We start from the raw sequence: 72089 nt of genomic DNA on the forward strand, positions 1-72089 counted from the left end.
GGGAGTCTTCAGTCAGGCAGGACTGGAATTACCCTATCAATCCTGTCGGCCATCTTATAACAGATTTTTCCCTATCAATATACGTAACTATATAACTATAACTATATATATATAAACATGTATATAAACATATATATGTATAAACATATATATGTATATATATATAGTCCTTGTAACTGGACTAAGAATTAAATTGACATGAGACGGATTAACAGGAGAAAATAAAATTTAGTTTTGTATGGGGGCGCCTGGGTGGCGCAGTCGGTTAAGCGTCCGACTTCAGCCAGGTCACGATCTTGCGGTCCGTGAGTTCGAGCCCCGAGTCAGGATCTGGGCTGATGGCTCAGAGCCTGGAGCCTGTTTCCGATTCTGTGTCTCCCTCTCTCTCTGCCCCTCCCCCGTTCATGCTCTGTCTCTCTCTGTCCCAAAAATAAATAAACGTTGAAAAAAAAATTAAAAAAAAAATTTAGTTTTGTATGTACAAGAAATCCATAGAAACATGAATTGCCAAAGACAAGTCAGGCAACAGGAGATTTCTATGACATCCTGAGCTAAGGTGAGGCTTAGGGTTCTGGGGATAAACAGGGGAAGAAGACAGGAAGAAGGTGAGTGGAGAGGTTTGGAAAACAAAGGGTGTTCTCTTATGCAAATAAGTTTCTTAGGTAAAGAGGAATCTCTTTTAATAGCTCTCTTTCTGGTACAGGCTCTCCTTTTCAATGTAAATTTAGGCAGTTGAGGGGGTGGTAAAGAGCTTTTCCTGAATCTGCTGGGTTTTGATTGCTTCTAACTCAAAATAATCTTCATTTCAAAGTAGCCCTTCCTGGGGCAGCCTGTACTTGGCCCCTATAACATATATATTCATGTATATGTATATGTATATGATATGTATATGTATATGTATATGTATATGTATACACACACATATTTTTTTAACCATGTAACTTTTAACTACGCAAAAGTTTTTACACAGAAAGTATAGCTAGGGGCGCGTGGATGGCTAAGTCAGTTAAACCTCTTGATTTTGGCTCATGGTCCTGAGCCTGCTTGAGATTCTCTCTCTTCCTCTCTCTCTCTGCCCCTTCCCCACTTGCACACGGGCACACACGAGCTCTCCCTCTCTTTCTCAAAATAAATTGATAAGCATTTAAAAAAAGAAAGTATAGCTAGAAAGAAATATACAAAATGTTTAGAGTAATTTTCGAAAATTTGGTTATTCTTCTTCTCTTTTCTTTCCTTTTTCTTTCCTTTTTTTGTGTCTACAAATATGTGAATGAAACTGATAATTTAAGTAAACAATATTTTTAAGATTTCAATTAATCTCTACACCCAACATGGGGCTCGAACTCACAACCTTGATATCAAGAGTCGCATTGCTCTACCAACTGCGCCAGCCAGGTGCCCCAAATGAATTTTTAAACTTTGTCTTTTTAAGAAGAAGAAACTTAAGCTTGCCTTAAATATTGCTGAAACATACTTTTAGTTACTCAAGGATCAACTAATTACCTACCAAACAATAAATTACACTGTGTTCTAAAAGACATAACCTGGTGGTAAAAAAGGAATTGACAGAGGATCACCTCCATTATGTCCTCAAACTTTCTAATTGATTAAGTTCTTCCTTCCAGCTAGTCTCTAACACAGGCGAAAGACCCTGTGGGCATAGCATCACCTGATGGGAACCAAAACTACCCCCTCCAGCTCTGAGGACTGCCCTAAGTCAGCAAGACCCCACTCATGATTGCCCCCAAGACAACGATTGACCTGACCTTTACTGCCCACCTGCCTGTACCCACCAACCTTTGTCCCACATTTTCTTTATATAAATCTAGAGGTATTTTCAGCCCTTGGGAGACAGTTTTGAGAGGTTAGTCCACCGTCTTCCCAGTGTTGGTCTCACTGAAATAAAATCCTTTCTGGTTTCACCACCGCTCGTTTTTCTGCCTTTGGATTTTGTCAGTGTCAGTCTGTGTAGGGTCCCCAAAACTAGGTGCTTTTGCATCCCTATGCCCTGGCTACAAGATAACCAATCCCAAATGGAGTCACTGATGCTAAGCCTCATGTCAGCAAACCAAGACTTACTACCTAATCTAATTGCAGTTTCAGCCTCTCCTGGGAATGTAACCTTTAACCAATCAATCTGGAATTCCCCGGTCAGCACTAGTGAATAAATTTGCCTGATACAAACCTCCCATCCCTCTTTGGAAGGCAACCTTGCCTGAAACAATGCACTCTTTGCTAATAAACTGCCAATTATCCCCCCCCTTTCTGCCTTTAAAAAACCTTTCTTTTTCTACAGTCCTTCAGACCTCCTTTCTATTTGCTAGATGGGATACTGCCTGATTCGTGTATTGTTGAATAAACCAATTTTATCTTTAAATTTACTTAGTTGAGTTTTGTTGTTTAACAGGTTTCGTGGCAGCCAGGGCTGAAGGAGACTTCCAACAACTTCAGAGACAATGAGAGTCAAAGGTATGATACCTGAAAACCCTTTTGAGTTTCCTTTCTTGCTATTTCTGAGGGCCATGGGTAAGTTCTTCTTGGTTCTGAGCTCTGTTCTCTTTGCATGGAGCTCCCGATCTAAGTGACTTTCCACAGTTCCCCCATGTGAATGGAATCCCTCCCTGAACGCTCTCCCTACTCTCCCAAACTTCAGGCTGGGAACTGATTGTGGTTACCAGATTGGGTGTTGAGTTGAGCCAAGCCCAACTTGAAATCTGGATTTGGTCCAGGATCAGACTGGGCCCAACTTACAAACCAGACTGGGTTTGGAACCAGACTTAGCTCAATTTACACTGAACAGGGTACGGTGAGAGGCCTTGTTTTAAGTAACGGCTATTGCTAATGGGAATCTTGGAGGCCAATAAAAGGAGCTACAAAATTAGACAGCATGGGTCAAGCAGTTAGAAGCTGACAGAATGCCTGGCACCTAACTCAAAGACTCCCATGTTAGATAAGTCGGTTACAAAACAGTTAGATGGGCACTAGGTCACCCGCCAACTTTACGAGAATTTCCGGGCAACAAAGTACATTGTAAAATTCCACATAATTCCCAATCCAGGGGCACATCCCTCTTAGGTATTAGGTTGGCTCCAAGAGACCCAAAAACTTAGCCAAAAAAAAAAAAAATGAGATTATTAAAAGCAAAAGAATTAAGGACACCACCTTCCAGCATACCTCCCCAAGACTAGGTATATCTAAGAACTACGGTTCCAGAAGCTATAGATAGCTACGAAGATGGCAAAATCTTGCTAAGTGTTTGTGTCCTGAGAACTGGGCTTGGTAACTGCGAGGCTGACGGTTCCAAAATATGGCTAGACAGAAATGTGAGTTGTACCCTATTTGTGGCTAGATATGACTGGACCAAAATGTGGGCGAAATTCTCCTTGTGGCTGGGTTCCTACCTAACCACTTCCAGCCATTAGGGGGAATTACAGAGACCATTTTGAGGAATGTTCAAATTAGGTACGCCCACTATTTTTTTTTTTTTTTTTTTTTTAGAAAATATTTATTCATTTTTGGGAGAGTACAAGCAGGGGAGGGGCAAAGGCAGGCGGACAGAGGATCTGAAGCGGGCTCTGTGCTGACAGGCTGACAGCAGTAAGCCCGATGTGGGGCTCTAACTGTACCCTCAAAGAAGGGACTTCATATGGGCCCCTTCTAGCGTGGATGAGACTCAGGAATTTTCTGGTAAAATGCGACATTATTCTCTTAAACTACAAACTAAAAATTAATGAGAAACCTTGGTGAATTCTAGTAGATACTGGAGCTACACTCTAAACCCCTCTTGGCCTATAGATGGGATCCTGGGGAAGCTAGTGAAAACTGGCTAAGGGTGAGAATGCTTACCAGACTTGGCTGTCCCAGATCTTTATCAGTAGAACCCAGTAGAGAAAGGAAAACAAAATATCTTTTGCATCCTCTTTCTAAATATCTGAGTCCAAGGGATTGTTAAATACTGCCAGAAATATTTACTGTTCGTCCCAGCTGGAAACTGATGAGATATTGAAAGAGATTTTATTTTATTTTATTTTATTTTATTTTATTTTATTTTATTTTATTTTATTTTATTTTATTTTTAGCAGTTGGCTAAATTGGAAGCTGATATTCAGAACCTGATAGGAATTTTTTTTTATTAGGCCCTCTCCCCTCAACTAAAACAAAACTATGTAACGAGAGGAAAAATAAAGCTTTCTAAAGCCTTTGTGGAAGGATTCCTAGAGCTCTTAAAAATAGGGAAACTGGGGGTGCCTGAGGGGCTCAGTTGGTTAAGCGCCAGCTTCGGCTCAGGTCATGATTTCACAGTTTGTGGGTTTGGGCCCCATGTCGGGCTCTGTGCCGACAGCTCGGAGCCTGGATCCTGCTTCGGATTCTGTGTCTCCCTCTCTCTCTGCCCCTCCCCTGTTCATGCTCTGTCTCTGTCTCTCTCTATCTCTCTGTCTCTCCCTCAAAAATGAGTAAACATTACAAAAAGGTCTTAAAACTAGGAAAACTGAGCCAAAGGTTTTGGGTTTCTTTTCAAGTTCACATGGCCTAAGACAATCTTCAGTGAAGAAAAGCTACTTTAAGTTGGTGTTTTAAACAAAATGGGCTGTCCGTAGAGTTGTCAACATTAAATGAATGCAATACAGACATACAACTTTTATTACACCTGGCTTTCCTAACCTCATAAGTAGATGTTTCCTCTGTTACAAAATTTGTCAGTCAGAAAAACAGCGGGGAATATTGAATGACTTTGTCTAACGTGTAATAACGCTCTCATAAGTAATCTAAACATCATTATCAAGAGCAAATGCTTTAAATGGACATAAATGCATAAGAGTTTCTAGGTGAACTTTCCAGCAAAGAGTTCCCAAAATCTTTTGGATACTCAAAAGTTAAAGTTTGGGCAAGTTAGGTTAAATGATGAGTTAGAACAAATATATTGAATATCTAGGTCATCTCCAAATAAAATAAAATACTGAAACATTACTAAAAATAGATTTATCCACTTTTGGCTTCCTTTACAGAGGAACTAGTGATATTTGGGCGCATTAGTAAACATGTTTTGTGCCATACTGAAAAATGTACTATGAGAAAGCATGTATTTCTACAAATTACAAAAAGTATTTCTATATTTGTCAAGCCACAGAATGCTAGTGTAAGAGATAGTCCAGAATTGTTCACATCTTAATTTTCAGTAGAAAATAAGGCTTTTAAGGATTAAAAATTTTAATATATGTAATTTAAAGTATTTCATTTAATTTCAACGCAGGTAAAATATATTTACATATAAATATATGTAAATTAAAGCTACTAGAAATTATAGGGGAAGCACCTCTGTGTTCAAGGAAAGTAGAATCTGTATTTTCAGTAAGAAAAGGTATGAGATGCATTTTGTTGAAGAAAAAGAAATTTAATTTGTCCTAAAGTGAAGCTGGCTATGTCAGAATGGGAAAAAGTAAAAACAGGACAAAATCTGAATGTAAAAAAGAAATTCATAGAGGGGCATCTGGCTGGTTCAGTGGGTAAAACATCTAACTCTTGATCTCAGGGTCATGAGTTTGATTCCCATGTTGGGTGTAGAGATGACTAAAAATATGTATGTATATATATATATATATATATAAAATAAAAATCTTTGCATAGCAACAGAAACCATTAAAAAAAAAGGCAACATACTGAATGGGAGAAGATATTTGCAAATGATATATTCAATAAACACTTAATATCCAAAATATATAAAGAATTCACACAACTGAACACCAAGAAAACAAATAATCTGTCTAAAAAAAACGTGAATCAAAATCACAATGGGATATCACCTCACACCAGTCAGAATGAGTAAAATCAAAAACACAAGGAACAAGTGTTGACAAAGACGTGGAGAAAAGGGAACACTCATATACTATTGGTAGGAATGCAAATTGGTGCAACCACTGTGGAAAACACCATTTAAAAAATTAAAAACAGCAATTCCACTTCTGGGTATTTACCCAAAGAAAACAAAAAACACACTAATTTGAAAAGACGTATATACCCTTATGTTTCTTGCATCAATATTTATATCGCTAACATACAGAAGCAGCTCAAGTGTTCATTGACAGATGAATGGATAAGGAAGTGGTGTATATACATACATGCCGTGGAATATTACTCAGCCACGAAAAGGAATTCGATCTTGCCATTTGCAACAACATGGGTGGCACTAGAGGGCATCATGTTAAATAAAATAAGTCAGAAACAAAAAGCCAAATACCATATGATTTCACTCATATATGGAATTTAAGAAACAAACAAAAAAAAAAAATCAAAGAATAGAAAAGAGATGAACCAAAAACCAGACTCTTAACTACAGAGAACAACAGATGGTTACCAGAGGGCAGAAGGGTGGGGGGATGGGGGAAATAGGTGATGGGGATTAAGAGCACACTTACCATGATGAGCACTGAGTAATGTACAGAATTGTTGAATCATTATATTGTACACCTGAAACTAACATAACACTGCATGTTAACTATACTGAAATTAAAACAAATGTTTTCTTTATGTTGTATTTGTATAGGTATATAAGTATTCCAGAAATAAAAGTAGACCTTTGTAAACAATGATGACACATGTCCTTTTTCTCTTACATGATTCCTCCAAAATCCAGAGATTCCTGGGTCTTTTTATGGCAAAAATAGTCATTTACATAAGTTCAATAAGAATCTGTTTTCCTTGTAACAAGACACAATTAGAAACATTGCTTATAAGGGGCACCTGGGTGGCGCAGTCGGTTAAGCGTCCGACTTCAGCCAGGTCACGATCTCGCGGTCCGTGAGTTCGAGCCCCGCGTCGGGCTCTGGGCTGGTGGCTCGGAGCCTGGAGCCTGTTTCCGATTCTGTGTCTCCCTCTCTCTCTGCCCCTCCCCCGTTCATGCTCTGTCTCTGTCCCAAAAATAAATAAACGTTGAAAAAAAAAATTTTTTTAAAAAGAAACATTGCTTATATTACCAAGGCGTTGACTGAAATGTCATATTTTTTTGAAATGCCATATTGGACAGAGATGTGTGCAGACTCAAAAATGACCAGAGAGTTTAAAAAAAAACTAAGGTTAACTTTATGAAACCAATATGCCCTTTGGAAAAATCGGCCTGGTACCTTGCCTATGAGGTTTCAGCAAAGCAGTCTTAAAAAGAGCTCACATGGTCGATCACTATTCTTGCCGCACTTGTGTAAATAATCATAGCATATTTAGTGCAAACAAATTATCTTTGGCGAAAAAAAGGGGGGTAATTGTATTAAGAAGAATTATGCTAGCACCTTTTTAATATTAGATTCTAATCCTATTAATTGCCTTAGGGTTTTGTTATAGACCTATAACAGAACTGGGTCCTGAATTCTTCTGGTTTCCTCAAATATCTGGCTACAAATTTTCAGACTAACATTTCCCATTTTCTCCCATCCTGCGAGTTTGGAATCGCTCAGAACAAAGACTGCCCTTTAATCTCCTTGGAAAAGACTAGACCAGGTCTTCCCCACTGACCGGATGGGAGCTGAATTTCAGGGACTTGAACCCTGGATATGTATTTCACAGCTAAAGGAGTCTTCACCTGATAGCTGGTCCTCCACACAGCCCGAGGCTTCGAAATCAAATTGGCTAACAGAAGAAGTAGCTGACCTCAAGGCAGGCTGCTCCCTCCCAAGACCCTAGATCAAGACTGCATACTTTAAGTAAACATGCAACTGTTCTTTTTCTCTCATTCTTTCCTTTAGAGTGTCGTTGGCCTGAAAAGATAATGCCATCATCTGTTGCTCCCAGGCAGTTGCTAAAAAGGGTAATCCAACCTCCGAACAACCTTTGTTGGGCTTGCACGATGCCCCTGCTTCAGTTTCTCTAGAACAAACTCCGCCCTTTCACTCTTGGGTCACACTTTCTAACCTGGGGATCCATTCCCCCATCTCTAGTTAACAACTCCAAATGCAGGGAACCTTGGGTCTGGGCTCTATACAGAGAAAAGAAAACAAGCAAAGGTAATCAGAAGGAAACCAGCTGGAGGTGCCTGGGTGGCTCAGTCCGTTAAGCGGTTAAGTGTCTCTTGACCTCGGCTCAGGTCATGATCTCAGGGTTCATGAGTTTGAAGCCCGAACCAGGCTCTCTGCTGTCAGCACAGAGCTCGTTTTGGATCCTCTGTCCTTGTCTCCCTCTGCCACTCCCCAGCTCATACTCTTTCTCTCTCTCTCTCAAAAATAAACATTAAAAAAAGGAGAGAGAGAATAAAACCACTTGTGTCGTCTATAGACCCTAACATTTTACTTACCCCCACGTCTGTACCAGAGGCAGACTGAAAATTAGCTCCCTTTGGTGGGTCCCAACTTCCCTGTTTAGGAATAAATGTACATAAGGCTGTGATCAGGAACCTCTCCTTAATTCTTGAAAATATTACAGAATCTGTTGCTAACGCAACAGCTGTCTGACAAAAATCCTTAGACCCTCTGGCCAAAATTGTTCTTGTGGGTAGGGATAACCTTTGATTATGTTTTAGCTGCACAAGGAGGTGTTTGTGCTGTGGCCAATGCTACCTCTTGTACCTGGATTAACACTTCTGGGGAAGTTGGAACTCAGTTACATAAGCTCACTGAGCAAGCCACTTGGCTTTAAAAGGTGACTCCTTCAATGTGGTCTTTCTTTGACTTATTTGATTTTAATTGGTTTGGGGCCTGGAGACCATGGCTTGAAGGGAACTCCAGACATCGGTAATTATCTCACTTGTAATAATCATAGTCATCTCCTTGGTGTGCTATACTCTCTCAAACATTTAAATGCATGTTTGCAGCCGCTAACTACCCCCCAAAAATGACGTCCCTAAAACTGGAATGCCAGGAAAAGAATAAAGAAAATCACCCACTAAAAAATTGTGAGCCTGCTGTTGTGACCTGTGAATATCAGAGTCAGCAAAATCGTCATGACCTGTGAGTACCGCGCAAAGAATCAACAAAAACTGGGAGAACTTGAGAGGCGGCTGGAAGTGGCACTAAAACCTTAAAATTTGGTCACATCTCTCAGCTTAGCTAAGAGTTTGATCAAAGGGGCTGAAGATGGTTAAAAAAGAGACAACCTGCCCAAAATGGAGTCACTGATGCTAGGTCCCACATCACCAAACTTGAGACTTAATACCTAATCTAATTGGAGTTTCAGCCTTTTCCAAGAATATAGTCTTTTTAAAAATTTTATTTATTTATTTTGAGAGAGAGCAAGCGAGCAAGGGAGGGACAGAGAAAGAGGGAGAGAGAGAATCCCAAGCAGTCTCTGCTCTGTTAGCACAGAGCCCGGCTCAATCTCATGAGCCATGAGATCGTGACCTGCGCTGAGATCAAGAGTTGGACGCTTAACCACTTAACTGACTGAGCCACTCAGGTGCCCCATGCCAGGAATGTAACTTGTTTAACACAAGTGATAGGAATCATTGCATTCTCAAAATTATCTGTTAAGAACACTATAACAGGGGTGCCTGGCTGACTTAGTTGGAAGAGCATGCAACTCTCGATCTCAGGGTTGTGAGTTCAAGCCTTACATTGGGTGTAGAGATTACTTGATAATAAAGTCTAAAAAAGAAAACATTATAACAGAACTCTTTCCATAAAGCACTTAACTTTTAAATCAAAATAATTTGTGGGGCGCCTGGGTGGCTTAGTCAGTTTAACATCAGAATCTTGATCTCCACTCAGGTCACGATCTCACGACTTGTGAGTTCAACGCCACTTCGGGATTTGCCCTGACATCTTGGAGCCTGCTTGAGATTCTCTGTCTCCCTCTCTCTCTGCCTGCACCACCCCCCCTGCTCAAATAAATAAATACATTTAAAAAATAAATAAATTAATTGTTATGGTACTCTGCCAGAGAAATTTGCCTAAGAAAGAATAGTTAAGTATATGTAAATTAATACCTAATTTTGTTCTAAAGTATAGTGCTTAATCTCCATTCTAGGTACATAAAACCTATGTTGCTCTCACTTCTCTAGGTGGGAATGATTACCTATTTTTTCTTCTAGTATCATCTCTACCTGTTATTATTTTTTTTAACGTTTATTTATTTTTTGAGACAGAGAGAGACAGAGCATGAACGGGGGAGGGTCAGAGAGAGAGAGGGAGACACAGAATCTGAAACAGGCTCCAGGCTCCAGGCTCCGAGCCGTCAGCACAGAGCCCCACGCGGGGCTTGAACCCACGAACCGTGAGATCATGACCTGAGCCGAAGTTGGATGCTTAACCGACTGAGCCACCCAGGCGCCCCTCTACCCATTATTTTAAAAATCTGAGGGACTGATCAATGGTCTCTAAATCATATGACTGCAATAATTGGCCAGAGGTCACCATGTGTTTGTTTTTCCAATAGCCTCAGACTTAGAAGGAACCTCAGAGATCACTGATTGTAACACATTGAACACATTAATTAATGTAACACATTAGCTTCCGCTTCAATGCTTCCAGTGTCAATACCTCAATTCAAGGCGGTTTATCTTACTGTTGTAGTTTTGTCCCACTGTTGTGGTTTACTTATTGGAGTGTCTCTGTATATATAGTACGCGGAAATCAATTTTCCTGTAACTTGGGCTAGTACTGCCCTCTAGTGCTGCACAAAGTGATAACTTTCCTCCCTCTTCCTAGGATTATTTGAAAACAGTTATGGTCCCCTGATATTTCTACAGACGAAACGTGTACAATCTCTTCAATCATGCTTCACAGGACATGATTTAAATCTCCCCGCAAATTTAGTTGAGTTCCTTTGTTTCATTCTAGTTTGTCAGTTAATATATGGTGGCCAATACTAAAGCAAAATTCAATGTATTATTTCTCTTATACTGGATGTTCAACTGACGCCAGCAGGAACAGCGTTCTTAGTCGAATGGGACTGACTCTGGTTGTCTTAAGAATGGAAGGAATTTACTGAAAGTCAGTTGGGTAGCTCAAGAAAGCTAAAGACTCTAGAGAACCAGGTTCAAGAAAAAAAGACAGGAACCAAGAATAGTTAGAAATCCAGAATTGCTGGGGCGCCTGGGTGGCTCAGTCGGTTAAGCGTCCGACTTCGGCTCCAGTCATGATCTCACGGTCTGTGAGTTCGAGACTCATGTCAGGCTCTGTGCTGACAGCTCAGAGCCTGGAGCCTGCTTCGGATTCTGTGTCTCCCTCTCACTCTACCCCTTCCCCTCTGCTGCTCATGTTCTGTCTCTCTGTTGCTCTCAAAAATAAACATTAAAAAGAAATTTAATAAAAAAAGAAATTCAGAGTTGTAACTAAAATCGTACCTCAGAATTAATCTGATGAGTGCCATACACTGCTGCTGGAAACACAGCACTGCCACTGATGCCCCTAGAGATTGACTTATTGTGGCCAGAATGAATGTGACACTGTCCCTGCTTCTGTGTTGTACTAATACCAGCTTCCATGCAGGCCAAGTCTAGGTCATATGTTTCCACTCAGTTTCTCGGAAATTTTCTTGGTTTGTAATTGGAGACAGGCTCTGCCTCCCAATAAGATCCTAATGCTGAACAATCCCTGTCAAAATAACACCGGCATTCTTCACAGAGCTAGAGCAAACAATCCTAGAATTTGTATGAAACCAGAAAAGACCCCAAATAGCCAAAGCAATCCTGAAAAAGAAAAGCTCAAAGCTGGAGGCATCACAATCCCGGACTTCAAGCTGTGTCACAAAGCTGTAATCATCAAGACAGTATGGTACTGGCACAAAAACAGACACTCAGATCAGTGGAACGGAACAGAGAACCCAGAACTGGACCCACAAACGTACGGCCAACTAATCTTTGACAAAGCAGGAAAGAATGTCCAGTGGGAGGAAAAAAACAGTTTCTTCAGCAAATGGTGCTGGGAACACAGGACAGGAACACGCAGAAAAATGAACCTGGACCACTTTCTTACACCGTACACAAAAATAAACTCAAAATGGGTGAAAGACCTAAACGTAAGACAGGAAGCCATCAAAATCCTCGAGGAGAAAGCAGGCAAAAACCTCTTTGACCTCTGTGGGGGATAAGCTTAGGAATCCCCTGGGGCTTACACCAATGGGTTAACAAGGCATAAAGACTTACAAAGTCATAAAATACTCACAACCAAGTTTGGATAAACCAGATTGGCACCCCAAGAATATGGGGGTGGAAAAAGCACCCCAAGAATAGCGAGGTACAAAGGTGCCAGGAATAGGGAGGTGCGACGGCACCCCAAACTAGAGAGGGGGTGCAGAATAGAGAGGAAGAGGCAAAGGCCCAGAAAAGGAACAGGCACAAAGGTGCCCAATACATAGGAATATGAAATAAACAAGATTAGATGTTCAGGGTGGAAGCATCCCCAATTTAGTACTATAGCAGAAAAGCTGCTTGCACAGGAGGATAGGGCCAGGTTAGGTAAACTGGTGAATTGGACTATGGACCACTGAGCTGCAGGCGAAGCAGCCCAAAGAGAAGAGATGGTTAACAAAAGAAAAGGTGCCTTATTAACCCTGAGGTTATTCCCCCTATCTGTCTCATCCCCTAGGCTAGCTAAGATAAACAGAGGTGCTGCCTCATGTCTGCCATTAACAGCTATCTGCCCATTTGCCCGGCTCCAGGATTTTGTTTTATATTGACCCAAACCCCAGACACCGTATATCTTCAAAACCCCCCTTTCCTTCACGTCCACAAGTTAATGTTCACTGTTTCTTTGTCTCTTTGTGCACACCCATCCCATCAAATTTGTAAGCCTTCTGATCTGAATAAATATGGGACAAGGACCCTTATACGGGGCTCTTGTCTTCTCCTGGACATTAGCCATCTCTTGCTTTAATCCTGTGTCCGCTCTTTTGCTGGCCAAAAGAGAACTTTAGACTTAGAGTCTATGACAGACCTCAGCTGCAGCAACTTCTTATTCAAGAGTCAAGGGAAACAAAAGCAAAAATGAATTTTTGGGACCTCATCAAGATAAAAAGCTTCTGCACACCAAAGGAAACAATCAGCAAAGCTAAAAGGTAACCAACGGAATGGGAGAAGATATTTGCAAATGACATATCAGATAAAGGGTTAGTATCCAAAATCTATAAAGAACTTATCAAACTCAACACCCAAAAAACAAATAATCCAGTCAAGGAATGGGCAAAAGACATGAATAGACACTTCTCCAGAGCAGACATCCAGATGGCCAACCAACCCATGAAAAGATGCTCCACATCACTCATCATCAGGGAAATACAAATCAAAATCACAATGAGATACCACCTCACACCTGTCAGAATGGTTAACATTAACAACTCAGGCAACAACAGATGTTGGCGAGGATGCAGAGAAAGAGGCTCTCTTTCTGGAAAACAGTATGGAGGTTCCTCAAAACATTAAAAATAGAACTACCCTATGACCCAGCAATTGCACTATCCAAGGGATACAGGTGTGCTGTTTCTTTAAAAAATTTTTTTTTAATGTTTATTTATTTTTGAGACAGAGAAAGACAGAGCATGAATGGGGGGAGGGTCAGAGAGAGAGGGAGACACAGAATCTGAAACAGGCTCTAGACTCTGAGCCGTCAGCACAGAGCCCGACGTGGGACTCGAACTCACGGACCGCAAGATCATGACCTGAGCCGAAGTTGGACGCTTAACCAACTGAGCCACCCAGGCGCCCCCAGGTGTGCTGTTTCAAAGGGGCACATGCACCCCAATGTTTATTGCAGACCTATCGACAATAGCCAAAGTATTGAAAGAGCCCAAATGTCCATCAGTGGATGAATGGATAAAGAAGATGTGGTATCTATATACAATGGAGTATATTACTCAGCAATCAAAAAGAATGAAATCTTGCCATTTGCAACTATGTGGATGGAACTAGAGGGTATTATGCTAAGTGAAATTAGTCATTCATAGAAAGACGAATATCATATGACTTCACTCATATGAGGAATTTAAGATACAAAACAGATGAACATAAGGGAAGGGAAGCAAAAATAAAATATAGACAGGGAGGGGGACAGAACATAAGAGACTGTTAAATATAGAGAACAAACAGAGGGTTGCTGGAGGGGTTGTGGGAGGGGAGATGGGCTAAAAGGGTAAGGGGCATTAAGGAATCTACTCCTGAAATCATTGTTGCACTATATACTAACGTGGATATAAATTAAAAAATCAATAAATTATTTAAAAAAAGATTCTAATGCTGAGAGTTTCGCAAAAAAATAGGAAGGGACTTCATTTGCTGAGCAGCTGACTAATGTTTTAAAAGACTCATTTTAGCTTCTGTGTGGGGAATGAACATAAGAACCATGACAGAAGTAGGAAGATTAGTTAGGAAGCTATTTCAATAATGGAGGCAAGAAATGATGATGGCTTGAATCAAGATGGTCATGGTCGATGTGGTGAGCGATGATGAGATTCTGGATATATTTTGAAGGTAGAACTCACAGAATTTGCAGATGGATTGGATATAGGGCATGATAGGAGAAAAAAAGTCAAGAATGACTTCAAATCCTTTGTCCCGAGCAAATAGACGAATAGAATTGCCATTCAAACCATGAAACAGACTCTTAACTATAGAGACCAAACAGAGGGTTGCTGGGGGGGGGCGGGGGGGGGGAATGGATGAAATGGGTGATGGGGATTAAGTAGGGCACTTATTGTGATGAGCACCAGGTGTAACACGTAAGTGATGAGTCACTTAATTCTACACCTGAAGCTAATATTACACTGTAGGTTAACTAACTGGAATTTAAATAAAAACTTGGAAAAAAGAAAAAGAATGATGGAGTTGCCATTTACAGAAATGAGACAGAACATAGGAAGAGCAGGTTTTGTGAGGGAAGATTTGATTTTGGTCCTGGGGTGCCTGGCTGGCTCAGTCAGTTCAGCGTCTGAGTCGTGATTTCAACTCAGGTCATGATCTCACTGTTCATGAGATCAAGCCTCACACTGGGTTCTGTAAGCTGACAGCACAGAGCCTGCTTGGGATTCTCTCTCTCCCTCTCTCTCTCTCTGCCCCTCCCCTGCTCTAGTACATGTGCCTGTTCTCTCTCTCTCTCTCAAAATAAATACACTTTTTTTTTTTTAAGCATCTGGTCTTGAAAACTTAAGATCATGATGACCATTGTATATCTGAGTAGATATGTTGAGTAGGTATATCAGTTACACAAACTTTCAATGGAGAGGTCTGAGCTAGAGATTCGAATTTAGGAGTCATCTCTGTACAGCTGCTTTTGAAAGTCGGGAGACTGGATGCGATCATTGAGGCAGTATATACGTAAATACAGAAACTCTCTAAGGACTGGGCTTTGGCTCCTGTGTTTAAAGCATTGCTTCTCAAAGCATGGTCCCTACACCGGCAACATCAGCATCACATGGGAACTTGCTAGAAATACACATTTTTCTTCCCAATTCCTGACCTACTGAAATCAGCATCTCTGGGGGTAGAGCCCAGCAAGCTGTGTTTTAGTAAGGTGATTCAAATGTATGCTAAAGTCTGAGCATCAATGGTTTAGAGGTCAGGATGAGGAGGAGCCAGAAAAGAAAACATAAATGGTGCAGCCGGTAAGGTAAAAGAAACCCAGGAGGGAATGTTATCTTAGGAGTCAAGAGAACAAAGCATTTCAAGGACGAAAAAGTAATCAACTACATCAAATCCTGCTGGTGTATCAAATAAATTAACCAGTTCTGCTCTTTTGGGAGGGTAAACTAAAGTTCACACTGTTGACCTTCCCTGGATTCTTCTAATAAATCTTCCTTTTTGTTCAACCTAGTGGGAGTAGACTTCTGTTGTTTCCCATCAAAAGATCCTTGACTAAAAGATACCCAAATGTTCTACAATTGATTTAAAGAAACATTTTTTATGTTTATTTTTGAGAGAGAGACAGAGAGAGAGAGAGAGAGAGAGAGAGAGAGAACAGAGCGTGAGTGGCTGAGAGGCAGAGAGAGAGGGACACACAGAATCCGAAGCAGGCTCCAGGCTCCTAGCTGTCAGCACAGAGCCCCATGCGGGGCTCCAACTCATGAACCATGAGATCATGACCTGAGCCGAAGTCAGACGCTTAACTGACTGAGCCACTCAGGTGCTTCTCTCTCTCTCTCTCGTTTTTTATTCTAAGTTCATTCATTTATTTTTGAGAGAGAACATGCATGTGTGCACATGCAAGCAGGGGAGGGGCAAAGAGAGCCAGAGAGATAGAATCCCAAGCAGGCTCTGCACTGTCAGCCCAGAGCCCAATGCAGGGCTCACAAACCATGAGTTCCTGACCTGAGCTGATACCAAGAGTTAGACGCTTAACTGACTGAGCCACCCAGGTGCCCAGAGGTTTAAACAAATGAATATTTGTAAAGCTCTTAGAACAGTGCCTGGCAGATAGCAAATGTTATAAGTGTTCATTAAATAAAAAATAATTAATTGATCAGTCTTCAACTTGTGGCCTGTTAAAAGTCTGCTGAAGGTTAGGAAAACAACCAACGAGCTCTTAATTACTCAATTTAATGACTTCTCCGGTTCTTAGCTAACTTGATCATTCAGCAATCCTTGACTTGGTGGACCACTAGGTCCCTCTTAGAATTTTCCCTTTATTTCCTGGATGCTTCTTTGCTAGTTCTTCCCATAGCTCTCTGACACTTTCTACTCAATTTCCTTTGTAATTTCCTTGGGAGCCTGTCTTTGGTCCTCCTCCCTTCTTATTCTATAATGCAATAAATCCGATATTTAAAAATGCTCCAGGGGCACCTGCGTGGCTCAGCTGAGCAACCGACTTCGGCTCAGGTCATGGGCTCACGGTTGGTGGGTTCCAGCCCTGCGTCCGGCCCTGCGCTGACAGCTCAGAGCCTGGAGCCTGCTTTGGATTCTGTGTCTCCCTCTCTCTCTGTTCCTCCCCTGCTCGCAATCTCTCTCTCTCTCTGTCTCTCAAAAATAAATATTTTTCAGAAAAAATTTAAAAAATGCTCCAAACCGTTTGCATACAAATCTCTCCATAATCTATCTTCTGCTGATCTCTTCAGATTCGTCTTTCAGTACCTCACCACATGAAGTGACTTGACCTTTTCAGAGTGTTGGGAGCACAGTGTCCCCTGTCAGGAAATACCCTTTCCACCCTTAGAATTATTCCCTATCTTTTCAAGTCTTAAATGAATTTTTCTGGATACCTTAGGTGATTTTCTTCTGTAGGTCTCACATATATTTTATAGATACCTGTATCCTCAGAGACTAATATAGTAAGGAACCCAGATATTTATATTGTGATTTCTGTGACAGCTTGAGCACGTTTTCAGCTCTCAAAATGTATTAATTTTATTTTTATTTCCTCTGAAGAACCAGTGACACCCCGGATTCTTCCCACACTTAAAAATAGTGTATACCGAGCAGTATTGAGGTGATAAGAAGAATAGTTACATTTTTTTTTCTTAAGACATGTCACGGCCACATCTTTTTTTTTTTTTAATTTTTTTTTCAACGTTTTATTTATTTTTGGGACAGAGAGAGACAGAGCATGAACGGGCAAGGGGCAGAGAGAGAGGGAGACACAGAATTGGAAATAGGCTCCAGGCTCTGAGCCATCAGCCCAGAGCCCGATGCGGGGCTCGAACCCACGGACCGGACCGCGAGATCGTGACCTGACGGAAGTCGGACACTTAACCGACTGCGCCACCCAGGCGCCCCTCACGGCCACATCTTTAGGGAAGTCATGAAAAGGTATGTGGTTGGGGCGCCTGGGTGGCGCAGTCGGTTGAGCGTCCGACTTCCGTCAGGTCACGATCTCGCGGCTCGTGAGTTCGAGCCCCGTGTGGGGTTCTGGGCTGATGGCTCGGAGTCTGGAGCCTGTTTCCGATTCTGTGTCTCCCTCTCTCTCTGCCCCTCCCCCGTTCATGCTCTGTCTCTCTCTGTCGCAAAAATAAATAAAAAACGTTGAAAAAAAAAAAAAAGGTATGTGGTACTGCAAGCCTGTGGATGGATCCTAACTGCTAAATTTGTGGTAGCTCTTCAGATTTGAGGGAAGCGGCGACCCTATCACGTCAAGAACATAACGTTTTCTTCACCAAGAATGCCAACAGCAAAGAGGACAAATGGGTTTTTCTGAGTTCTGAAAAGCGAAGGTCAAGGTGTCACAGAAGAAAAAGAGTTGTTCCTGACAGGACGGTGGACGCACAAGACAAGAGACGGTTCTTAGAAAGATCGGGAAAAAAAAAGCGAGGGTCTTTTTTTGTTGTTGTCGTTATGAGCCAAGATCCCGTCCAGAGATCTGTGGGGGAAGGCGTGGTAATTGCTAAGCTCCACCCCCTGAGCCTTAGCAACAGTGACGGAAAGGACTGTGATTGGGTGACAAGTTTCGCCAGAACCCTACGGAGCAGGGAGGGGGCGCACTCGCTACGTAAGACTAGCTGAGAGCCGTGTGCAGTTACGCTGTGAAGATGGCTTCGATTTTCAACCCAACGCTTTCTGGAATTGTGGTGGAAGAACCTGACAATGGGGGAAAGAGGGCTTTTCTTGCTTTAGGTATGTAGACCCCAGCCCCCAGCCCCAACTAGTCAGGGCTCACTGGTTTCGGACAGAAGACCTCGAGTGGTGGGCGCCATGAGGCACACGCCGCTGGGCGAGACGAGGCTAGTGCTCTGTGGGCCCTTCCGGGCCCCCAAGTGGGTAAAGCCCCATTCCGGGTCCCCAGTTGGGTAAAGCTCCGTTCCAGGCCCCCAAGTAAAGTACGTTGGGTCAAGCCCAGACCTTTCTGCTCCCATTTTATACAGAGCCAATAGGTGGGAAGTTGGCGGAAGCTGACAGAAATTGTGTGTGGCACGATTGCTGCAAAGGTTCAGGCTGAGGGAAATAAAAAAGCCAGCCGTCTCCATATATTTTGTTCTCTTAGGGGTGGATAGCTAGCTACCTGCCCACTTCGTATGTGGGGCCACATGCTCCTGGAAGTCCGAGAGCCTGTCGCAAATCACTGGGTTCTAGGGACTAGTTTTCGAAGAGTGATAATGGGCAGCAAGAAAAGGGGTGGTGTATTCGCTTGCTTGTTTCTTGCTTGTTTTTTGTTTCTTCGCTTGCACCTTTCCTCTCTATTGGCACCCTCGAACCTCCTAACCTCAGAACTCTTCACGCTTTGGAAATGGGGAAGGGGAGGGGGAGACGGGCGGACTTCGTAAATGAAGTTGGGAGAGCTGAGCAGGGACCGCTAAACTTAAAAATGGCGGCAGGTCGGGTGAGGTACGGGGATCGGGGGGCGGGGGGTGGGGATTAGGAGGAGGAAGGGGGGGGGAGGGGAAAGGGTGGGGAGGGGAGAGGTGGGGAAGGGGGAGGGGGGAATGGGTCAGGGGGAGGGGGAGGGGTGGGGGAAGGGGGGAGGTATGGGGGAGTGGTGGGGTGGGGGAAGGGGGAGGGTAGATGCAGCGCAGGGATTGCAGCGCGGGGGGGGGGGGGGGCGGGAGAAGCAGGGGAGGAGAGAGTGCCAAAAAAACGAGGTGGGTAAGGATAGGGAGGGCATGCCTTATTAGTAGAGGGGACAGCCATGCGCGTGGAGAAGAGCAGGAGAGGCGAATGTTAGACGTGGGAGGAGCAGAACACGTCGTGGGGGGGATTTAGAGATGAGTGGGGTAGAGGAGGAGAAAAGAGACCCAGGCTTCCAGAAAAAGAGAGGAAAGCGGAGCAAGGAAAGCGGGGGGACCTTAGTGGGGTGGGAGGAGTAAGAAAAGCCCACGTTAGAAGTGGGGTTGGAGCGAAGCAAAAGACCTTAGAAACGGAAGAAGTAGAGCAGGGATGGAAGATCCTAGAAGTGGGGGGCTGGGGCGCAGTGAGGGTGAAACTTTGAAATGGAAAGGCACAGCGCGGGGGAGAGGTGACCTTATTATAAGTGGGGAGGTAGGGGGGACTTCAGAAATGAGGAAGGAGCAGGGGTTCAGATCTAAAATCTGAGACCGGGAGCAGCTGTGAGGGCAATTGTTAGAAATGCCGAGAACGACAAACGATCAGTCAGGGAGGATCTTGTAAGTGGCAGGGAGCCGGCGGAGTAGACTTCTGAAATGAAAGAGGATTGTTTGCCTTTTTATTGGCGTAATAGTTTGGTTTTTTTTTTTTAACATATTGTGGCCACTAGACCCCTCTCAGGTATACAATTCATAAATATCTTCTCCTGTATTCTGGGTTGGCTTTTTACTTTCTTGATGGTGTCCTTTGAAGCACAAGAATTTTTACTTTGGATGAAGTCCAGTTTGTTTTTTTCTTTTGTGGTTCATGATTTGGTATCATAGATAAGAAATTATGACGATTTACCTCTAGGTTTTCCTCTAAGAGTTTTCCGGGTTGGTCTTTTACATTTACATCTTTGACCCATTTTGAGTTGCTTTTTTTGCAAATGGTTGAGCTAAGATCCAACTTCATTCTTTTGCATGTACAGGTCCTCTAACATCATTTGGTAAAAAAAAAAAGACTATTGTTTCCTCTATTGGATAGTCTTGGTAGAATTGCTTTCTTTTTTTTTTTTTTTAATTTTTTTAAAATGTTTATTTTTGAGACTGAGACAGCATGCGAGCAGGGGAGGGGCAGAGAGAGACACAGAACCTGAAACAGGCTCCAGGCTCTGAGTTGTCCAAACAGAACCCGATGCGGGGCTAGAACCAATGAACCGTAAGATCATGACCTGAGCTGCAGTCAGCTTAACTGACTGAGCCACCCAGGAGCCCCTAGAATTGCTTTCTTGATTTCATATTTGGAAAAAAAAATTCATATTTGAATAGTTCATTGCTGGTGTATAGAAATAGGGTTTACTTTTGTGTATGGATCTTCTGTTCCACACTTTTGCCAAGCTTGTTTATTGCCTCTAATTTGTGTGTGTGTGTGTGTGTGTGTGTGTGTGTGTGTATCTTTAAGATTTTCTTTATGTAAGATAATGACATCTGAGAATATAGATATTTCCACTTCTTTCCTTCAAATCTGGTTGCCTTTGATTTCTTTTTCTGGACTAATTCTCCTGGCTAGAATTGCCAATGAAATGTTAAATACATGTGCTAAGAGTGGACATTCTTGACTCGTTTCTGATCTTAGGGGGAAGGTTTTCAGTCTTTCACCGTCAATCATCATTTTAGCTGTGGGTTTTTCCTGGATGCTTTTTATAAGGTTGAGGAAATTTCCTATTCCCTGCCATCCCCCCATTACCCCTGAGGGGGAATGGCCCAGAATAGTACCTAAGACATTTTCTTGCTTTTTTTCCTTTAAAGTGTTTTTAACAATCTGTTTAATGATGGGTATCGGTAAGCTTTACTCTTCTAAGACGTAATCCGTGTGGATTCCAGACTGCAGAGTCTGGCTTCTTGCCCTCCGCCACAGGCTCCACTGTGAGTTCTGAAATATTTTGTGGCGTTAAAGTAACTTTTATTTATTTTATTTTTTGATGGGAGAGAGAGAGAGAGAAAGAATCGTTAGCAGGCTCCACACTGAGTGTGGAGTCTGATGTGGGGCTCGATCCCACCATGCTGGGACTGGGACCTGAGCCGAAATCAAGAGTTGGATGCTCAAGTGACTGAGCCACCCAGACATCCCTAAAATGACTGTTAAAAAAGAATACTGGGTCGCTGGGCAGGGCTGGGACTATGGTGAGACAAGTGAGGCCCTTGCCAAAGGTGCAAAATTTAGGGAGGCAATACAAATTTGACGATTGAGATGATATTTTTAATGAAATATTTTAAAAAATCAAATGGACAAACTTCAGCCCTCTGGCTGGTCGTGTATTTCTGTAAGGAAAGTAACTGGAATGAAGTAAGTGGGGCAAGGTTGCACCCACACGGTCTGATCTGGTTTCTGTTGTTGATATTTTATTCATCAGGGATTGTTCTTTTGTTGATTTAAAAAAAAACATTTTTGGGGCGCCTGGGTGGCGCAGTCGGTTAAGCGTCTGACTTCAGCCAGGTCACGATCTCGCGGTCCGGGAGTTCGAGCCCCGCGTTGGGCTCTGGGCTGATGATGGCTCGGAGCCTGGAGCCTGTGTCTCCCTCTCTCTCTGCCCCTCCCCCGTTCATGCTCTGTCTCTCTCGGTCCCAAAAATAAATAAACGTTGAAAAAAAAATTAAAAAAAAAAACAACATTTTTAAGATTTTATTTTTAAGTAATCTCTACACCCAGTGTGGGGCTCAAACTCACAACCCCGAGATCGAGAGTCGAATGTTTTACCAACTGAGCTCTCCCACCCCCGCCCGCATTAATTTTTATTTTTAAAAATATTGTGTTATAAATACTGAAGGTTTTTTTTTTTTTTTTTTTTGGAGCGTCCTAAACATTACGCGTGAGGTGAGTGCTTCATTTGCCTTAGCCTAGGCTCTGCCCTGTCACCCGGAGCCTGAATGGGGAGGAAATTCCAGAGCCAAGGAGAATCAATAGCACTGAAATCAAACCTAATGCTTCCTGTGCTTTTTTCGCTGTTGATTTCGCTGTCTTATACTCTTAAACGTTGGTTCCCCAGATCCGTATTTATACCATTTCAGACAGACGGGGAACAGGCAAAACTGGTTAGTCATGAAAGGCCCTTCCAGTTCAAAGCCAAGAAAAATACATCACGAGGGAGCAAATACATGTTGCTTCTATGAGTTGACGAGAGATCCATACTTTTCTAGTACATTTCCCCATGATTTTATTAAGGTGAAAATGTTACTCTTAACAATGCATACTTGTCTTTGGATAGCTGCACATGTATCTTAGAAAAGCAATTTGGGGGCACCTGAGTGGCTCACTCGGTTAAGCTGCGGACTCTCGTGTTCAGCTCAGGTCACGGGCTCACGGTTCGTGAGATCGAGCCCCACACAGGGCTCCCAGCTGACAGTGCACGGAAACTGCTACTGATTGTCTCTCTCGTTCACTCTCTGTCCCTCCCCTGCTCGCACTTACTGTCTCTCAAAATAAATAAATTAAAAAAAGAAAAATTTTATGTTACTTATATCATTCACATATTATATATAATTTTATATTATCTGTATCATGTATACTGAATGCAAGATTACTACTTTCATTGTAAGAAGATGTGATAAAATAGGACAAGGCTGTACAAATTTATTTTTGTCCTTGTCCCAGTAAACATTTTCAGAACGTATTATAGTGTTTTCTTAGAAATAAAAGGCAGGGCGCCCGGGTATCTCAGTCGGTTGGGCGTCCATCTTCAGCTCAGGTCATGGTCTCACGGTCTGTGAGTTCGAGCCCCGCGTCGGGCCCTGTGCTGACAGCCCGGAGCCTGCTTCGGATTCTGTGTCCCCCTCTCTCTCTGCCCCTCCCCTGCGTGTGCTGTGTCTCCCTCTGTCTTTCGAAAATGAATAAACATTTAAAAAAAAATTAAGAAATAAAAGGCAAAAATATGGGGCGCCTGGCTGGCTCAGGTCACGCAAAAATATGACCAGAATTGGAACTGGCCACAGCGCTGCTCGGTCTACAGGAGACTAAGGCAAAAGTACTGTAGTGTCAGAGAAAAACCACTACTTTCTGCTTGCTAGATGCATTGGGTCCCAGATCCATAAACGTTTATAAAGCATCCATTCTGTATTGAGCCCTGGGCTGGGCACTGGGTACCCTGACGAACAGTGGCCTCCTCTCGAGTGGCTCATGATTCAGTTGCAGCGACAGCTAAGTACAGATGTGCAGTTCTGTGTTGCGTTCAGTGTTCTGGAAGCATATACAAAGTCCGTCAGAAATGGAGGGGAACCTAAGTCACGTGTTTTGAGGTTTCTAGTATTTTAAGTATTTAAAAAATGACAGGACAGTGTCTACAAAAACCAGAGTACATTTTAAATGTTCACAAAGAGTAAAATAGTGATTTCAACACGTTCTAAAATACAAAGGAATATAATTATGCTTTTTAGGGGCACCGGGTTGTAGGACCTGACATACATGAGACACTCAACAAATGCTTGTTCAGTTTTTAAGATACTAAAATTTTTTTTTTATTCATTATTTTTGAGAGAGAGAGAGAGAGAGAGTGTCAAGGCACAGGAGCGGGGAGAGGGAGACACAGAATCTGAAACAGGCTCCAGGCTCCAAGCTGTCAGCACAGAGATAGACGCGGGGCTCGAACCCACAGACCGCGACCCGAGCCGAAGTCGGATGCTCAACTGACTGAGCCACCCAGGCGCCCCAAGACATTTTCTGCCTTGTTTAATCCTTCTGTGACTCTAAGACCGAGCTTGCCATTAGTTTTGGTGACTGGGAGGTCAGGAAAAATTAAGTCACTGAGAATTGTCCAGGAAAAATTAAGTCACTGAGAATTGTCCAGGAGTGCCACTAGGCAGACTGGCCCCGGAGCACTCTCTCGTGTCATTGTGAAACGTACCTCTGACTCAGGAAGGAGCTTGCTCTTCCCTTTCTCCTCTCTGAAGTTTTGCTCTCCTGTTTAGGAAGTCACCCATTGCACTGGGTCCCTGAGAGCTGGGTAGCAGCCATTTTAGGGCTGATGAGGGCGAGAGGTTGGAGATGAAAAACTCTTCCTGCGGTGTCCTCTAAGATGTTTTGATTCGTGCACTCGCTTACTCTGTAATGAGAAAAAAACTCTGCCCAGAGATCTGTACAGACTTTAAATGTAGAATACAGGGGAAAGAACGGAGGGGAAAAAAAAGAAGAAGGTAAGAGAATGCAGAAGGAATACAAGGAACCGAAAATTAAAGGCTATGTCTTTGCGAGACGTTAACAACCATTGGTTCCTGACAGGCAGACAGAACCAGGGCTTAAAACCCGTTTGTCAAGAAATGATACTCGATCGTTGAGTTTTTTTTTTTTTAATGTTTATTCATTTTTGAAAGACAGACAGAGACAGAGCACAAGCAGGGGTGGGGTGGAGAGACGGGCGGGGGCGACACAGAATCTAAAGCAGGTTCCAGGCTCTGAGCTGTCAGCACAGAGCCTGACATGGGGCTCGAACCCAGGACCGCGAGATCATGACCTGAACTGAAGTCAGACGCTCAATCAGCTGAGCCACCCAGGCGCCCCAAGAGTCAGACATTTAACCGACTGAGGCACCCAGGTGCCCCAGCTTGTGCCCATTTCCAAAGATAACTTGACCTAAGTAAGCTTGCATCCATTGATAGAACATCCAACTTTTAAATCTTCCCATCGCAGATATCAGGAGAGAGATTTTAAGGCAGGTTGTATGTGTCTCTCATCCTTCAAATCGTGCCATGTAAGTGCTGTCTATCTGAGAGCGTTAAGAACATGCCTGACTACAAGGTAAAGTCTGATTGCTCCCTGCTATTTATGCTAATCCTGGTTCCTTGCCTCTTTGGTGTTTCCTGTGAACGTCCATCACTATTATTTCCTTTCTTACAAGTCACAAAAATGAATGTAACTAATTGTCTAGCACTGACATTTAATCAGGAATGACTCTACTGCTCTGTGTTTCTCTCAAGCTAAAACAACACTTGGTAAAATCATTCATTTAAATGATTTCCCCTTTAGGCTACGTCACTGTGAAGGAATTTTATTTTGGCATAAATGATGTTACTGTAAATCTGTTTAACGGGAATCTTTCTCTTTGTTGTTTCAGGAAACTGACTCTAAAATGTCTGCGTTGTTTGATCTTTGTTATGGTTTTACAAGTTCCGTATTATACAGGTGTCATGTTTTAGGGCTTCCAGTTTTTACAGTGTTCTAACGTATGATGAGGTAGAATATAGATTATTCACTTGAGACACGTTGTACTTCGGCTTTTTCTACTGTCTTCATTTTTTTTTGTATTTTCTAACACAGATGACACTATAACGCTTAATAAGGTAGAAGATGTAAACAGTGAATCAAGCAAGAAAGGGAAAGAGAGCGATGAGAAAAGGAGCCCAACTTCAAGACAGCCATCAAATGCTCGTAGATGTCCCCAGCAGAAAGGTAAAAGTTTACTAAAACTCAAAACATTGTGAAGAGTCTGAAATATTTGTGAATAACTAGGTAAGCCAATTCACAAGCTTGGGACGTATTCTAAAATTGCCTTATGCTGCTAGTTTGATTTTTCTTGAAAATAATAGGCATGTTGGTTCGGTAAGAATGTATGCCATGACAAATGAAAACAAAATTTTAATTCCTATGTGTTACTTCCTTAAGGGAGAGCACGAGGAGAATAAGAAATATTTTGCGCCAGTTCACAAGCCTGGCTTGTTGGTCCCGTTCTGCTTTGGGGAGGTAACACAGGAGGCATAAAGGCATGGTTAGTAACCTGAGCACCATGGCATCCAGATTTTGAAAAAAATGAACGCTCGTACAGCAGAGTACAGAAGAGCATGAAAAAAGTCTTCTTTTTGTATTGCCAATCCCATCGGTTAGTGCAGTGTGCATATTTTAATAAGAACGTGCTGCAGATTGCCATTGTAGAGAAGTCTGTTCAGCGGTTACGGATCTCCATGGTTTAGTCAGCAGCCTGGAACCATCCTGACAGTGTGCATGCTCTAAGCCCCCACCAGTTCCTACCCAGCGTCATTACGGTCCTTGTCTGAAACTTTCAGTGGCTTAATGGGTTCTGAGAAAAGGAGGGATGGTGGTTATTACAGGAACCAATCTGCTAAGAATGGGGAGGTAGCCCATTCTCCTGTTTCTAACTAAATGTAAAATTGATCTTTGTGAGCCTTTTGGAGATCCATATTCTTTGTTTCTGCACCTGTCTTTACACCCAAAGCACAGCAGACAACTGAGGCGAATATTCGTATGGTTAATACAAAGCAGATAGTTTTTTTTCCATCTCTCCTTCTTCTAGTTAGGGTATTCTTGCAGTTAATTTCAGATACCATGCCCCAACTTTGTTGTCATATGAAAACAAATTTGAGGTATTGCATACAACGAAGACTAGTATATTAAGATACGCAAATAGGAACAGTAGGGCAAAGACTGTTCTAGAATTCAGTGAGACTCTCAGATGATATCACACTAATGAAATGTCACGTTTTGCAAAACCCAGGGCATAGCCTTGAAACAGTGAGATTGCAGATAATACTTCTGAACAGTATGTTGAATTTACTGACTGAAAATACAGAAAATAATCATTTTTCAAGGACTCTCACAATTCACAAACAACGTTGACGAAGGAAATCAAGATGAAAAAACCTTGCCAAGAATCTTCTGAGTTCAAGTCTGAACAAAGCACTTCAAACGAGCAGCCTGTAGATAATCAGGTAAATGTAAATGCTGAGAATTAACCAATATAAACGGTCCTAAATTTAATATCATTCTTAATATTAAAGATTATTTTCAGTTCCATTGAGAGCAGAGATTGTTTCATAGTACTCCCTCATGGCGCCTTGAACATAATTGAAACCCAATATTTGTTCATTGATTTTTGTCCTCCGTAACTTTTAATAAACACTTAATTTTTGCTATTTTCAGTCATTGCGAGAAATTTTGAATTTACAAAACGCCAAAGTAGATGATTGGTTTTGTGACTTGTCTTGCATAATCATTCTCATTTTTGCCCTCATCTAGAGTCTTTGATCTTTGGGTATAGTATAAAACAGCTTTAGTAGACTTGTGAATGAATCATAAAAACTAGAAGTCGGGCACCTGGCCTGGGTGGTTCAGTAGGTTAAGCGTCCGACTTCGGCTGAGTTTGTGAGTTTGAGCCCCACATCAAGCTCTCTCCTGCCAGCGCAGAACCCCATTCGGATCCTGTCTCCCTCTGTCTCTTCCCCTCCCCAGCTCATGCATGCTCTCGCTCTCTCTTTTTGTCGAAAATAAATAAAAACCTGAAAAGAAATGAAAAACTCTACTTACAAAAAAAAAAAAAAAAAAACCGAGAAGTCAGATGATACAGGATATGAAATACACTCTGGGTCCAACTGGTGGGGCATACTATAGTTGTACAAATTCATCACCTCTGAACTTGTGTAAGTGAGCCAGTCACTGGACAAGAGTTTGCGAGATCCTCATCTCCAGATTCATAAGCTAACATTCATGCCACTCTTTCGGCTGGGCCTCTAGGCAGATTCTTCTTAAGGCATTATGTGGCCATTTAGTAAAAAGCATGGTGGTTCTGGGAAATTAAACCATTTTGGGTCAGATTACATAAACACCAGTCTTTTCCTTTTTTGGAGGGCATCATGTTGCATTTTCAAATAAAGGGTTAATTTAAATTGATTTAGCAAATACTGATTAAATGTCCACCCTGTGCAGGTGCTATGCAAGATATTAGAGCAAGCCTGCTTCAAATATTATATGTGGGGATAGGAGAAAAAGATAAAAGAATTTAGTGCCAGGCAAGTTGCAATATATGTTCTAATGTGTACGTTGTATATTGTGATCATTCTAATTGGGAGGACTTGAGACAGTTTGGTTTAACAAGTGACCTATAAATCTGTAGGGTGAGGAGTTTTTTCATAACGTTTGGAAAGAAGGATATGAGTTTATATCTGCTAATGTCTGAGGTGCATAAATGAACTGAGAATTATTGTAAAACAGTATTTACTTCTTTTTTTAATGTTTATTTATTTTTGAGAGAGAAAGAGACAGAGTGTGAGCAGGGGCGGGGGAGGGGCAGAGAGAGAGGGAGCCAGAACTTGAAGCAGGCTCCAGGCTCCGAGCTGTCAGCACAGAGCCCGACTTGGGGCTCAGATTCATGAACCATGAGATCATGACCTGAGCCGAAGTCGAACGCTTAACCGACTGAGCCACGAAGGCGCCCCCCACCCTGCCTTTTTTTTTTTTTTAATTTTAATACCAGTATAGTTAACAACGGTGTTATATTAATTTCAGGTGCAGAATATAGTGATCCAAAAATTCTCAGTATTTTCAAATTTAAAGCCTGTTTTTTAATGCTTATTTATTTACTTTTGAAAGGGAGAGAGAGAGAGAGACAGAGAGGCAGAGAGAGAGGGAGACAGAGAGGCAGAGAGAGAGGGAGACAGAGAATCCCAAGCAGGTTCCGCACTGTCAGCACAGAGCCAGATGCGGGGCTCGGACTCACAAACCGTGAAATCGTGACTTGAGCTGAAATCAAGAGTCTGACGCCCAACCGAGTCCCCCAAGTGCCCCTAAGGCACCTTTCTATCTCTCATACTTTTGAGACTTTTGAGACCGTCATTATAGCAGAACTCACCAGAAAAAAAAAGTACTCTGAGGTCAAGAAATATATTAAAATTTAAGCACGATTATTTCACCGATTAATTGAATAACAATTATAGTTTTCAATCATGTGTTGAAATTCTAATAACCTGGTTTTATACCGCACAAGATTTAGTCTCGATACCAGTGGAATACAATTGTATGTATTCTGCAGAATTTTTGTTGATAGTACCTGTTGTTTATAAGAAAACGAACGTGCGTTTCATTTTTGAAGGGGGGAAATTTGTCATAGCCAAGTGGATGAAAACATTTCTAAAAATCGTGCAGGCTCCTTTGGAAGTATTTGCTGCATGTGGGTCTTTAGGAGATGGGTCTCAATCCTTCCTGCCGTCTCTATGCTGCCAACACTAATCGCTTAGAAAAGGGAAGAGGTACCTCTGCATTTTACCCAGTCTCCTTCTGTTTTATGGTAGAAAGGCTGGAGAGTAAGTATGGTTTTGTGCTTTCGCAGAGTAACAAATTTGTCTTTTTTTTTTTCCTTTTTTAAGTGAGAGTGAAGAGCTGTTTTTTAAAATTGTTATGTTGATTTAGTTTTTAAGGGAGGGAGAGCAAGCCAGGTAGAGGCAGAGAAAGAGAAAGAGAAATTCCAAGCAAGCTCCGCACCGTCAGCGCACAGCCCGATATGGGGCTTGAACTCAAGAACCGTGAGCTCGTGATCTGAGCTGAAACCCAAGAGTCAGACACTTCACCGACTGGAGCCACCTGGGGTCCCCTGTCATATTTTTCATTTTACTTAAGTTTTATGTGAATAATATTCTTTATATCAGTACTTTCCTGTCTTTTAACAGCTGCTCTCAGCTTCCGCTCGTGTTCTGTTAGAAAGTCATAATGGCGCATCTAGGGCATGTTTTGTTTGCCAGGCAATATTTCCTAGTGGAAAGCTTGATTTCTCAGCGCGGTCCATATGGTTTCATCCTCTTGCATTTATATAACATCGTAGAGATTTGTGAAAGGTTTCATTATTTCCACGTGGCTGGTTCATTCTGCTGCCCTTTTGTTTTAAAAATGGAAAAGGCAGAAAGGCTGACTTGTTGCCAGGCCAATTCATTTATGGAACGGTATTAAGTCAACCTTCTGCTTTCTTTGTTGCTACCTTTCCCCTCACGTATTTGTCTTTCTCTCTAGAAGTAAGTATTAATTTATGTTGAAGAGAGAGTTTCTTTTTCATGAGCCCAAGCAAGTGAGGAATAAATAGAACGATTTTGAATACTTTCCTTTGGTTCGAGGGATTTGTCCTACAAAATATTAAATATTCTGTCTCTCTTCAGCTGTAAAGTCACAGAATCTGTTTCTTTACATAAAACACCTTGGAATATATCCAGATTTGCAAAGTAACAAATTTTCTATATGTAAAACATTTTTTTTTTGTTTGTTTGTTTTGAGAGAGAGAGAGAGAGCGAGCACGGGAGAGGGGCAGAGGGAGAGGCAGAGAGAGAATCCCAAGCAGGCTCCACGTTCAGTGCAGAGCCTGATGCAGGGCTCGATCTCACGATAGTGAGAGCATTTCCTGAGCTGAAATCAAGAGTTGGACACTTAACTGACTGAACCACCCAGGCGCCCCTATATTTAAAACATTTTATTCGACTTTTATATTTTTATTAAAAATACTTATTTATTTTTGAGACACAGTGAGAGAGACAAAGTGTGAGCGGCAGAGGGGCAGAGAGAGAAGGAGACGCAGAATCCGAAGCAGGGCCCAGGCTCTGAGCTGTCAGCACAGAGCCTCACGTGGGGCTCGAACTCACAAACCATGAGATTGTGACCTGAAGTTAGATGCTTAACCAACTGAGCTACCCAGGTGTCCCTAATTCTATTAAACTTTTATACGCGTGATATTCTTTGTGCCAGTGACATGGGCTCTGAGTTTTCTCTGCAAATTAGTTCTGAAAACTGTTTATAAAAGTAGGAGCACTGAAATTCTTAAAAAAAAAAAAAAATTGTCCGTAGAAATGGCTTTGACAAAACAGTATTATGTTTGTCTTGCAAAATTGTGATTTTTTGCAGGAGAAGTGCAATGACAATTCCAGCTCCCAAACAGAGAGGAGTGGGAGCCTGTCGGAAGAGAGTCAGCAACAATTGGAAACATCTCCAGGCCAATCGTCAGAAAACCAAGATCATTCAGAAAGATCTCAAAGCCAGTCGGAGAGTTCTTGTGATCAGTCAGAGAGTTCTCCTGGCCAGTCGGAGAGATCTCGTGGCCAGTCAGAGAGTTCTGATGAGCAATCTGAGACATCGTGTGACCAGTCAGAGAGATCTTGGGCCCAAACAGAAAGATCTCGTGGCCAATTAGAGAAAGCTCGTGATCAGCCAGAGACATCTTGTGCCCGATCAGAGAGAGCTCACGACCAGCCAGAGAGATCTCATGCCCGATTAGAGAGCGCTCATGACAAGCCAGAGAGATCTCATGCCCAAATAAAAAGATCTCATGGCTACCCAGAAAGATCTCCTAGCCGATCAAAGAGATCTCGTGGCCACACTGAGAGATATCATGGTCACTCAGAGAGGTCTCGTGATCATTCAGAGAGATCTCATATCCCATCAGGGAGATCTCATTTCTCATCAGGGAGATCTCCTGTCCCATCCAGGAGATATCCTGTCTCCTCAGGGAGATATGTCCCATCAGGGAGATCTCCTGTCCCATCAGGGAGATCTCCTGTCCCATCAGGGAGATCTCCTGTCCCATCAGGGAGATACCATTTCCCATCAGGAAGATCTCCTTTCCCGTCAGGGAGATCTCCTGTCCCATCAGAGAGATCTCCTGTCCCATCAGGGAGATACCATTTCCCATCAGGAAGATCTCCTTTCCCGTCAGGGAGATCCTATTTCCCGTCAAGGAGATCTCCTTTCCTGTCAGGGAGATCTTATTTCCCGTCAAGGAGATCTCCTGTCCCGTCAGAGAGATCTCCTTTCCCATCAAGGAGATCTCCTTTCCTGTCAGGGAGATCTTATTTCCCATCGGGAAGATCTCCTGTCTCATCAGGGAGCTATTTCCCATCAGGGAGATCTCCTGTTTGGTCAGGGGGATCTGTCTCATCAGGGACATCTCCTTTCCTGTCAGGGAGATCTTATTTCCCGTCAAGGAGATCTCCTGTCCCGTCAGGGAGATTTCATTTCCCATCAGGGAGATCTCCTGTCCCATCAGAGAGATCTTATTTCTCCTCAGAGAGATCTCATCTCCTACCAGGGAGATATCATGGCCAATCAGGGAGATATCGAAGATACTCACCAGTAGAAAGATTCAAAACATCACCCAAATTTGAGTCTGAATTTGACAGGTAAAGACATAATAAATATTTAATCGTTAGTATAATGTGTAGAGTAATATGGAAATGTACTTTATATATCTATATTTTAACGGGTGAATATGTTTTTGTAATAGATGTTGCATTGGGACTAAGGTATTAATAGAATGGAGGTAACGTATACATGGCATCAATATTCTTTCAACTTGCTCATCTCTAGTATCATCCAGATTCCCAATGTGCCCTCATTAACTTGTTTCATCTAGGTGGGCTTTCCCTGGCAGAGCCCCATGTACTCAGCCCTTCCTACTGAGCCTTCCCAACAATCAAAATACATTGACTTGGTGTCCCATTCCCTTTGAAACTGTCCGGTTTCTAGGCTAGCTAATGTAACAACAGACTATGCTACATTGATAATATAATCTCTGATAATGAATTTCTATCTTTCCTTCTCTGTCTCCTTCTCGAAAAGTCTTCAGAGAGTCCTCGGCATACAAATGATAGGCGTGTCTTTGGGTAGCTGAAGTTTTCTGCTTTTCTTGAATCAGACCATAGGAGAGGATGCTGTTCTGTGCATAGATGCAACACTCACCTTCTGAATACATTTAGAATAGATCATGTGCATTTACTTGCCTCATACAACGGATAGGTTAGGTCTGTCTGCCCTAGCAAAAAAAAAAAAAAAAGAGAGAGAGAGAGAGAAATTTAATAGTATTGCAAATTATTTGAGTTTTAAAAACGACAAGACGCTTGTAGTATGATTAGGTAATTGAGTAAAAGTTTGTTTTCAGTTCAAACTTCTCAGTGATTGCCTTCAGCTTTCATTGCCCATAAATGTCTAGTCAGATATTTTAGCACATATTAACAACTGCACAGAATTGCTAGTTTCAGCTACATTTTCCCCCCAAAACGTAGGGATAGGTTATTGTGTATATAGACAATGACTGATGTAGGCACTATTTTAATGCTAACGGCCTCATCCTACTTACATTAACAGTACACGAATAATTTGCTATAAAAATTAAAATACGCTTCACATTGATGGTAGGCAATTAATATTTCTGCGCGTCTTCAAGATTTTTATGTTTTGCTTTATTTTATATGGTCATTTTTGTCTGTCAAGTGGCATAATACTTCCACCGAGGTGCTGCAGTTCCATTTACGATGACATTATTTCTGTCACTGTCCATTTTAAAATTTAATGCACAATTCTGTTCAGTTGTTTCTCCTTTATTTTCTGTTATTACAATTTCTTGTATTCTCAGCACAAATAAGAGTATTTGCTTGGTTAACATTAAAGTTATCAAATGCAGAACTGTTATAAAAGAACGTATAAAGTACAGAAAATTCGTGTACTCTTATAATTGATCCCTTGGAGATTAATTCTTCAACTCCATCATCTTCCATTCTAATACTATACATGAGTTGACCAGTTAGGTGTAATAATACTCTTCAGACCTGGAGTTGGCTTCTGCACCAAGTATGAAATGAAGACTTTAGTAATTTCATGCCCTCACGTGAAATTTTCCCCTCAGGCCAACTTCACCAGAAGATAAAGACAAACCAGAAGTGTTTAGTACACTCCTGCCTTAAATACGTCACCAACGTACAAGCCCAGTGTGGTTTGGATAAAAGGTAGTTGTGCAAATCTCTGGAATAAAGAATGAGAGCCTATTCAGAATATTATTTATTTATGGAGACTCGCAATAACGAGTTTCAATTCTGAAAAAACCAATATGATTCTCAAAAACTCTAAACAGAATTTATCGTAAGCAGGATGTGGGTTTGGATTTGTGACACTCCAAAAATACCAGATTTCAGCTTTCAGTACTTTTCTGATGTGGTTAATTATATCCATAGACAGATGCCTTCTTTCTTGGCTGAAGTGATACGTAAATAGAGAAGCGTGCAGAACAAAAACTGTCTTTTGTACCCTCCACTAAGTAATTTCCATGAAGCGAATGGCAGAGTGCACCTATCTTTACATGAGCTGGGCTGTCCACCTGATGAAAGCTTTTCTAAATACAGATAACAGCTTCAGAGGATATGAGCCTTTTAGTTTCAGAGTGCTTGCCATTTAAACTCCAACTACAGAGTGATCACTGACATCTTATTACGACTCCACCATTCCAAGTCATTCTTGAAACAGATTCAAACCTGATGATGATTGACAGATCAGATCTTTGAGTCTAAAATCCCTAACTTACTATGCATCACTCTGAAAAACAGAAGTCTTTTCAGACTAATTACTTGATTTCCCGATTTTTGTTCCCAGATTCTTCACTATTCCCTAGCCTCGTTTGTTACTCAATTGTTAGTATTTTTCTTACTTCTTGGAAGATGATGCCAGTGAGAATCTGGTCCGTGAGTTTTAAGGAAACGGCCCTTCTTGGAGTGAGTAGAGACAACATAAGAATATGAAAACATGGCTTTATGTCCCAATTCTGTCACTAAGGGCATTGGGCAAATTACTTAATATTTCTGGATCTCAGTTCCCTAATCAGTGCAAGGAGAAATTTGGGCTACGTGCCTCAAGGTCTAGACCAACTGGAAACATCTTACAAGTTTATGAATTTTGGGTTTTTTATTTAAAAAAATTGTAAAAAGCCACATAAAATGACCATCTTCATCATTTTCGGGTTTACGCTTCAGTGATGTTAAGTATGTTCACAGTGCTGTGAAACAGACCTATAGAACGTCTTCGTCTCACAAAACTGAAAGTCTATACCTGTTAATAACTTCCCATTTTCCTTTCTGTTTCTGTGAATTTGACTACTCTAGATCCTTCCTGTAAGTGGAATCATGTAGTGTTCCTTTTTGTTTTTGTTTTTGTGAGTGGCTTATTTCACTTAGCATAATATTCTCAAGGTTCATCTATGTTTGTAGCCTGTGACAGGATTTCCTTCCTTTCGAAAGCTGAACGATATTCCATTGTGTGTATATACTTTATTTATCTATTGATGGACATTTGGGTTGCTTCTATTTCTTCAAATACCCTCTCTGCTCCTCCGTCCCCTTCGGAGATTCCCATGATGCATGTATTGGCCTGCTTGATAATATACCATAAATCCCTTAGGCTCTCTTCATTTTTCTTTGTTCATTTTTATTCTGGCTTCTCCAACTCAGTGATTTCAAATGACCTTGAAATGATTTCAAATGACCTCTTCAAGTTTGCTGATTCTTTTTTCTGCCTAATCCAATCTTCTGTCGAACCCCTCTAATGAATTTTTCGTTTCAGCTATTGTATTTTTCAGCTCCAGAGTTTATTTCGTTCTTTTTTTATAGGTTCTATCTCCTTGCTGATAATCCTATTTTGTTCACGCATCATCTTCCTGATTTCCTCTGGTTGTGTATCTGTGTTCTCTTTTAGCTCGTTGAGCATCTTTATGATCATTATTTTCAATTCTTTGTCAGGTAGCTCATAGATCTGCATTCCTTTAAGGTTGATTTCTGTAGCTGTATTTTGGTTGATTGGACCAAGTCTCTGATTCTTTGTGCGTCTTATAATTTTTGCCGGGATTTGCGCATTTGAAAAAACAAACACTTTTCCCAGTCTTTACGTTCTGGCTTCGCGCAGGGGAAATCTACTGTCTGGGGAGTTCTAGCACCTCTCAAACCTTTTATAACCTCTTGTTCCCCTTGGCAGCTGCCTGCAGAACTGCAGCTCTGATATGCTGCTTGCCTCTGTTTTCAGTAGCTTCCAAACTCTGGCCTTGGTCTCATTAATGCTCTGAGTCTGGTGAAACAAAAAAACTAGCCCCTCAGGCAGCCCCCAGAGAAACCAGAACATTGGATACATGGTCTCCTCTTTAGTTTCCATCCCAAGGGTGGAGCCCTAGTCCAGGGGTTTCCTCGCGGTTGCTCTATGCTCATTGCATAGGGGGAGGGACAAAAATAGGTGCAGTAAACGCGGGGAACATTCCTCCCCCATTCACTGGAATCCCTTCTTGGTTTTACAATAGCCAGAGTGCTGTAGTTTCTCAGCTGGTCCCTGGAGTTCTTACAGAGGTAGTCTAGTCTATATGTTGGTTTTATTTATTGATTTTTTACTAAAAAAATTTTTTTGTTAACGTTTATTTTTGAGAGGGAGAGAGACAGAGTGTGAGTGGGGGAAGGACAGAGAGAGAGGGAGACACAGAATCCGAAGCAGGCTCCGGGCTCCACTCCGAGCTGTCAGCGTAGAGCCTGACGCAGGGCTTGAACTCATGAATTTTGAGATCATGACCTGAGCTGAAGTCGGATGCTTAACCGACTGCGCCACCCAGGCGCCCCTATATGTTATTTTTAATAGAGTGTGTATCTTAGGCAAAAAGGGGCCTATAGCTTCCTAGTCTGCTGTTGTCTTCCTCAGCTTGGGCTGCCATGACAAAATACCACAGATTGGGTACTCTAAACAACAGAAATCTATTTCTCACAGTTCTGGAGCCTGGAAGTCTGACATCAGGGTGCCAGCATGGTTGGGTTCTGGTGAGAGCTCTCTTCCTGTCTAGCCACCTTGTCTCTGTGTTCTAACATGGTGGAGAGAGAGCAAACTCTGGGCTCTTCCTCTTCTTATAAGGACACAAAATCCCATCATGGGGACCCCATCCTCATGACCTCACCTGAGCCTAATTACTTCCCAAAAGACCCCTCCTCCAGGTACTGTCGCATTGGGGGTTAGGTCTTTAGCGTATGAATTTCGAGGAAACAAAACACTGAGTCTGTAAATGCTGTCTTGCTGACGTTACTCTGAAATAAAAATTTAAATAGAAATATTCAATTGCCTGGTTAACTTCTGATCTTTGCTATGCATGCGGTGAATAAAAATGCACCGCTAAGCTGAAAATCACTTAGCGAAACACTATTCTGTATTCTAATCGCATCTAGCATTCGGTCTTCAATCAGATGTTTAAATATGTATAATAAAACAATATTGCTTGAAGACATAACATTTTACATAATTTCACTCAGTATAAAAGGTTGTTGTTTTAAAATATCACCGTTTATGATTTGTGTCAGGTTTTTAACAATGAAAAGAAGGCGTGAACACTTCCAGAAACAGGTGTATCGAAGACATGATCAAATGAACAGGAATCGAAGGGTAAGTATCAGCCTTTGCGATTTTATAGCACAGATTCTATGTAGATTTTCTTATGCCGTTTTCATTTGAACCGGCTTTCTTTTTTGTAGCCATTTTTCTTCTAGTAGTTAGTCTTGGCATCTGCTTATATTGATGATTACTTTATTTAGTTAGTATTTAGTTATTTATTTTACTCTTTATTAATTTTATTTTTTTAACTTATATCCAAATTAGTTAGCATACAGTGCAACAGTGATTTCAGGAGTAGATTCCTTAATGCCCCTTAGCCATGTAGCCCATCCCCCCTCCCACCACCCCTCCAGGAACCCTCAGTTTGTTCTCCATATTTAGGAGTCTCTTCTGTTTTGTCCCCCTCCCTGTTTTTGTATTGTTTTTGTTCCCCTTCCCTTATGTTCATCTGTTCTCTGTCTTGAAGTCCTCATATGAGTGAAGTCATGCGATATTTTTCTTTCCCTGACTGACTAGATGATTACTGTAATATGTGGTAAAACCTGTCTACCAACATCAGTGTAGGAAGAAACCTTGTATGTCAACCGTGTCTGCATGTTTCCAGCCTTGCAGTACAGGTGCTTGCAAAAGGTTCCCCCTTCCCTTCCGTTACCCGCATTTCTACCTTATATTATTTAATTTAGCTTCGAAGCGGGCATTAGACAAAAATGAGTTGGGTTACAAATGAAACTTACTCGTAGTATTTATTTATTTATTTTTAAGTAGGCTCCACACCCAACGTGGGACTTGAATTCATGACCCTGAGATCAAGAGTCACATGCTCCACTGAACTGAGCTACCCAGACACCCCAGTAGCATACGTTACCTTAAACATTCTTTTACAGTCCTTGAATCCCCAGGGCATCGTCTTTATTTTATTACTTACTTACTTATTGGAGTGCTGTGAGTAACAGTTGCAAGAAATGCTGTATATTGACTGAGCCAATTAAACCTATTTTGCTGGAAACGTCCATCTTTATTACAGAGCTCACGTGTTTGACCTAAGTATTTATTTATTTATTTATTTTCAACATTTATTTATTTTTGGGACAGAGAGAGACAGAGCATGAACGGGGGAGGGGCAGAGAGAGAGGGAGACACAGAATCGGAAACAGGCTCCAGGCTCCGAGCCATCAGCCCAGAGCCTGACGCGGGGCTCGAACTCCCGGACGTAAAAATTCCCCTTGAGAATATAGGGGCAAATATGAATATTTTTAAAATAGGACCAAAATCTCTAACAGGCTTCCACATGGATACAGCTACAACCTCGTAAGTGTTTCTGTTTGCCCATTCATTTCTTGAATCTGACCTGAGTTCCTACCTTTCTAACGAATTTTGCTGTCAAAAGATTTTTAGTACTTCTTTGTTGTCAAATTCAATGTCCCCTTCTTGGTCCTTTCTTTCTCTTTGTAGTATTTCATTTCTTTATTTGACACTTTTGAGCTCTCATTACATTTCAGAAATGTGCTATGTACTTGAGAAAGAAAGAAAGAAAATGAAGGAAACAAAGGGAGAAAAGAGAGAAGGAAGGAGGGAAGAGAGAGAAGGAAAGAGTGAGGGAGGGAGAGAGACAGACACACACAGAGACAGAGACAGAGAAGCATAGCAAAAATACTTAGAGGTGGGCGCAAGGTACAAACCAGCTAAGGAAATTATAGGAGGGGAGAGAGTGTTTGAGTTGAATCCTAAAGGCTGAGTAAAAGTAAGCAAAGCAGAAATGATGGGAAAGGCATTCCGATCAGAGGAAACAACATGATTAAAGTTACAGAAGTGGGGCACCTGGATGGCTCAGTCGGTGGAGTGTCTGACTCTTGATTTCGGCTCAGGTCATGTTCCCAGTGTGGGGCTCAGGTTGTGGGATTGAGCCCCACATCTGGCTCTACGCTGAGCATGGAACCTAGTTGGGATTCTCTCTCTGCCTCTCTCCCCAGTCCCCTAGAAAAAAAATTAATGGTACAGAAGTGAAAGAAAGCACGGCATGTTTGGTGAACTGCAATTAGCTTGGTTTGACCAGACTGCAGTAGTTTTCTAACTCTGTACTGCAGAGGTCTAGGGGTTTTGAAGAGGTGCCTTAGGGGCCAACGAAGGCACTTTTTGCTTTTCAGGATTTTGCATATTGGGATACCAAATTAAGATTTTGTTAGAACTAGGTTTTCTACCACTTTATTTTTTTTGTTTTTAAAGATTATTTTTTAATCGTTATTGATTTTTGAGAGAGACAGAGCGAGAGCGGGGCAGGGGCAGAGGGAGAGAGAGAGGGAGACACAGAATCTGAAGCAGGCTCCAGGCTCCGAGCTGTCCGCACAGAGCCCGACGCAGGGCTCGAACTCACGGACCGCGAGATCATGACCTGAGCCGAAGTCGGCCGCTTAACGGACTGAGCCACCCCAGGCACCCGGGTTTTCTACCACTTTGAAACGTTAGTTTGAAAAATCACTGAGCTGAAGTGGAAAGTGTGTGGGCAGAGCTGTTGAGAGGTGAGCGTGAAGAGGTAGGCTGTCAGGAGCCAGATCACCGAGGGCCTGCGTGCCACGCTGGAGTATGGATTTTATATCGAGGGCAGTGTAGAAGTATGTATGGAAAGACCTTAAGGAAGGAACTGGCATTGATCAATTTATTTTCAGAAATAATCACATTTAGCTCAAATCCCTTTTTTACAATAGTTTCAAGTTCTAATTCCTGTTCCTTTCCCCCCATTTCCTCCTATTCTTCTGTCTTCTACTTTGGCTTCTCTATACCTAGTTAAGCTCCGGACTAATCTGCTGTGATTGCGACTGGTTTGCATATAAACCATAGCTTCATTCTCGAGGCATCCTTATCCTTCTTTAGTTCTTGGCAAAGACCCCATTAACTGGCGTTGCTGGTAGAACATGGGTGAGCCTATGTGAGACTCTGTTTAACTCCTGGAGTCATTGCCATTAGACACGCATCCGTATCGAATTCAGGGCTGTCTTCCCTGGCATATTTACGTGTAAACACTAATATGTGCTTCCAACCTAAACACGAACTTTCCGATAAGAGGATATTTGATCTGTACCCATTAACTTTGAAGAATAACTACATGTGTGATGGTGCTTTAAAAAAAAAAAGTTTTTATTTATTTTTGAGAGAGAAAGAGAGCAAGCAAGGGAAGGGCAGAGAGACAGGGGGACCGAGGATCTGAAGCGGGCTCTGCGCTGACAGCAGAGATCCTGATGTGTGGCTCGAACTCACGAACCATGAGATCACGACCCAAGCCAAAGTCAGATGCTTAACTGACTGAACCATGCAGGAGCCCCTGTTATGGTGCTTTTATAGTCTACTGGCTCGATGGGCTTTTTGGCTGCTATTATATTGTTTGTAAGGCTGTTAGTACCAAATCTGCTTGCGAACTGTAATTGTGGTTACAATTTGATATAAAAACAGTTGGATCACGAAACACCGGTTACATATAAGCGGCTGCACTGAAACCAGTTCAGTTATGGAGTGATCTGGACCAATTCATGTTTGAATGGAATGTTTTCATCATGCTTTGGTTTGTTTCATTGACCGCATGTAGGTGTAAACTATGTTGTCACTTACAAAGTAATTACACGGATAAGGGATTTAAGGTAACTATTGGAAAAAATCCTAACTTACACATGAAATGTCTGACCGGGATACAGGTAAGACTTTCTAAAATTATTAGGATGATACAATTCTCCATCTCAGCTGTTTTTTGTTCTTTTGTTTGTTTCAGAAGTAGAATTTAGCGATTCATCACTTACATATAACATCGAGTGCTCATCCCAACAAGTGCCCTTCTTAAATGCCCACCACCCATTTAGCCCATCCCCCCACCCACCTTCCCTCCAGCAACCCTCAGTTCTCTGTATTTAAGAGCCTTTTATGGTTTGCCTCCCTCTGTGTTTTATCTTATTTTTCCTTCCCTTCCTCTACGTTCATCTGTTGTGTTTCTCAAATTCCACATAAGAGTGAAATCATATGATATTTGTCTTTCTTTGACTGACTTATTTCACTTGGAACACTCCTGTTAATTCCACGTTGTTGCAGATGGCAAGAGTTCATTCTTTTTCATCGCCAAGTAGTATTCCATTGTATGTATGTATGTATGTATGTATACGTACATATATATATGTGTGTGTGTATATATGTATATTTTTTTCTTTAGCCATTCATCAGTCGATGGACATTTGGGCTCTTTCCACAATTTGGATATTGTTGATAGTGCTGCTATATACGGGATATATATGCCCCTTCAAATCGGCATTTTTATATCCTTTGGATAGATACCTAGTAGTGCAATTGCTGGGTCATAGGGAAGTTCTATTTTTAATTTTTTAAGGAGCCCCCATATTGTTTTTCAGAGTGGCTGCACCACTTTGCATTCCCACCAGCAGGGCAAAAGAGTTCCTCTTTCTCTGCATCCTTGCCAACATCTGTTGTTTCCTGAGTCGTTAGTTCGCCATTCTGACAGGTGTGAGGTGGTATCTCATTGTGGTTTTGATTTGTATTTCCCTGATGATGAGTGATGTTGAGCATCTTTTCCTGTCTGTTAGCCATCTGGATGTCTTCTTTGGAGAAGTGTCTGTCTGGGTCTTTTGCCCATTTCTTCACTGGATTATTTGTTTTTTGGGTGTTGAGTTTGGTAAGTTCTTTATAGATTTTGGATACAAACCCTTTATCTGATATGTCATTTGCAAATATCTTCTCCCATTCCATTGGTTGCCTTTTAGTTTTGTTGATTGTTTCCTTCACTGTGCAGAAGTTTTTATCTTGATGCGGTCCCAGTAGCTCATTTTTGCTTTCATTTCCCTTGCCTCCAGAGACATGTCAAGTAAGAAGTTGCTGTGGCCAAGGTCAGAGAGGTTGCTGCCTGTTTTCTCCTGTAGGTTTTAGGTCTTACATCCGTATTGAGTTTATTTTTGCGTATGGTTTAAGAAAGTGGTACCTGTTCATTCTTCTGCATCTCACTATCCAGTGTTCCCAGCACCATTTGCTGAAGAGACGGGGTTTTTTCTGTTGGATACTCTTTCCTGCTTTGTGGAAGATTAGTTGGCCATATATTTGTGGGTCCATTTCTGGGTTCTCTCTTCTACTCCATTGATCTATGTGTCTGTCTTTGTGCCCGTTCCATACTGTCTTGATGATTACAACTTTGTGATACAGCTTGAAGTCCGGAATTGTGATGCCTCCAGCTTTGGTTTTCTTATTTGGGATTGCTTTGGCTGTTCGGGGTCTTTTCTGGTTCCATACAAATTTTAGGACTGTTCTAGCTCTGTGAAGAATGCTGTTGGTATTTTGATTGGGATTGCATTGAATGTGTAGATTGCTTTGGGTAGTATCGACATTTTAACAATATTTATTCTTCTGATCCATGAGCATGGGATGTTTTTTCATTTCTTTGTGTCTCCTTCAATTTCTTTCATAAGCTTTCTATAGTTTTCAGTGTACAGATATTTTACCTCTCTGGTTAGGTTTACTCCTAAGTAGCTTTTGGTTTTGGGTGCAATTGTAAATGGAATCGATTCCTTGATGTCTCTTTCTGCTGCTTCATTATCGGTGTATAGGAATGCAGCTGATCTCTGTACATTGATTTTATATCCTGTGACTGCTGAATTCATGTATCAGTTCTACCAGTTTTTTGGTGGAGTCTTTCGGGTTTTCCATGTGAGAGTGTCATGTCATCTGTGAAGAGTGAAAGTTCGATTTCTTTCTTCCCGATTTGGATGTCTTTTATTTCTTTTTGTTGTCTGATTGCTGAGGCTAGGACTTCCAACACTGTGTTGAATAACAGTGGTGAGAGTGGACATTCCTGTCATGTTCCTGATCTTACAGGGAAAGTTCTCAGTTTTTCCCCATTGGGGATGATATTAGTTATGGGCCTCTCATATATGACTTTGGTGATGTTGAGGCATGTTCCTTCTATCCCTACTTCCTTGAGGGTTTTTATCAAGAAAGGATGCCTTATTTTGTCAAATGCTTCTTTCCACACCTATTAAAAGGATCATATGGTTATCTTTTCTTTTATTAATGTGGTATATTGGGTTGATTGATTTGCAAATATTGGACCAGCCCTGCAGCCCGGGAATAAATCCCACTTGACCATATTGAATCATTCTTTTAATGTGCTGTTGAATTCGATTTGCTAGCATATTGCTGAGAATTTTTGCATCCAGCTTCATCAGGGATATGGGCCTGTAATTCTCCTTTTTAGTGGGGTTTTTGTCTGGTTTTAGCTATCTTTCAAAAAAAATTTTTTAAGTAATCTCTACACCCAACATGGGGCTTGAACTCACAACCCCAAGATCAAGACTTGCACGTTCTATTGACTGAGCCAGCCAGGCACCCCCTATCTTCAATACAATCAATATTACAGGCTTATTCTGTAAAGGTTATAAGGACACGCTTTGTGGATTTTATCTACAATTATTATCTTTCCCCTAGATCCAGGCCAGTACTGTGGCATTTGACTTTTCCAAATCCCCATTTCCTAACTTGTTATGTGAGGGGGTTGGACTGCTTGATCTCTAAGGACCCACTGGCTTTGACATTCTTGCATCTGTGAATAGGGGAGAAAAATCTGAAGTTGAATGTTAGATGGAGGATCAAGCAACAAGAATATTGTCACTGAAAATGTCAGTCAATTTAAAATAAATAAAAAAATAAGCATCTGGTGTTGAGTAAGGACGGCTTCTGCATGATTTGTCTTCACTTTCCCCATTTAGATATCACCAGAAAATGGCCGCAGATCCCACGAAAGCGATCGAAGACGTGAAAGGTAATTGCAGATAGACATCGGTACAATAAATTTAACTCTTCTTAGGGGAAAAAATGAAACAAAGATAAATACAGGTAGCTTACAGGGAGAGGCTTCTAGAATGATCCTGAACAATCCATGCCAATCTGTTTGATAATCCCAATATCGAACCAGAAAATTCGTGATTAAAACAGCCAGGCTTGATTTTTACGGTTATGTCTGAGATGTCCCGGCTTCGTTTTCCTATGGCGAATACACATGTCTTGGTGTTATATCCTTTCTACTTAACGCGTGCAGGAATTGTCACCTGAAGACTGAAGAATTCGGTACCATGAAGAATTTTCATTATTTAATCTGAAAATTAAACCCCCCTGCCCCTTATAATATATACCCGACATGCTAAGTAAATTTCAGTGTTCCAGATGATCTTGGTTTCAAGCATGCAGGGCTTTGCCAGGTGAAATTGTCAGGAGCGTTTGTGTAACCCTTCAGAACTACAGCCATGAAAGAAGGAGTCCTGTTATACACCTTTAAAATGGGCCTAACCAAGAGCATCTGCGGAAGGGCTCAAAGAGCTGTGGACGTCGGAGCAGATTCATGATAATAGATAGTATTTACGGAGTGCCGATTATGTGCTAGGCCCTGTGCTTAGCACTTTTACGTTTGTGATATAATTTAATCCCCAGCAATCCTGTGAGGTAGGTACGAACATGTCCATGTTACAGATGAATAAAATAAGCTCCAGACAGTATATTAACTTCCTTGAAGCAATACGACTAATAACGTAATTCAGATTTTGAGTAATTGATTCGAATTTGGTTTGCGTGGCTACAAAGCCGTGGGCCTTCTGCTCTTGTATATTGTCTCTCCACAAGTGCAAGTAAAGACAAAGTTAAGTTCTTTAAAAGCCTAGCTTATTAGTTTTCTGTTGTTGCCTAACCAAATGACCACAAACCGTTGAAAACCACACTCATTTGTGATCTCAGAATTCTGTAGCTCAGACGTCCAGGGGTGCTGGGCTGGTTTTCCACCTAGGGCCTTATGGGGCTGAAATCAAGTTGCTGGCCCTGGGATGTACTCCTATCTGGAGGCTCTGGGGAAGAATCTGCTTCCAACCTCCTTCCAGTTGTTCCTTGAGGTTGTGGGAATGAGGTTTTCTGTTTCCTTCCTGGCTGTCAGGGGTCACTCTGCTTCTAGAGGGAGCCTGAATTCCCTTGCATGCGGCCCCTCCATCTACCAACCAGCAACAGCATGTCATGTCCTTCTTTCTTTCTTTCTTTCTTTCTTTCTTTCTTTCTTTCTTTCTTTCTTTCTTTCTTTCTTTCTTTCTTTCTTTCTTTCTTTCTTTCTTTCTTCTTTCTTTCTTTCTTTCTTTTCTTTCTTTCTTTCTTCTTTCTTTCTTTCTTTCTTTCTTCTTTCTTTCTTTCTTTCTTTTCTTTCTTTCTTCTTCTTTCTTTCTTTTCTTTCTTTTCTTTCTTTCTTTCTTTCTTTCTTTCTTTCTTTCTTTCTTTCTTTCTTTCAAGATTTTTATTTTTAAGTGATTTCTATACCCAACGTGGGGCTTGAACTCACAACCCCAAGATCCAGAGTCATGCTCTACCGAGTGAGCCAGCCAAGTGCCCCTCCTTCTTACTCTTTGCCCCCTCTTTTGCTTTTATCACGTGATTAGATTAGGCCAACCCAGATAAACCAGGATAATCTCCTTATTTTAAAAGTCCATTGAGTTAACTAAAAAATAAATGAATAAAGTCCATTGACTTGTAACTTGAATTACATCTACAAGGTCTCTTTTGCCAGATAAAGTAATATATTCATGGATGTGCTGTCTCATCACAGTCGCAGTTCTGGTGCAATTCTTTGGGGATTATTTTTGGAATTCTGCCTGCCGCATTTAGAATGTTACACTTACGTGCTTTTAAAATTAGCAATGGGATATATTGTGTTCAGTAAATAAAAAAAACATTTACACGTTCTGTGGAATGTTAAGGAAAAGGAAAGAGAACATGTGACTAAAAGTTAATTAGGAAACTAATATCTATTTAATTACTCAGAGCACTCTCTCTTTTATCTTTTTTTTTTTTTGAATTTTTTTTAACGTTTATTTATTTTTGAGACAGAGACAGAGCATGAACGGGGGAGAGCCAGAGAGAGAGGGAGACACAGAATCTGAAACAGGCTCCAGGCTCTGAGCTGTCAGCACAGAGCCCGACGCGGGGCTCGAACTCACGGACCGCGAGATCGTGACCTGAGCCGAAGTCGGACGCTTAACCGACTGAGCCACCCAGGCGCCCCGCACTCTCTTTTTTCCAAGTCAAACACTGTTTTTGGTCCCGTTGGGTCCCAGCAGGAACAATATTTATAACCAAGAAAAAAGAGCAACAGTGAAAAAAATCACCTGACTTATTTTAAAACCACTGACTCCCCCAACTTAACTGATAATATCAAGATAATCCCCTAGCAGTTAGGCTTTAGTTATTCTCTGCTTCTTACAGAGGGTGGCTACTCTTGAGATAGCCAGGCTGCTGCTTCTATTAATTTCTGTGTATCCACATGTTCCAGCTACTTAAAAAAAATTGTTTTTTAAAGTTTATTTTAATTTTGAGAGACAGAGCACACACAGGCAGGAGAGGGGCAGAGTGGGGGAGAGAGAGAGAGAATCCCAGGCAGGCTCAGTGCTGTCAGCAGAGAGCCCGATGGGGGACTGGAACTCACAAACTGAACCGTGAGATCATGACCTGAGCCAAAACCGGGAGCTGGACGCTTAACCGACTGAGCCACCCAGGCACCCCCAGCTACTTTTTAAATAACAACTTTATTGAGGTATAATTTTCATACCATAAAGCTCACCCACTTAAAGTATACAACTCAGTGGCTTGTGGTATATTAACAGAGTATGTCACCATCCCAATAATCTAATTATAGAACATTTTCATTAGCCCCTAAAGAAACTCCTTGTACCCATTAGTAGTCACTCCCTCTTTTTAAAAAAAAATTTTTTTTTTAACGTTTATTTTTGAGACAGAGAGAGACAGAGCATGAACAGGGGAGGGTCAGAGAGAGGGAGACACAGAATCTGAAACAGGCTCCAGGCTCTGAGCTGTCAGCACACAGCCCGACGCGGGGCTTGAACTCACGGAGCGCGAGATCATGACCTGAGGTGAAGTCGGCCGCTTAACCGACTGAGCCACCCAGGCGCCCCTAGTCACTCCCTCTTAACTCCCTTACCTCCCTCCCCACTGCAGCCCAAGGCACCTACTAATCCATTTTCTTTATATATAGAGGCTGTGGCTACTTTTGTTCCAAAATGCTTCTAGGTATGACCATACTGAAATAATAGCAAAGCTGCTTTGGCATTTGAGTAGAAAAACTCGTCTTGTGGTTTTGAAGAAACAATATAAAAAAAGGCTAGCTTAATGCATACAAGTGATCTTCTTGGATGCTATGCAAAGATTCCTCAATTCAATACTTGGAACCTTAATGCTAAAAGGAACTTTGAAGATTCTTGAGTAAAACGTCTTCATTATGCAGCTGGTGGAAATGAGACCTAGAGAGGTTAAGTTGAATGGCCCAAAGTTGCTCATCTAATTGTGCCCGTCAAATACATTTTTATTAAATATTATACTTAATTGACAGATACACGAGATGTGATGCTAAAGCTTTACACCTAAGAAATAAAAATACTTCAACCAATAGTTCTCTGCAGGAGCCCAAAGAAATAAGCCCGATATTCAACTTTCAAGCAACTGGTCATCAGGTAAATGTAATAGAATAGCACCATAAGCTTCGCCCGTGAGATGTTAAAGAATCCATGCGTAGTTTAAATATATATAAGGATTATCTGTTATGTATAGGGAAAAAAAGTAGTTAAACAAAGCCTGTCCGGAGCCCTTTGATACACAAGAAATTTCTTCCCTGTATTTCACTTCTTTTGCTAAGGACACAAAGGTCAAGAAAACAAGCTGACCTCAATTATTCATTCTCAAGGTGAACTTCAAGTCAGATACGGATTTAGTTCAGTCTACTGTGTGTTCACATCTGTAGTGGCCTTAAGGCTCAAGATGGTCGAGGCACCTTTCCAAGGAGATAATGTGTTTACCAAACTATATACTACAGCAAAAACAAAAACAAAAATGCTAATGTATAATGTTAGCAACAGGTGAAATTAACCAGAGGACCCTGTTCCACTCATATTCTGATTAATTGTGTTCTGCATAAAAGCATATATGACTCAGAATTAGAAAATGGGCAATATATAGTAATGGCTAGACTGCCTATGCCTCAGAGCAGTATCAGTCTGGCTTCTGATTTAGGTTTCGGGGTGGTGTTAAAAGGGTATTGCTTGAAAATGGAGAAAGAAACGTAGGCTCAGTGACCGTCTGTACAAGGACGAAACTGGAAGTTAAGTCTTGGGAGATCTTCGAGGTATTCCAGCTGGTTATAGACTAATAATACCACTTGGAAGTCACTTAGCCCCCGGGGTGTCTTCACAAGGCAGATTACCAAATTCCTGGGCACAGTGAAGGCATTCAGTCTCCACTGCATAGAAGCAAGCCTGACCCTCATCCTGTGGAAGCTTACCCACTTACTCTATGAGTAATTGCTTTCTTCATTACCTCTTCAATTAAAGCCGTTTGATGATACTATTTAGCCTGTAAGAACCCAAGAGGTGGCCTTGGTGGTCTACCTCAGAGCAGGCAAAGTCTCTCATGCTTTTAGGGTCGCAGAGCAGAGTGCTGTATAGTTTCTTCAAACTCACGATCTTGTCTCTGGTCGCTCGCAGTCTCCTCCAACCACCCCCTGTCTACTTTAACAATCAAGTTTCGTGAGTGTTTTTAAATATTGCTAAACCACTAAAGCCATAGCTTTTCTTTCCTTCACAGACTAAACTTTCACTAAATGAAAGATTCTCTAAGCTGACAACGAAGAAAACGCCAGAATCCGTTGTCAATTCTGAAGACCAAAAAGTCCTTTCCTCTTAAAGTTTCGCTGTTAACAAGGATATTGTAGCGAGTTTATGCTAGACGATAGACATATGCTTTCAGTATTTACCTTTTTGCTTCTCTTGTTAATGTATCTTTTCTTAAGTACGCTTTGATGCAAGTAACCTGTCAACAATGTTTACATAAGAGAAAAAAAATGTTTACTTTGTGTGCATAAAAGAACGGAGAAATGAGTAAGAAGTAGGAAAGATGATTTAGAATGAGACATGTTAGGAAGACAGCTAGGTTTTCAGAATGACTTGTCTTCAATGGTAGAGAATATATTTCTTTTCTTTTTTATTTTTTGTTGCTTTGATTTTAAGTTGTTCTTTGAGTTCAAGAACCCACATGGGAATCCTAAATAGATTGTATTTCAACAGTAGAGCAAGATTATTGATGAGCATCTTTGATGATAAAATATTCTCTGCCTCAAAAGTTAGTAAGATTGAACTGTACTCTTCATGAAAAAGATAAATTGGTATCCAAACCTTTTCACTTTTTCTGGGAAATTATGCTTTTGCTTTTGATATGAACTTATAAGAATTTCAAATTGTTCTACTATAATTTGCTGTGAATGTATTAAGGTAATAAAGTTTAAATACAAATGTGGCTTTTTGTCTTTCCATTGATATTTGGGGTCCAAAGTACCGATGATCCTGAATAATGATACACACAGACTATCGAAGTGTAATTTGGATGTCAACTGTGTCCAGCTAAGCCTGTTGTTATAATACACTAAAAATAGTGGTTTATTAGTATTTCCTACTTCCATAAGACTTTCAGCCTCATTTAATAAATCTTGCCCTCACATTTATTTGTGCAAAGAAAATGAAATGCAATATAGAAATATAAGAATAGTTGGATTCTAGTCTGACTCATTTATACCATTGTTTTCTGAACCAAATTAACAAATGGTTGAACCATTGAGTTGAAAAGCAAAGCCATCATCAGTTTGACCCAAGGTCTCTACATTTTTTTTTTTTTTAACGTTTATTCATTTTTGAGACAGAGATAGAGCATGAACGGGGGAGGGTCAGAGAGAGAGGGAGGCACAGAATCTGAAACAGGCTCCAGGCTCTGAGCAGTCAGCACAGAGCCCGACGCGGGGCTCAAACTCACATACCACGAGATCGTGACCTGAGCCGAAGTCGGACGCTTAACCGACTGAGCCACCCAGGCGCCCCCCAAGGTCTCTACCTTTTGTGGTAGCTTTGCTCCGAGGGTCTAACCTTGAATATGGAGAATGATGACGTGCATGAAGCTTCATACCGTAATTTGCAGCAAGTGATTTGGGAGAGGATGTTTCTTCAGATCACAAAACCAATACACGTTCCTTGAAGAAATTTTAGAAAACACAAAATACCGTAAAAACCCGCATGCATAACAACTGTGATCTCTACCTCCATATGTATTTTGTTGACACAAAGACTTCTTCCATAGCAAAGCTTTCTTTCCGCAGTAGGTATCCAGTTTCCCATTGCTAGACATTCGGGCTGCATCTAGTTTGAGTTTTTGTAAATGAAACTTGTGATGACCATCCATGGAGCTAGATCTTTGCAGCAGATCTCCAATTTGTTCCATACGACCATTTTCTAGAAGTAGAATTGCTGGATTAAAGAGTACTTATTTAGAATGTTACACATATTAATAAATCGCTGTACAGAATATGAAAAGCCTTGTTTTCCCATACTCTCATCAACAGAGAATGTGGGATAGATGTACTGTTTTCAGTGTCTTGCTTGCTGATGGATAATACCGGGTGAAAAGAAACGGCGTAAGTCAACGGACTTTGTAATACCTTCCCAGCTCCAAAATGGTCTCTTTTCTGTATTGAACAGCAGCCATATAATTCACACATCTCTCCCTCTCTACCTTGAATAACGTTAGGAGTACAGGAGCATAAACAACCGGTTTGGTCCATTCCAAGAGATAAACACTCTGGGTATTTTTCAGTACATGAACCAAGAGACAGGCTGAACTTTCCATGTTTGCCTCATTTGGCAACAATCATAGCACTGATTTTTTAATGTTTGTTTATTTAGTTATTTATTTTGAGAGACAGAGTATGAGTAGAGGAGGGGCAGAGAGGGAGGGAAAGACAATGCCAAGCAGGACACGGGGCTGGATCGCATGAACCCTGGGATCCTGTCTTGAGCTGAAATCAAGAGTTGGTCGCTTAACGGACGGAGCCGCCCAGGTGCCCCCATAGCATTAATTTTTGAAGTGAGATCTTCAGACCAGCGTGGTCAGCATCACTCAGGAAGTTGCAAACTCTCCAGCCTCACCCCCAGACCTACTGAATCTGAAACTCCGGGCGTGGGCTTCAGCAATCTGTGTGATGCGTGCTCAATTGTCAGATTGTACAATACGCTGCTCCTTAGTGGTAACTAAAATTCCTACCCGCAACCAGGTAGAAACTATAGAGCCTACCCCATCTCCCTCTCTTCTGTTTTGATCTTTCTGCTTACTACTTTCTTTTTAAGTTTAGTTAGTTATTTTGAGAGGGAGAGAGAGAGGTGGGGAGGGGCAGAGTGAGAGAGGGAGAATCCCAAGCAGACTCCACGCTGTCAGCGCAGAGCCCAACGCGGGGCTCAAACTCATGAACTGTGAGATCACGACCTGAGCCGAGATGGATAGACGCTTAAAGGACTGAGCCACCCAGGCGCCCCTCTGCTTGTTACTTTCTACATATGTCCGTACCTGCACTCTCTCCCCTCCTCTCCGCTTCCACTCTGAAACGCTATCCAGTGGATACGAGTGCAGGTTGGAGGACTCTTTCTGGGAGGTTCTTGGGCTTCCTTGTTGGATCCTGCCCATCCTTCAAGCTACAGCTCTGCTATGTTAAATGGGTTTAAACGGGGTACAGAGTTATCTGTACGTGACTTGGCCCCTTTGTGATTTGATCCCTGGCTTTGCTCTCTAATCTTTTTTCCTTCCAATTTCCCCCCACCACGTACCTTTCCAGCCACACCAGCTTCCTTCTTACGCCTCGAACACAGCCTAGGATACTTTTCGCCCTACAAGACTCTTCCTCCAGACATTGGCGTGGCTCCCTCCCTCTGATCATTTGAGAAGCTCAAATACCGCTTTCCCACCACCTCAGAGGAACCTTCCATGACCACCCTATCTAAAACAGCACTGCAATCACTCTGCCCCCTCATCATGCTTGCTTTTTCTTTTTTTTAATGGGTACCTATTTTTGAGAGAGACAGAGACAGAATGCGAGTGGGTTAGGGGCAGGGAGAGAGGGAGACACAGAATCTGAAGCAGGCTCCGGGCTCCGAGCTGTCAGCACAGAGCCCGACGCGGGGCTCGAACTCACAAGCTGTGAGATCGTGACCTGAGCTGAAGTCGGGGACGCTTAACTGACGGAGCTACCCAGGTGCCTTTTTTCTTCACTGTTTTAATCTCCAGTGCCTAACAAAGTGCCTAGTATATAGAAGGTGCTAGTAAACCTTTGTTGACCGAAAGAGTATTGCAAAAAAAAAAAAAATGTATTAAAGATTGGGAAGAAAATGCACCATCATCTTTTAGAATGTGGGAACTACAGGAAGTTGGTGTTACTACTTTTCCAGATTTTACAAATTTTCAGAAATAATCACATTTCGCTCATGTCAGAAATAATACATTGTGAGTAAACTAATGAGCCATAAAAGTATTAAGTTGCTTTTTGGGTTTTGCGTCTGGTGCCTTCAGTTGCGTGGGTTTCCTGTTGTTTGCTGTGTGAGTCTGGCAGAAAGATTTCCTTGCTCCAGCTGAGTGCTGCCTCCTCACCCAGCAGATGGCAGCATAAAACTTCTAAAATACAGCCTTCCACAAAACGGCAAACCTCCATAAACAAAATGGAAGGAGGGAGAGGAGAGGAGAGGAGAGGAGAAGAGGGGAGGAGAGGGGAAGGGAGGGGAAGGGAGGGGAAGGGAAGGGAAGAAGAAAGAGACTAAACAAGCTGTGGAATGTTTGGATACTTCAGAAAATGGGTATTTCTAAAAAACAGCCTAACACAGATTTCTCAGTTTGACTCAGACAGATGATCTTCAGGTTGTTTATTTATCTCTTTGGTTTTTTTTTTAAGGATTTTATTCTTAAGTAATCTCTACACCCAACGTAGGGCTTGAATTTACAACCCCCCAATCAAGAGTCTCAAGCTCTACTGACTGAGCCACCAGCCACCCTGTCTGGTTTTTTTTTTTTTTTAAATGTTTATTTATTTGGGGAGGGGGAGAGGTGGAGAGAGGGGGGAACAGAGGATCGGTGAAGCAGGCTCTGTTCTGACAGGAGAGAGCCCGATGTGGGGCTCGAACTCACGAACAGCAACATCATGACCTGAGCCCAAGTCGGATGCTGAACCGCCTGAGCCACCCAGGTGCCCCTGTTGTTTTTTCTTTCTTAGGGAAAGAGGTCTGAGACGAAGGGCTTAAACAAGTTGGCTATTGAGAGCTAAACAAGGCGTAAGCCTCCTACCTTCAGCCCAGTGTAGCTTTATGTTTATTTGTGTTTTGCTATACCATTCTGCTTTTCTTTAAGAATATATACCTTTGCTGTCTAGGACTGGCTTTAAGATACCCGAGCAATAGTGGCGGCTGGGTGACTCAGTTGGCTAAGCATTCGACTCTTGATTTCGGCTCAGGTCGTAATCTTGAGGTTCGTTGGTTGGAGTCGCGCGTTGGGCTCTGTGCTGAGGACGCAGAGCCTGCTTGGGGTTCTCTCTCTCTCCCTCTCTCTCTCTGCTCCTCCCCTGTTTGCGCTCTCTCTCTCTGAAAATAAATAAACATTAAATATATATATATATATATTTTAAAAATTAACAAATAAAATATTCCAGCAATAAATAACAAGTTGGTAAAATATCATTATAGGTAATTTGTAAATAAGGAATATACCAGAAAGCAAAGAGTGGGAAACGGAGAGGCTGAGGATGAGGAGAAACTTCTCCCAGTTACTTCGTCACCTAGTCTTGGTTCTTGACTTCACCAACTGTGTGATCCTAGGCAAGTCGCTTCTCTTGTGGAAGTTTCAATTATCTGGTGAGGTCTTTAGAAAAGATGGCCTTTCAGGGCCCTGAAAGCAGTACATATCTCAGCTCCCTACAGAACCCTGAAATATTTAAGTTCCTCTTTGCATTTTCTGAAAATGAGGCCAAAGGAAGCCTCGGGTCAGAAGTCCCATGGTCTTGGCCGTATCATTATTTATTTATTTATTGTTTAAAGTTTATGTATTTACTATGAGAGAGAGAAAGACAGCAAGCTGGGGAGGGGCAGAGAAAGGGAGACAGAGAGAGAGAGAGAGAGAGAGAGAGAGAGAAACCCAAGCAGGCTCTGAGCTAACAGCCTCAGAGCCCAATGTGGGGCTCGATCTCATGAACCGTGAGATCAAGACCTGAGCCTAAATCAAGTGCTGGACACTTACCTGACCGAGCCACCCAGGTGCCCCTGGCCATATTATTTCTTATAGCTAAGCAACCCTACAGCCCTATAGTTTTTCAGAAGGACTAAGGCCACCAGCAAGCAGACATACTCACCATGGAGGTCTCCCCTGGGACTGGGGGTACCCAAGGCAAATGGCTATGTACCGCTCCCATGGCTATCCTCAGCTTCCATTTGAGTACAAGAGCACGGGCTGTGGTAGACCAAAGTTGAAATCCCATCTCTGCCACTTCCTGGCTGTGTGTGATCTTGGCTATTATTCCCAGTTCTCAATTTCCCCATATATAAAATTGTTGTGAGGAGCACGATAAGAATGAATATGGGGGCCCCTGGGTGGGTCAGGCGGTTAAGCGTCCAACTCTTGATTTTGGCTCGGGTCGTGATCCGCGGTTCGTGGGTTCGAGCCCCGCATCAGGCTCCACACTGAGGGCACAGAACCTGCTTGAGATGTTCTTTCTCCCCGCCCCTCTCTGCCTCTCTCTCTTTCTCAAAACTAAATAAACTTAAAAAAATTTAAAGAATTAATGTGAGTAGGAAGGTGGACAGAGAGGTGATATAGAAGAATACACTTGAGATACTGTTGAACTTCGATCTTTTAGGGTTCACGCCCTTTCCTTTCAAGTTGCCAGTCATTGCCTCGGTGGTGGCGGTGGGATCTTTCGGACTTTGGAGGAACAAAGTATTCAGGCAGTGGTGTGCTTAAGCCAGCTTCCCGCGGGTCTTTATTGTCTGCCTTGAGGTGAAATTACTATGAAATTAACCGTTTTAAAGTGAACGATTCAGTGGCATACATCTAAGTGCCAAAACGTTTCCATCACTCCGAAATGAAACCCCACATCCATCAAGCAGTTACTCCCCATTCACCCTCCCCTTGGCCCCTGGCAAACAGCAATCTGCTTTCTGTTTCTATGGATTTACCTATTCTGGATATTTCGTATAAATGGAATCCTGTGACCTTTGTGTCTGGCGTCTGTCACTGAGCATAATGTTTTCAAGATCAATCCATCCCGGAGCAGATATCGGTACTTCACTCCTCTTTATGGCGGAATAGCATTCCCTGGTACAGGTGCACCGCATACCGCATTTTGTTTATCCGTTCATCAGCTGACGGGTATTTGAGTGGTTTCCACTTTTTGGTTATTATGAATAATGCTACCGTGAACATTCCCGTATAATTGTGTGTGTGCGAACATGTTTCGAATGCTCTTGTGCACGTACCCAGGAGTAGAACTGCTGGGCCATAGGGTAACTCTGTGTCACCAGGGTTTGAAACAGATGCCTGTAGTCAGCTTTCAAGAACCAGCTAGAAAGGTATGCCACATCATCGGCCGGCAGGGAAATGCAAAACCAAACCACAGTGAGACACTGCTTCACAGCCAGTAGGATGGGTATAATCAAAAAGATAGGGGCACCAGGGCGGCGCAGTCAGTCGAGCCTCCGACTCTTGATTTTGGCTCAGGTCATGATCTCATGGTTCGCGAGTTCGAGCCCCGCATCAGGCTCTGTGCTAACAGAGCAGAGCCTGCTTGGGATTCTCTCTCTCCCTCTCCCTCTGCCCTTCCCCCAAGTCTCGCGTGCATGTGCACACATGCTCTCTCTCTCTCAAAATAAATAAATAAACTTAAAAAAAAAGACGATAGCACATGTTGATGGGGATGTGGACACATGGGAGCCCTCATACTTTGCTGGTGGGATTGAAATACGGTGCACAAAGCAGTTCAGCAGTTCCTGAAATGGTTAAACGTACAGCCCTTGCATTTGCGAATGTTTCTTGGGCATGGGGATGGGGCAGTGGTCAGGGTGTGAACAGAATAGCTAGAGAGCCCCTCCTTTCCCCGGCGGTGGGATAGTCATTAAACATGTGCCCGTTCAGACAGATGGATAGATATACGGATATGATATTCATCTCTTTGGTGTCACCTCACGTCATATCCTCCAGCCCGACGTCCACCTCACTTCTTCAAATGGCAGCATTCTATTTTGCAATGGGAATTCTTCTCTCCTAACCAACTGGTACGGAGAAGGCGCACTTTATGTATTTTCCTGTTTCTGGATCTTTCCACCCCCCGCCCCTCCCACGTTTTATTTATTTAAGTCACCTCTACACCCAACGTGGGGCTCGAACTCACGACCCCTAGATCAAGAGTCGCATCCTCCTCCGACTGACCCAGCCGAGTGCCCTGTCCTGCGTCTGGATCTTATTTGTGCTGTTCTACCCGTGCAAATGCGTCTCTCGTTTCTTTCGGCCTGTCTAGATCCTTCCCACCCTTTGAGAGCTGGGTCGGATCCCACCCCTGCCCCCCTTGTAAACACTTCGCTCAAACTCAGGATAGGAGCACCCAGTGACTCCGTGACATAACTCCTTGATATCATAGTACTCTTAACTAAACACACCACAAAATGCTGTTGTATTTTAACCTAAGAGAGTTAAATACATCATTTTTTGGTATATGTATTTCTGCCTGATGCTAAACAAACTGTGGCAGGCTCAAAAAGCTGAAGGAATAGTTAAGCTGGGTAGATTTAAGATGGAACCAATGTGAACGAAATTTGTTTTTTTTTTTTTTTTTATTTTACTTGGAATCATTCGATTTTTTTTTAAACTAAAACTGACATTAATTAAAATTTTTTTTTCAACATTTATTTATTTTTTTGGGACAGAGAGAGACAGAGCATGAACGGGGGAGGGGCAGAGAGAGAGGGAGACACAGAATCGGAAACAGGCTCCAGGCTCCGAGCCATCAGCCCAGAGCCCGACGCGGGGCTCGAACTCACGGACCGCGAGATCGTGACCTGGCTGAAGTCGGACGCTTAACCGACTGCGCCACCCAGGCGCCCCATGGAATCATTCGATTTTACTTGGAACACTAGGGCTTTGTAGCCGTATTGTGTCACTTCTTTTGGGTGGCCAAGTAAGTGGGGTGAGAAATTGGCAGGTTTGGGTCCTGGCCACCGCTTTAGTAGCTAATTAGGTATGTCATGTTTTTTTTTTTAAGTTTATTTATTTTTGAGAGAGAGAGAGTGCATGTGTGTGCGTGAGCTCACAGTTTGTGTGTTCCTGTGTGCATGTGTGCACAAGTCGGGGGGGGGGGCAGAGAGAGAGGGAGAGAATCCAAAGCAGGCTCTGCGCTGTCAGCACAGAGCCCGACGCGGGGCTCGAACTCATGAACCGTGAGACCATGACCTGAACTGAAGTCGGACGCTCCACAGACTGAGCCAACCAGGCCCCCCAGGTATGTAATCTGAGCTACCTTAACCCTCCCTAAGGATCAGCTGCTAGCTCTTTGCTCCACTTTGATTTCCCTAGTTCAGGGTCTCATCTTCCTTAGCCTAGGCCCTTGTCACTCAAAATATAGTCTGTGGCCACGCTGCAGCATGATAGAAATGCAGAATCCCAGGCTCCACTCCAAACCTACTAAAACACAATCTGCGCGTTAACAAGATCTTTTTTTTTTTTTTTTTAAGTTCATCTATTTATTCTTGAGAGAGAACACGAGCCGGGGAGGGGAGAGAGAGAGGGGGAGAAAGAATCTCAACCACGCTCTCAGCGCGGAGCCCGACTTGGGGCTCGAACTCACAGACTGCGAGATCGTGACCCGAGCTGAAGCCGAGAGTCGGATGCCTAAACGACTGAACCACCCAGGCGCCCCTGTTAACAAGATCTTTAGGTGATTTCTATGCGCAATCAAAACCTGAGACGCAGTGGCCTACGTTCATTATAGTGTCTTGGCCAGTCTCTCCGTCTCCACTCTGGCCCCTTCCAATCCACCTTCTCCATTGTGACTAGGTAGATCTTTTCAGTGGGCCAAGCAGATTTTATTACTTCCTTATTTAAAATCCCTCAGGGGCTCCCTAGCAGAGGATATTGTCTATGTCGCTTTCTCTTTTGGGGAGTATTCACCCATCTTTGTTTCCTTATAATCTTTCGACGCTCCTCTTAAGTGTAACCCCATCATGGAAACCTTTTCTGTTCCTCCCGTAGTTAGGTCCCTACTCTAAGCAGCCTTTTCCGAAGGCATCGGCACTAGATTACTGTGGTTATGTGTGTACTTGTCTATGTCCCTTTCCCAGCTGTGAACTCTACCCCCACTGTGCTATGTGTGAGGATTCAGTGGGGAAGAAGACAAAGTCTCAACCCTCTTTTTAAAAAAAAAAAAAAGTTTATTCTTGAGAGAGAGAGAGAGACAGTCAGAGCACAAGCAGGGGAGGGGCAGAGAGAGAGGGAGACACAGAATCTGAAGCAGGTTCCAGGCTCTGAGCTGTCAGCACTGAGCCCGACGTTGGGCTTGAACCCACAAACCGTGAGATCATGACCTTATAGCCGCTCAGACGCTTTACATACTGAGCCAGCCAGGCGCCCCAAGTCTCAACCCTTTTGAAGCTTCCAGCGCAGGTAGGGAAATGAGACAAGTTACAAGCAACTCTGTAATTAAACTGTGATAAGTCTTACGATGGATACAAAGCAGGATAGGCTAAGAGTGGGGTGGGGGGCAAAGTCCTCCCTGGAAAAGTGACGTTCGCGTTGAGGTTGAAAGGCTGGGTAGCCATTAACCTTATTCATTTGCTTAAGCTGACACCCAGTATAAAACCTGGCACATAGTAGGATGCATAAATACTGAATGTGCAGCCTAACTCCGTGTGGTAACATCTGCACAAGTTCTTTGGAGAGTATGAAGTGCGACAAAATGCAGCTTTATTACAGATTCTGTCTTGAGAGTTTAGGAAGCAGAATTCACTCCTCTCCCGGAGGGAGCCTTAGAAAACATCCACAGACCGGCAAGTTCTGTCCTAGCCAAGTATATTCAGGCATACGATCTTCTCCCCAAACATAATTTTCCCGTTCTGTTTGGATCATCAACATGGCCTTTAATAAGATACCGGAGGGAGTAGACACATGGCTTGTGTGGGTGTAGTTTTGGATGGAGTCCTATGTCAGGAAGGCAGCCAGTTCTAGCGCATTGACTTGAAGATCAGACTGGATGGCCTTCAGGGGAGGAGGGGGGAAGCTAAGGGCAGTGGGAAGTGGGGACGGTGATTAAGAATGGTATTAATGTGGGGCGCCTGGGTGGCTCAGTCGGCGAGGCATCTGATTCTTGATTTCGGCTCAGGTCACGATGTCACGGTTCGTGAATTCGAGCCCTGCATTGGGCTCTCTGCTGTCAGCACAGAGCCCGCTTGGGATCCTCTGTCCTCCTCTATCTCTGCCTCTCCCCTGCTCATGCTCTCTCTCTGTCTCTCTCAAAAATAAATAAATACACTTAAAAAACAGTATTAATGTTGTTTTTGCCCCTCAATATGATCAGATTCCGTATTTAAGTGTTTGAGTTCCTTTCCTTTCCTTCCCTAACTTTCTTTCTCTGAATCTAGTATTCCCCATCAGCGATGGGGATAATCTATCATAGAGTTGTGAATAGGACTCAGATAAGTATTTGATATAACATTTATTGAGTATAGATACTCAATAAACGAGTGTCGTTAGGGCAGCTATTCCTTGTGGATTGATTCCCGGATTGAGCCACGGTCAGTGTCAGGACTTTCTTCCATGCACAGGTTTCTGTGTCTTTCCTTACAGGCTGGTTGCTTAGGCCCACAGGGATAATAATAGATGAGTAGACTGCCTTGGTCGCTCCCAGTGATCGCCAACAGTGCTGTTGTACTGGCTCCTTAAGAACCCTTGCTGGTTGACTAGTTAATTAAATCTTCAACAAACGTTGAAGTACTTACTGTGAGGTACTATTGAGTACTTGCTATGTGCTAAGTCCTAGAATCAAAGAATAAATAAGATAGTCTGGGGTCCGGTTCAACTGTTGCTTCTCAAAGTTGAAGGTGGGGCTCTATTGGCAGTCTTACAGAGGACCATAGCCTTAACCTCAATCTTGGGGAACCAAAGAGAGGTAGAAACAGAAAGAACACTGTGATATATCGCCAGCAACTGTTGCTTGTAAGCCCTTGTACTCCGGCACATAACGAACATAGTGATCCAAGGTAGTTTGACACTGGCCTTGGCTCCATTCAGGAAGTACAAATAGAAACTGGGAAAATAAATTGCTTCTAAGGAGGGGGAATGGGAAGAGAGACTTGATTTGTTACTGTGTGCATATATTACTTTGACCTTACTTTGATAAAATTCATAACACAATTAGTAAAATATGAAACTGACTCCAAAAGACTAGAACCTAACCCTTCCTTCCCCATTTCCATTTTGACCGGCCATTTGATACAACGAGTGTTTGGGATGAGGTAAGGCTTGGGAAAGGGGACGTAGAGTGGAAAAAAAAGACAAAACATATTTATTGGGCCAGCTGCTTGACAATATTTTATTTAAGCTTGAAAGGTTGTTTCTTTGTTCTTATGGCCCAAATATTTTCACATCAAAACAGCAGAATCAGGACAACCTACTTAGTGTATTTACCCTAATTCAGACACTTTACATCTGATACAGTATCCTTACCTATCTCCAGTACAGGAGGGAAATATATTGCCTTGTATGTTTGCCAATATACAAGTACATTGTTGTATATGTGTTGTGTGCTTTCTAGTCTCAGCTCTCCCTCCTATGAGTTGGAGGACGTGAGGCAAATTCTTTTCCCTCTCTGGATCATCGGCCCATCTGAACATGAGAGTGTGGATTATATAAGTTATTTTCATATTTTCAAACCGAATTTCTCTGGGAATCTAGGGTTATGAGCAAGGGCCTCATAGAACTTTATGAGGGTAAAGAGGAGGAGAATTGTCAGGGAAATTAGAACATCCACCTTTGCTTCAACCAGAGCAGCTAAATCCTGCTCCCGTCTTTTATTTACTGCTTTTTTCTAATAATATTACTACTGAAATAAGGGTTTTAAATATTTTAAATGTTTTTCTTTTTTTTATTTGAGAGAGAGAGAGAGAGAGGATCTCCAGCAGGCTCTATGCTCAGCACTCAGCTCAGAGCCCGACACAGGGCTTGATCCCACAACCCTGGGATCACAACCCAAGCGGAAATCAAGAGTCAGATGTTCAACCAACTGAGCCACTCGGGAACCCCTAAGATATTTTTCTAATAGTCAAATATTGAAAGCAATAATGCATTTCTAAAGGAAAATAGCTTAAAAATCACTTTGACATCATTATCTCATTTGATACCCAAAATAACAATATGGGGGGTAAAGAAGGCGAGATCAAGAGAAGAGGAATTCTTGGGGCACCTGGCCGACTCAGTTAGTGGAGTGTGGGGCTCTTGACCTCAGTGTTGTGAGTTTGAGTCCCATGTTGGATGTAGAGCTTAATTAAAAAAAGAAAAGCAAAAAAGAGAAGAGGAATTCATTTTTAAAATTTTTATTTTTAAGTCATCTCTGCATCCAACATGGGGCTTGAACACACAACCCCAAGATCGAGAGTCGCACACTCCACCCACTAAGCCAGCCAGGCGCCCCAGAGAAAAGCAACTCCTTACCTCAGCATGTGCAGCTAGAGAATGGAAGAGCCATGACTGGAACCCAGGTCTTCTGACGTTGAGGCTTATCCGGTCTCCACGGCACTATACTACAACACTTCTCAAGATTTGGTTCTAGTACAAAATAATGAAAAGTCCCTCAGAAGCAATGTTGGGCACCATGGACACTGAAGTCAGATAGGGAACTTCAGGATGCTCAGATCCTGCAGGCCACAATTATAAGTACCCAGCCAGAGTTGTTGAGCTGTTCCTCCTCTTTGTACAAGAGAGAACTGATCAAGGAAACTGAGGCGACCTATCATCTAAGGAGAGCGCTCTCCGTAGGAGAACGATTAGAGTTCACACAAATGCTGCGTTGAATCCTTCAACAAAGGCCTTGACTTACACTTTTACATAGATGGCTATGACTGGAAGGAAACTTCAAGATCACTGAGACCCAGGAACCCAGAACATTTTACCTATGGGCATAGAGCTGGTCCAGTGGCAATTTAGGACGAAGACCTTGGGAGGCAGCGTGGCATAATGCAAGAAACGGACCTCCAAGGCAGATAGATCTAAGCTTGAATTGGAGTTCTTGTTCTTTTATCTGCAGCCTGGGGACCATTCACTTCCTCTCTCTGAGCCTCAGCTTCCTCATCGGTAAAATCAGGACGATGCCTCTTAAGGGGCATTCAAAAAAGGCAAAGGAGATCATGTGCAGATAGCTCCACTGCTTGTAGGCTCACTTAATTGCTCTGAGACTTTCTTTGAAAAGTAGACAGAACTAACTACTTTGTAGGAATAATACCTATTTTGTAGGCTTGGTGTAGTTTTGTTTTTTTTTTTTTAATTTTTTTTTTTCAACGTTTATTTATTTTTGGGACAGAGAGAGACAGAGCATGAACGGGGGAGGGGCAGAGAGAGAGGGAGACACAGCATCGGAAACAGGCTCCAGGCTCTGAGCCATCAGCCCAGAGCCCGACGCGGGGCTCAAACTCCCGGACCGCGAGATCGTGACCTGGCTGAAGTCGGACGCTCAACCGACTGCGCCACCCAGGCGCCCCAGGCTTGGTGTAGTTTTAAGTGACATTCCAAGTATTCGACGACTGGTAGAGCATGGGCACTGACCAATCCAAACAACACCTGCTGAAAATGATTTGGCTTGATCATACCGATGCATAATTGCCATATGGCCAAATATTAGCCTTCGTGTGGAAGTTAAATTAAATGACATGGAACATAATGGATATGTAATGAATCATATTTATGTCTCCTTTCCTTCCTGCTCCTACTTTTAGTTCTCTTTCTATCACATCTGGCTACTTAAGCAGAAGAATCTAGCTTCTCCCTCATGTGAATTACATAAACGATGTTTGTCTTTCTCGTTTAATAATTGTATTTGAGCTCCTTATTTGATCACATTTTAAAGTCCTGACTTTTGAGGGGCGCCTGAGTGGCTCAGTCAGTTAGGTGTCCAACTCTTGATCTCAGCTCGTGTCTTGATCTCAGGGTCATAAGTTCAAGCCCCAATGCCAGGCGTGGAGCCTACTTAAAAATAAAACAAAACAAAATAAAATAAAGCCTTGACCTTTCAGTGTATTACGTTTTACACTCCAATGATTGGAAATTCACACTTCCATACCATTGAGGTGGCCATACTATTCTAAGGAACGTTGGGAGAGTAAGGTAGACATCTTGAGAAGCTCCCATAGACTACCAGTGAGTTCACTTGACTCATCTTTGAGGAAAAGGTCCCTTTGCCGTGTGAAAAGATTTATGTCACTCAGAAAAGAGCCCAGTTCAGACCTAGGCCTGGCTTTAAAAGATATAAACAGGGGCGCCTGGCTGGCTCCGTCAGAGGAGCTTGCGACTCTGGATCTTGGGGTTATGGGTTCAAGCCCCACGTTGGGTGTAGAGATTACTAAAAAAATAAATGAATAAACTTAAAAAAAGATATAGGGACGCCTTTGTGGCTCAGTCAGTTAAGCATCCGATTCTTGATTTCAGCTCAGGTCATGATCTCACGGTTCGTGAGATCGAGCCCCGGGTCGGGCTCTGTGCTGACAGCACAGAGCCTGCTTGGGATTTTCTCTCTCTCTGCCCCTCCCCTGCTCTCTCTCTCTCTCTCTCTCTCAAATACATAAATAAACTTCTCAAGTTGAATCAGGCATACGTGCAAAAAAGGACCCTTGTTTGCTTGGTTATCATATATGCCTATTTGCATTAAGTATCTCCAGCACTTGCCAGGGAAAGGATCTTCTGACTTGAGATACCCGGCCACAACTCTGGCAAGAAATACTGCCGTGGTAGAGTTGTTCCATTAGGGAGATGACGAGACCACTTAGCACTACCTTAATTTCTTCTGATCTTCTATTATTAAACTATACTGTGATATAAAACCTACGCAGTGAGTTGTTTCTCTCAATGGATCTTCCATTGAGATACGCTACGCAGAAAACAGGTAGTTCGGGCTTGGGTTCTAGGGCAGCTCAGATTTGGAGTGGTATAAGGCAGTTACGTGCGGCTTAATCATACTCGAGCAAGTCGACTCTCACGGTTTTGGACCCACAGCGCTTTGAGGGCCCATCTCCTTTTCTTTTCCCACCCCACAGGGACAAGCTTAAATGTCTATAAAGCCTCCATCCAGATGCCTTACTCAGATGCCTTGCTCTTTAAAGCATTGCCAACAGGACCCGCTTATCCACAGTCCAGCAAGCTTTACTTTGCAGCCCAGACTGGTTTTTGGAACGGGCTCTTACAGAAATCTCTACACCAGAATAGTCTGTTCTGTATTCTGCTGTGCCCAATAAATGACTATTAGGAATTACAGACCAGTGGGCTGTCGTTTATAGACGCTATTCAAGTATTGTTCGCTGCTTTTGTGAAAATGCTGAGAACCCACTTTATAGTATTTTACTGTTCTTACATAATAATAGAAAATGGCTCCTGCGTATATTTGTATCTGTTTCCTTCTTGAAAAAAAAAAAAAGTGGTTCTTAATGACTGCACCTGTAGGAACCAAGTCTTCCAAAAAGGGTTCCAAAAGGGGTTAACGATCTGTGTATCTTCTTAGACCCAGTGAAGATGTTAACGATGAAGGGGGCGGGGGGACCGAGCGGCGAGAAGGGCCTGAGGAGGTCAAAGTTATCAGACATCAGGAATTCTCTTGAAGCTGCTTTGAAACCCCAGTAGACATCGAGGAAGAGAAAGGAGAGAATTCCTTCGGATTTTTGCAGAACCACAGTCACAAGCAAGGGTGTTCCACATCCAAGGGTGAGTTGGGTGTTCCAACTCGCAGGTGCCATTCTGTAGATTCAGGCAAAGCGTCCGGTTACATACTGTGTAGACAAGTTCTCCAGGGACACAATAAATCATCCTTTGAGAATCTGTCGATTTGGATCCAGTTTGTTTTTATGCCCCAAGATGGAGCTACAGCAGTGCCGTCCTGCTGAAACTCAACGTATTTACTGAAGAACAGGGGCGATGAGGGGACCTTGTGTGTCTTCACCCAGCAAGTGAAGAGAAGGGAGGCATCGCATTTTTTTTTGTCTTCTAAAGCATGATGTTTCCCAGCTGAGGAACATGCTGGGGCATCAGAGAACACAGAATCATTGTAACTGTTTGGCCTGGCGTCTTTTCTCAGCAAGGTCTCACTCTTTGGGAAGGCAAGCCCATTGTCAAGGTCAGGCCACAGGTGAGGTTTTCAGGGCCAGGGGTTTGGTTCTCTCCCTTGTTATCCTTCCTGCCCAGGTTTTCACCATTCAAGGGGAATAAAGGGTAGACTGAGAGACACTGAGGAGGCCAGAAGTCTGACGACTAACCATTTTCATTAAATGCAGGAGTTCGGTAATTGCCAATTTACAATTGGTTTTGCTTCCAGCTGCTTCCGTTTTCAGCTGACTGGCCCAAGGGACTATTGAGACCAATAAAGCATTTAAGGATTGAGGAGGGAGGAGTTAATTCCATTTTTGATTTCCTCTTGCTTGGGTAACTCTGCTTCCTCCCTGAGCAAGGAGCTAACAAAGACCTCATCGTCATTTTCTAAGTTATTTTGTAGTTTATTTTTTTTTAACGTTTACTCATTTTCAGAGAGAGACAGTGTGGACAGGGGAAGGGCAGGGAGAGAGGGAGACACAGAACTCAAAGCAGGCTCCAGGCTCCGAGCTGTCAGCACAGAGACCGACTCGGGGCTCAAACCCATGGACGGTGAGATCATGATCTGAGCCGCAGTCGGCTGCTGAACCGACTGAGCCACCCAGGCGCCCCTCCTCAGTACTTTTTAAAATATTTATTTATTTATTTATTTATTTTGAGAGAGAGAGAGAGAGAGAGAGAGAGCGTGCGTGAGTGGGGTAGGAGCGAGAGAGAGAGAGAGAGAGAGGGAGAGAGAAAGAGAGAGAGAGAGAGAGAGAGAGAGAGAGAGACAGAATCTCAAGCAGGCTTCGCACTGTCAGCACAGAGCCCCATGTGGGGCTCGACCTCATAAACTATCATAGTACTTGAGAGGCGTTGGCAGGAACATCTCCCCAGCCTTAATAACATCAATGCTAACCCTATCATTGAGGGCTACTCATATGCGAGGCCATATTCTAAACACTCTATGCATCAACTCATATATCCTGTACATCTCACAAGCCCATGAAGACGGTACTTATTATTTTATAGATTAAATAAAGGGAGGTACGGAGAACAAAATTTCCTACGTTCACAGAGCTGGGAAATGGCACTGGGCTAACGCTGAGGCAGTCTGACTCCAAAGACCATCCGCTTAACCCTTAGCTGTATTGAAGGTAACACAGTGAAACCTTGGATCGCGAGGAAATTGTTCTGCGAGTGTTGCACAAGACGAGCAAACATTTCTCGTAAATTTTAACTTGATGAACGAGCGCCGTCTTGCAATACGTATGGTACGCGAGGCCGACCGGCACAAGATCACAACTGAGCCAGCGGCTCTTGAAATTCGCTTTGATGCACGAGTGCTTTGGAGCACAAGCGTGTTTCCGGAACGGCTTAGGCTCACACCCCGAGGCGTATGTTCATTTCTGCCCGAGCCAGCCTTGTCCGCCTTGAGCATCGGCTTCCTTGTGAGACCGTTGGGCCGGTAACGCAACTTCTCAGGAGCCGACGACAGTAGAGTTCAAGAGTCCAGCCTACAAGCTGAGTCTCTTGCTCGGTTCTTTCCCCAAATGCCCATCTCCACTACCCTTTACCTTGCATCGTTAAACCAACTGACGTGCAGGGAGTTCGGCAAGGGCGGGTCTCAGCTGTGCCTTTAATGTCTGATGAGTCCGCTAGCGCCCTATGTCTTTCGTTTGATCTAAGGGAGATCTAATGAGAGATCATTTCCTGATAACCCGCTGTCGGCTTCCAACACCACTAGGAAAGCACGCCGCCGCAAACAATCCCTATTTTGGTATAAGTGCCTTTGGAAAGGGGGGCGCGAGAAGCAGCATACACTCCTCAGAGTTTGGGTCTGATTTCCTGAGGTGTTCCATTTCAGAAGAGGCCCCTGACAACAGGCAGAGAAGAAAAACAAGTGTGGTCTGGGGCAGACAGTGTTTTTCAAACAGTTGGCCAAATCTCTCCTGGCAGCCGGGAAGCAGCTGAATCATCAAACGCCAGGCCTCTAACGGGATGGAGTCTGGGCTGCATTGAAGCACATTCCAGACTGACTGTGAAGGCCAGGGCCGCTGCTGCTTTACCAACGCTGGCTCCCGTCCAGGGGGCTGGCCTGGCCCAACTGCTCGTCGAAGCCTGATTTCATCTCCTCTCCCTCTCTTTCTTTGCCTCCGCGTTGTGATTTCCCGGCCAGCATTTGCCTGCGTCTGCATGGAACGTTTGAATGACTTTTGGGGTCACCCCAGGCCCGGCCTCGGCTCCGCGAGCTGAAGTTAATGAAATCCATTTCCCGGTCGGAAAGTCAAAATAGCAGGGGAAGAAAGTCACTGTGATCGAGCACTCAGGGACCGGACAAGAATGGGCAGACATTCTTTTCCGAGAGGCAGGAATGACCTAGGCATTCAGAAATTGAAAGCCAGATGTTTGGACAAAACCCTAGACCCAATTTGAATCTTCAAAGTGTTGAAATCCCTTAGGAAATCCTTTGACTAAAGCTTCAGAGAGTGGAAGGTAAGGAAGGGGGCCTCAGGAGGGCACTGCTCCTTGAAAATAAATAGATCCCTCCCTTTGTAGGAGAAGGAAAACGAAATGTTTGGACTCATTAAGCATGAAGAATGCACGATATTTTCTGCGTCTTTTAAGATGACTACCGCTGGTATCGCCATCCTGAGCCTAGTTATGAATGAGCACAAAAATATGTGTTTTGTTTCTCCATCTCTGCTAATGCGCATGTAACTATTGCTTAATTACCTTTGTCCCTAATAAGTAAGAGGAAAGAAAGTGAGCAGGACATATGTGGGCATAATAAGGACTAGGTAAGGGGAAGCATTCAGTGTCTTGCTTGCTCAGATAGGTTTTTCACCTGCAGGAACATTGTGGAAGACAGGAGCCTGCTTCTTCACTGTTAACGGTAAACTGTGCATGCGTGGAGGTGGGCGGGGCTGGGCTGGGGGCGGGGGGTGGGGGGAGGCTGTGACTTGGAAAGAACCTTGAAATTCCACCAAACTATAATCCATTGTCTGGACTCTGATGGGAAAAAGAAAGGAACTTCCTCCTCGGCTCTGTTCTCCCTGACCCCACCCGTAATAATAATAATAATAATAATGTGTGTTATTTTTATGAAACTCTAAATAGCTTTCACACACGTCTGCATTTGATCTGTGTAACTTTTCTACACCAAGCCATGTTGGTTTGGAGTTCTGCTTCTCGAACTTTCAAGTGCCTCAGAATCACCTGGGAAGCATTTCACAAATGCAGATTTATAGGCTCTACCCTCATAAACAAAGTAGGTCTGGGATAGGTCTCTGGCATCCACATGTTCATTTTCATTTGCTTTACTTTAATTTTTTATTCTTAAATTAATTTTTTTTTAGCATTTGTTGCTTGTTGAGAGACAGGGAGATACAAAGCACGAGCAGGGGAGGGGCAGACGGGGTGGGGGGGAGAGAGAATCCCAAGTAGGCTCCATGCTGTCAGCACAGAGCCCGAAATGGGGCTCGAGGTAGCGAAGCAGGAGATCATGACCTGAGCCGAAATCAAGAGTCAAACACGTAACCAACTGAGCCACCCAGGTGCCCTGAGACTCCGGTCTTTTTTTTTTTTTTTTTTTTTTTTTATTAAACACAATTGGTAGGGTTTGAATAATACCTCTGCCAATTATTAGCTGTATAACCTTGGGCAAGTCACTTACATTTTCCATGCCTCAGTTTCCTTATCTGGACGACGGAGATAAAATTCCTATATATTTCCTAGGGTTGTTGTAGGGATTAAATGACCTAATGTATGTACTCCACTTAGAACAATGCTGACATCAGAGAGCCAAAACCTAAGAGACTCTTAACAACTGAGAACAAACTGAGGGTTGATGGGGGGTGGGAGGGAGGGAAGGGTGGGTGATGGGCATGGAGGAGGGCACCTGTTGGGAGGAGCACTGGGTGTTGTAGGGAAACCAAGCTGACTATAAGTTTCATATTTAAAAACAGAAAGAAAGAAAAAAATAATAAAAATAATTAAGAGAGAGAAAAAAAAGAACAATGCTGACATCTAGTAAGAGGCAATAGTATTATGTTAATTACACTTTCCCTGAGTCATTGCTGAGCTGCAATGAATAGAGGATGGCTTGTGCCTAGAATTAACCATTTCTGAGGTTTTCATGTCTGTGCCTCAGTAAGCATTATGGCCGTGCACTAAATCCCTTTTCCAGACTAACAGATGAATCCTGATGACCTGTGGGGCTTCAGGTGTTTTCTGTGGCAACACTACAGGGCAAAGAGATATTTGACCACCAAACACAATACTTTTTCTCTCCTCTTAAAACTTAATCAGTGGAGGGACGCCTGGGGGGCTCAGTCGGTTAAGTGCCCAACTCTTGATTTCAGCTCAGGTCATGATCTCACGGTGTGCGAGTTTCAGCCCCCCATCGGGCTCTGTGCTGACAGTGTGGCGCCCGCTTGGAATCGTCTCTCTCTCCTAATCTCTCTGCCTCTCCCCGCTTGCATCGTCTCTCTCAACATAAGTAAACACGGAAAAAAATTATTCCGTGAAATTTCATATAAATCTGGTCGGCGTTGGTATACAGCGAAACGTACAGTCAAAACACCGTAGTGCAGGGCTATTATTCCTCTTTTAACTTTTCCACCTCAAGGCTGTTCAGCACATGAGGAAGGATGACGATGGTGAAGATGCTGGTGATGATGATGATGATGGAGTTACCAGGGGACTGAGGCTCCTTTGAGAGTATTAGGAAGGGGGCGCCTGGGTGGCTCAGTCGGTTAAGCGTCCGACTTCGGCTCAGGTCACGATCTCGAGGTCGGTGGGTTCGAGCCCCGCGTCGGGCTCTGGGCTGATGGCTCAGAGCCTGGAGCCTGCTTCCGGTTCTGTGTCTCCCTCTCTCTCTGCCCCTCCCCCGTTCATGCTCTGTCTCTCTCTGTCTCAAAAAATAAATAAATGTTAAAAAAATTTTTTTAAAAGAGTACTAGGAAGGCCTATGGGGACACAGCCTCAATGCACAGCACAGAGTAGCCTGGTGGCTGGTTATAGAAGTTATACTCAGGGGGGGTGCCTGGGTGGCTCAGTTAGTTAAGTGGCTGGCTCTTGATTTTAGGTCAGGTCATGATCTCAACGGTTCGTGAGAGGGAGCCCCTCATTGGGCTCTCTGCTGACAGCATGGAGCCTGCTTAGGATTCTCTCTCTCTCTCTCTCTCTCTCTCTCTCTCTCTTCCCTTCCCCTGCTCACACTTCTCTCTGTCTCCCTCTCAAAATAAGAAACATTAAAAAAAAAAAAAGAGGTTACACTCAGGACTCACTTCCCAGAATTTGCTGATGGGTAATGCTTGGGGATTTGGGGCAGGGTTTCGAAGTCGGTAGATTTATTGGAGGCTTATTAGTGTGTGGGGACCCTCGGATATAGGTGTGTGTGAGGGGGGAGGGAAGAATAGAGAAACAGAGGGTAGAGGAAAGAGAAGGAGAGAAGTCAACAGAAACAGAGAGGAGTTTGAGGACAGAAAGCAAGAAAGGAGATTTTTTTTTGCCAGGGAATGGTGGGAGACAGGGAGGGGTCTAGCAACTGTGTCCAGAACCTCCTAGAAGCTTCTGGAGCACGTCACGTCTCGCGGGGAAAGCAGAGTTTCGTTCCCGCCTGACTCAGCCCACCCACCGGCAGCTTTGCTCCCTGCTGTCTGGACCGTCACTCATGTACAGGGACCTCTGCTTCGGTGCCCCCGAGCCATGTCACGGTATAGTCCTCTTACCCTTGCTGCTCATGGGACCGCCGGCCAGCCAGCGAGGCGTCAGGGTAGCAACAAGCAGCCCGGGTTGGAGTGCAAAGGAGACACCGGCAAACATATAACACCTCCATTCGTAAGTGTGTGGTCCCAATTACAGCCAGTTAGCACTTAACACAGTTCAAGCAGCCGTTATCAATATGGAGGCCCAAAGGCTCGTGTCTCTGATTACGTGCCTCTGTGCATCCAAAGCACCCGCTTGCACACGGAGATCTTTCAGTAGCGGGCAATTTGCGTGAGCGTGATGCAGGAAGGGGTAAGCCCGCTCCTGGCTTTCTCTTTCAACAGGTTCAGTCACATAGTGCAGACTATTCACAGATCAGACCATCGATTCCCCGATGAGCGTCTGCTTGGCCTGGGCCCCAGGGCTACGGTGGCTGCAGCTTTGACTACTGCACTTTCTGTGCACGTGCAGCTCGCACATTATTTGCCCTTGGAACGGGAGAGTCCCTGGCAGAGTACTTTGAAACTGGAGGATTGTTTCCCGTGTGTTTTGCAGCCTCCCCAAACACCCGTGGCTCTTCTTATCGTCACAGTTCAGCTGACAATTTTGCACCTAACTGGGAGACAGCCACCAAATCAGAAGGCTTGCAGGATTTTTTTTTTTTCTACTAGGCTACGACATCTCTTTAATTCTTCGACGGATGTACAGTTTGCATGAACCAAAGCCAGCGTTTATAGAAAGTCAGGAAAGAAGGCTAGAATTCATGGAAATGAACGGTTTTGCCTTTTGGAGACAACCCGAATCAGACAGAACTATTTATCCAGAGCCAGGTTCTTAAAAAATACCCCATGAAACAGAGAATAAAGGC

At 43.0% G+C, this 72089-nt stretch overlaps 1 protein-coding gene across 2 annotated transcripts; it reads left to right on the forward strand.

Moving 5' to 3' along the window:
- Nucleotides 1–18328: 18328 nt before the first annotated feature.
- On the forward strand, nt 18329–49648 carry LUZP4 (leucine zipper protein 4). Of its 2 annotated transcripts, XM_043570373.1 has the most exons (8): nt 18329–18451; nt 25664–25795; nt 26950–27069; nt 31016–32286; nt 37252–37333; nt 44029–44081; nt 47694–47814; nt 48941–49648. In XM_043570373.1, the coding sequence occupies exons 2-8, from the start codon at nt 25733–25735 to the stop codon at nt 49037–49039; spliced, it is 1809 nt and encodes a 602-aa protein (XP_043426308.1). In that variant the 5' UTR covers nt 18329–18451; nt 25664–25732; the 3' UTR covers nt 49040–49648. The 2 variants fall into 2 exon arrangements, with proteins under 2 accessions (XP_043426308.1, XP_043426309.1); XM_043570374.1 differs by lacking the exons at nt 47694–47814; nt 48941–49648 and adding an exon at nt 46178–46217.
- The last annotated feature ends 22441 nt before the right edge of the window (nt 49649–72089 follow it).

This window comes from Prionailurus bengalensis, chromosome X, assembly GCF_016509475.1.
Source record: "Prionailurus bengalensis isolate Pbe53 chromosome X, Fcat_Pben_1.1_paternal_pri, whole genome shotgun sequence".
Lineage (NCBI taxonomy): Eukaryota > Metazoa > Chordata > Mammalia > Carnivora > Felidae > Prionailurus > Prionailurus bengalensis.

What these genes read in the sequence shown, in the direction of transcription:
- LUZP4 (XM_043570373.1), top strand. Translation starts at nt 25,733, where the DNA reads ATGAGAAAAGGAGCCCAACTTCAAGACAGCCATCAAATGCTCGTAGAT. An exon ending in TAGATGTCCCCAGCAGAAAG is followed by an intron (nt 25,796 to 26,949) that starts GTAAAAGTTTAC and finishes TCATTTTTCAAG; the next exon opens with GACTCTCACAATTCACAAAC. An exon ending in AAATGAACAGGAATCGAAGG is followed by an intron (nt 37,334 to 44,028) that starts GTAAGTATCAGC and finishes TTCCCCATTTAG; the next exon opens with ATATCACCAGAAAATGGCCG.